Raw genomic sequence first — 72,089 nt, 5'->3', positions numbered from 1 at the left:
CACAAAAATACATTTAAGTCCTTAATGCATTTTGAATTTGCATAAAATTCAATAATGCATAAAACTTCTAGAAGAAAATACAGCAGTGGCTTCCTTAACACTATTTTTAGTAATATTTATTTGGATGTGCCTTCTCAGGCAAGAGAAACAAAAGCAAAAATAAATAAATGTGATTACATCAAACTAGAACGCTTTTACACTGCAAGGAAAACTATCAACAAAGGAAAAGGCCATTGAGTGAATGAGAGAATATTTGCAAAAAATATATAGAATAAGAGGGTAATGTCCAAAATATACAAAGAACGCAATCAATTTCACATTAAAAAACAAACAACACAATTTAAAAATGGGCAGAGGATCTAAATAGACATTTTTTTTTCCAAAGAAGACATACAAATGGCCAATGGGCACAAGAAAAGATGCTCAGTATCACCAATCATCAGGGAAATGCAAATCAAAATCACCATGAAATGTCAACTCACACCCTATGTAATGGATATTCTCAAAAGAATATATTTATAATAGGTGTTAGAGAGTTTGCGGAGAAAAGGGAACCCTCATGCATTGTTAGTGGGTGTGTACTTTGATACAGCCATGATGGAAAAGAGTATAGAGATTACTCAAAATTTGAAAATAGAATTACCATATGTTACCAATTTTACTTCTGGGTATTTATCCAAGAGTACAAAAATACTAGTTCAAAAAGGTGTATGCACCCATATGTTTATTGCATTCAGCACTATTTCCGATAGCCAAGATATGGAAGCAAGCTAAGTGCCTACAGGTAGATGAGTGGATTATGGACTTTCATTATATCTACAAAATACCTTCATAAAAACCTAGAGTAGTATTTGATAGGATAAGTAATTGTAGCCTAGCCAAGATGACACATAAAACTGATTATTTGACTAAAAAGTGGTAATACTTTTAATAAAGAATTTGCTTTAAGGTATTTAATGTTCTTTCCAAAATTTATCAAAATATAAGTGCTTATCATCAATCAACTTTTTAAATAATCAGAAAAAAATATGCTTTCATGAAAAGAGGTACAGAAACAGGCATAGATACAAGAAGAAGATTAACTACTCTGGATTGATAAAGGAAAGCCAAAGTCAGAATCTCGAGCCTAGGGATTTGAATCTCTGATTTGCAATTCCCTGATGAAAACTATCAAAAAAATTAGCTACCACCTTTTATTTCTGTCATTAGAATGCAGAACTTGTTTTGAAAATACATTCATTTGCATTATTTTTTTAGATTCTACAGATAAGTGATATTATATGATATTTATCTTTCTATGTCTGGCTAACTTCACTTAGTGTGATAATCTCTAGGTTCATCCATATTGATGCAAATGACATTCTTTCATTTTTTTAATGGCTGAGCAATATTTGATGGTGTGTATATATATATATACACACACACACAACATCTTCTTTATCCATTTATCCGTCAATGGACATTTTGGTTGCTGCCATGTTTTGGATATTGTTGACTCACAGACATAGCAAACAAACTTATGTTTACCAAAGAGGAAAGGGGCAGGGAGAGGAATAAATTAGGAGTTTGGCATTAACATATAAACACTAATATATATAATAGATAACTAAAAATAACTACTGTAGAGCACAGGGAACTATACTCAGTATCTTGTAATAACCAATAAGGGAAAATAATATGTAAAAATATACATATATGTATATATATATATATACACACACACACGTTTATGTATAGCTGAATCAGTTTGCTGTACACTTGAAACACAACGTTGTAAATAACTATACTTCAATGTAAAATATTTTTTTTAAAGAATGTAGATCCTGAAGTAGGAAGCTTCTTCTTCCTACTTGGTGGGCTTTAGTAGGAAATAAGGCCATAAAAGTTATAAATTATCTTGTTTGTCTTGACAGAGAATTTATAGTCTTATGGTAAATAGGATTTGTTACATCTGCAATGCCTGTAAGACACTCATTCATACCCTAGCTTCTCAGATCTTGCACCTCCTCCCTCCAATAATCTTTTAATCCACCTAATCTCACAAAATATTCCCAGAGTGATAACCTAGACTGTCATGCCTACCTAAATTTTCTGAAATTCAATTTCAAGCTTTGTGCTCCTTAACAATCACTGACTTTTTAGGTCACTTACTCTATTACTTCCAATTAAAAAAATACTTTTCAACTTTACTCCAACCTATTGATCTTGCTATTTCTCTATTAGTCTATCTTTTTCTTATATATCTTAGATCACCTGTGTAGTATTATAATTATTCCCTGATAATTAGCCTGATTTCTTCTCTTCATATTAGCTTTTTGTATCAGGGTAGATTAAGTTAAACTATACTATAGTAACAGCATTCGAACAGTCTCTTTACTCTCATATTTGGATCAAATAATAATAAATACGTTAAATAAACAAATACTTATTTCTTGCAATTATTTCATTTTTGTCACAGGTCCTTTGGGGTTCTGATGCCTAACACTTTTTAATTGAAATATAATTTATACTATTAGTTTCAGGTATACAACATGGTTATTCAATATTTGTGTAGTTTTATTACATTACAGTTATTATAAAATGTTGGCTATCTTCCCTGTGTGGTACAATATATTCGGTATCTTACTTATTTTATACATAGCAGTTTGTACCTCCTAACCTCCTACTTCTATCTTGTTTTTCCCACTTTGGCGCATTAACTCTTTACTCCAAAATTCAAACTGTCAAAATGTCCAGTAACTGTTGCAGAGCTGTGAAATTATGCTATAGGTCTTAGAGCTTCATCCATAAGTAATATATGCCAAATTTGCTTGTATATGTGGGGAAAAAAATCACATAATTATACTTATTTTCAGGCGGTAAGTAAGTACAATCTTACCAAGTTTCTGGGAAGGCAGAAAATTGGAGTATTACTAATAGCCATGGTGACAATCATGCCTGACCGATTCTAGCCCTGGTTAAATCCAGCTAGCTCCCCATTCTTTATCTTCACTGTTACAGTTGAAAACTCCAAGAAAATAAAGAGAAAAATAGAACCCCTCCCAAACTCACTTTTTTCACTTAGTATTTATGCCAAGAAATAACAAATAGGAACTTTGCCCAGTAATCCTGATATCCTTTCCTAAAATGTATAATCTCCATTTCTGCAGAATAAAAATATCACAATCTCTTATCCCTCTTTAAAATACAACCCCTCTATTGAGTAGATTTTCCTGTGCTATATGGTAGTTCTCATTAATCATCTATTTTACTCAGAGTGTGTATATGTTATTACCACCCTCCCAATTGCCCCCAATGGTTTGTAATAATTTATGTTTGAAAAAGAATGGATATATTTATATGTATGACTGATTCGCTTTGCTATAAACCTGAAAATAATACAACATTGTAAATCAACTATACTTGATTTAAAAAATTCTTAAAATGGTTAGGGAAAAAATAAATAAAATGCAACCTCTATTACATAACTCTGATGATCTTCTATACAAATTTAGAAAGTATAAGAAATCATTCAGAAACTGTTTAATATTCTTATAGTCATATCTACCAAGCTGCCATTTATATTCTTCTTGTCTGTTATAACGAATGACTCAATTATTTATGATTATGGATCATAAAAGCCCAAAACCTCCACCTATGCCATAGATTTTGCCCCTCAAGAGTTATAGAGAGACAGTCTTCTCGATTTTCTTTCCTATATTTTTCTATTCAGTTTCTCTCATTCTCCTGGATCACTATGAAGAGCATATAAACATCTCAGTAGGTCCCATATTTAAAATGTTAATTAAAAACAAAACCAATAAGCTCAACTACGAAAATCTCTTGACCCTGTGTCTGTCTTCAATATAAACTGAATTCTTAGCTTCCCTTAACAGCAAATCACTTAAAACATTTTTCTCTAGGGCTTTCCTTCCTCTCTTGCTTGCTTCCCATTCTCTTCATAAACCATTACAGTTGACTGTCTTTTCCCTCTACTGCAAGATATTTTTCTTGTCAAAATTTCCATTGGCTTCCTTGCTGTCGATTCCTCATTCTGACTTCTCCAGCCATGTTAGTGACTGTTACCCAATCATTTCTTTGAATGATTTTCTTCCTCTGCTTTCCAGATTTTCTCTTCTCTGTGTTCTTCTATCTTTTAAGTAGCTTCCCTTCATGGCTCATCTACTAAATACTGAAATGATAAGTAGTTATTCCTGATCCCCCTTCTCTTTTCTCATTATTCCTCTTGACTGTCGATATCATATGATTACATGACTTTAAATGCATATATTAAGAATCTGAAAGAGAATGGATATGGGTATATGTATAACTGAATCACTTCATTGAACAGCAGAAATGATTATAACATTGAAAATCAACTCTACTTCACTAAAACTTTAAAAAATGAAAAAAATTATCTTCCATTTTGAACTTCACACTTGTTTATTCAGCTCTACATATCCATTTGATTATCTCCAGTAAAACATCTTCATTGAAGACCATGTAAATTACTACTTCAGGAGTTGTCTAAGGTGGAGCACAAAATGTCTGTTATATTTCTAGGCTTAACAAATCCATAAAAAACTTCTTGATATCTAGCACTCTGTAATCTACTCTCTCTCTCTCTCTCTCTCTCTCTATATATATATATATATATGTATATATATATATATATATGTATAAATTTGGGGGAGAGTATAGTTGACTTGCAATGTTGTACTAGCTTCAAGTGTATAGCTAAGTGAATCAGTTATACATATATATCTCCATTACAGAATGTTGAGTAGATTTCCTGTGCTACACAGTAATCTACTTCCCAGTTTTTATTTTTGTCTCAGAAAAATAGCAGCACTATTTACATTACCACTGAAACTTAGCACTAATATTCCTATCTTTATCTACTGTTGCTATAGTCTCAAATAGATTCAACAGAAATTCTTAAGCACTCTATCCCAAACTATGCCCAGAATCTGACCAGTTTAGAGGATTCCACTGTGATACTCTTTCCTAAGCCTCCACCATCATTTAACTGAGTTACCAGGATCATCACTTTACTTACCCCTGCCAGTGTTTCCTGTAACAGCGTCAGAGGGTATATATATATATATATATTTTTTAATGTCAGAGTATTCAATTCCTCTGTTAATATTTTTCCATCCTCTTCTCAATAAAAGTTTAATTCTGACAATTGCCTACTTTTCTTACCACATTCTTAATTTTGATTAACAGAATCTTAGATCTGACTAGATCAAACCTAGTTCTAACACTGAGGAGGGTGGTCTAATCTGGATTGAAACATGTTGGAAATAGATAAAATTTTCCACTAGTTTTTAATGTATGCATTTTTCAGATTTTTAAATCCATAAAAATTAACTGCAATTTATTTAATGTCATTTGCTTTTTCTTTGGTTCAGAAAACAAAGCTAGACAAACAAAAAAAGCCTAAGTGATTTTTTTAAGGAAAAAACCTTACATACCTATTTCTAAATACAGGGATATGCTAAATAGATACATAAGTATGGATGAATGTATTACACAATATAAAGCTTTTTTTTTTTTTTTTTTTTTTTTTAAGTGACAATGATTGAATGTTTCCCCCACGAACAGGAATGGAGACAGAGAGGAAGAAGGACAATAGCACTGACAGTAACAATGCAAGTATTCAAAAATACTAGCGATGAGTATGGAGTGAAAAAAGAAAATCCATTCTCTCTCCACCTCCTTCTCTCCCATACCCCTGAGTAGCCAAAAGAAGCTGATGAAATTTAACCTGTAATTTAATATAGTCAGATCTGTTACATCATCTTCATTTTTTTCCCCTTTGTGCCTTAGAGAGAAATAAATTAGCAATAAACCAGAGTATCCTCTTAACTGGGTAGCTCTGGCAAGCCTGGAAGTAGTGCTGCCAGAATGCAGAGTAGTTGAGTGGCTCCTCCTTTGTAATAAAGCTGTCAGTCCTGACATTCCCAGATTCATGGTCTCCTCCCTCCTCCTTTGGAGCAGGGTGAGGGGATTATGCAAATGAGTCATAACACTGGGTCTGCCTAGGAAATCTTGTCTTGTGTGCTTGGCATACTCTGAATTTGTTTCTATACCACTGAATACCCACAGATCAGAACTGTGTCTAGGGGATAAACACCTTAACAAAGCTGTTTAGCAGTTCCACTGAATGGTTCTGGCAGGCATAAACTTTTTAGTGGATGGGAGAAAGCTTCCTCTTCCACTCTGGTCATCTATTTGTCTTTATCCAAGTCTCTCTCTGTATTTCTATTCCTCTTTCTATTCTCTTCTGTCTGCTTCCTAAGTGTCTATTTTTCATTCCATCTCTCTCCTCTAAACACATGAAGTTTTTGCTCATGTCATATGTAAACATGAAGATCATTTCTTAGAATTCTTTCCCTTACAGTGATTTTTTTTTTTAATAATTGGTAGCTCCAAAAGAATATACAGATATTAGAAATGGAGAGTGAATTAGTCACCCAGTAATCATTAGCCAGTCTTAGATTACTAAAGGCCTTTTAAACTGGCTCAGAGTTAAAATTGTATTCTGGGAGTTCCCACTGTGGCACAGTGGTTAACGAATCCAACTAGGAACCATGAGGTTGCAGGTTCGATCCCTGGCCTTGCTCAGAGGGTTAAGGATCCGGCATTGCCGTGAGCTGTGGTGTAGGTCATAGATGCGGCTCGGATCCCATGTTGCTGTGGCTCTGGTGTAGGCCGGTCACCATAGTTCCGATTAGACCCCTAGCCTGGGAACCTCCATATGCTGCAATAGCGGCCCTAGAAAAGGCAAAAAAAATAAATAAGTAAATAATAAAATAAAATAAAATAAAAAAAATAAAATAAAATAAAATAAAATTGTATTCTCAGTATGACGGAAAATCTTCATGTACTAGAAAAGGTACATAATTGATTTACATTTTAAAATATCAAGCTTTGGCTTAAAGTGTGTAAAAATAATCTACAGAGGGTTGAGGAAAGAATGGAAGCAGAGAGAGAAGTTAGAATGCTAATACAGAAGGTCCAACATAAACAAGATCATGCTAGAACTCGAGTGCTATTCTTTTTCTTGAATTTGTCTTTTCTTAGTTTCAAATAGTTAAGTGTCTTACGAATAAATTTCTTCTTTTTTGAGAAGAGAAGCCACTATAAGTGGATCACCCCTCTCAAATTTCCCATTGTTTCCATGTAGATACTATAGTTTTCCAGGTATTTTTTCCACAAGTTTATCTACTTTAGAGCTCAGGGGAGTACTTCTATTTGCAACAATTTCCTCAGCATCTCTTGGAGATTGTAAAGAGTTACACCAAGTAAATCTTTCCCTGAAGAAAAGAGCTTCAGTTTAAAGGAGAGTCTCAAGTTTTCGTCAAGGCAAAAATCTTTCACTGGAGCCACACTACTCAGTCTTAATTTGTATTTAATCCTTATTTTACACTAGAGTTAACCACTCTAAATCCCCCTGATAGCAAACCCTATAGAAAATTAAGTGAGGTCTTAGGAATTTATCTGTAGTGGTTTTGCCCAGATGAATCACTCAGTGGTATTCTGTCAATTTCTTATTTTTCTAACAGGGAAAAAAATGCCTATGAAAGCATTATTTTATTTGCATGTTGTCCAGCATATTATTTTTAACACTCCTAAAAATAACATATCAAATACACATTCATAAAAAATCATAGTTTAGTTCCAAGAATTTCATTATGAAATAGTAAATTTAACATCTAGAGAAATTGTGAATAAAATGTTTGGTCAGTAAATTTATATTTAAATGTTATTTTTATATGTTTCAGATCTTTAAAATTTTTCTTTGATAAAGCCATTGATCACTGATTAATCCATGTACTAAAACTGATCTAATCGTATGTAATCCCCAATTAAGGATAATAAATTAGAGTCTCAAACTTTAAGGTTTTAACCATAAAACTGCCATTTTGCCTAGGTCAAAATGTTTTGATAATGTCAGCATGATTCAAACTATATTTATATAGACAGATTATGAGCTGATTCAAATACACACATAAGAGATACTTCTAAGAGGGCCAATGTTGTGAAGTACATAAAAATATACAATAAAAGATACTTCTGGGTATATTTGGAATTCTATGAACCTGTATAATATCTCTCATACTGTAACTGATGGATGTTTCCTCATGTCTAAGAATATTATTTCCTACTCTGAGTATCTCTTAAATCCTAAAACCAACAGGGTTCAATTTTTTTTTCTTTTGTTGTTTTTCTCTCTCACATAAATTCAACTTCTGCTTTAAAATATGTCTCTAACACTAGATGTAGCTGTCTTTCCAAGTCACCATGTATTTAATTCTATAATACATCCCTTTAGGTTTTCTTAAGGTATTTAAATTTAATATATGCAAAATAATCTTTTTTCCATTCCCATAACATTTTCTGTCATGTTCTTTTAAGCCTTGGGTAGTTACAACACCAAGCACCCAGTCTGAAGACAAAAAAGTCTTGATATCAAACCAGGTTCTATTTCCTCTACTTCTTTTTTAAGTAAATTGACAAAATATACTGATTTTATCTCAGAAATGTGTTTCAATCACTGACTCACTTTTTTACCTCCAGTGATATTGCCTCAATTCAGACCCTCATTATGCCTCTTTAGATTGTTACAAAGAACTTCTAAATGTTTTCCCAATACTAGTTTTCTTTTTTTTTTTTCTCTTCTGGTAAGTTAGTTAAATATGATCTTCTTATATGACAAAGGAAAGTTGATGTTATCAACTCTATGTTTAAAATTTTCTATGGGCTCTCTTTAAAAAAAACTTTTGATTAAGATACAGTGAACAGATAACATAATATTAGTCTCAAGTGTACAACATAATAATTTGGTATTTGTAGATATTGTGAAATGACCACCATAGTAAGTTTAGTTAACATCCATAAGTACAATTTTTTATAATATTTTTTCCCTTGGGATCAACTTAAGACCTACTCTTAGAAATTTTCAATTGTACAGGGTTTTTAGGTTTTTTGTTAGTTTGCATATCTTGGTAGAGACACAAGACAGTCTTCATTTCTTTCACATATTAGAAACATTAAAAAAATTGTAGTTTATGTACCATGTTGTATTAGTTCACATGTATTCTAAAGTGATTCAGTTATACATATATACATTATTTTTTCCCATATAGGTTATTGCAGAAAATCAAGTAGACCTTATTCTGCTTTATGTAGGTCTTTCTTATCAATTGTATATATAATAGTGTGTTTGTGTGTATCTCATTTCCCAATTTATCCCTGCACCCACCCCTTGGTTTTCCCTTTGGTAACCATAAGTTTTAAAATCTATAAGTTTGTTTATGTTTTATAAATGAATTATTTCGTATTAGTTCATTAGATTCCTCATGTGATATTTGCCTTTCTCTGATTTACTCCACTAAGTATGATAATCTCTATGTCCATCCTCATTGGTGTGCAATCCCTATCAAATTACCAATGGCATTTTTCACAGAACTAGAAAAACAAAAACAAAAACAGCCAAAGCAATCTTGAAGAAGAAAAACAGAACTGGGGGAATCAGGCTCCCTGACTTCAGACTATATTACAAAGCTACAATTATAAAAACAGTATAGTACTGGCACCAAAACAGACATAAAGATCAGTGGAACAGCACAGAAAATCCAGAAATAAACCCACACACCTATGGTCAATTAATCTATGACAAAGGAGTCAAGAACATACAATGGAGGAGACACAATCTCTTCAATAAGAGGTGCTGGGAAAATTGGACAGCTACATGTAAAAGAATGAAATTAGAACATTCTCTAACACCATACCCAAAAACAAACTCAAAATGGATTAAAGACCTAAACGCAAGGTCAGATACTATAAAACTCCTAGAGGAAAATATAGCCAGAACACTCTTTGACATAAAATTGCAGCAACATATTTTTGAATCCATCTTCCAAAGTAATGAAAATATAAACAAATATAAAGAAATGGGACCCAATTAAACTTAAAAACTTTTGCACAGGAAAGGAAACTATTAAAAAAAAAAAAAAAGGAAAAGACAATCCAGAGAATGGGAGAAAAATCTTTGCAAATGTAGCAACCGACAAGAGACTAATTTCCCACATATACAGACATCTCATACAGCTTTATATAAGAAAATGAACAACTCATCAAAAATGGTCAGAAAATCTAAATAGATATTTCTCCAAAGACAGAGGGCCAAAAACATATAAAAAGATCCTTAACATCACTAATTATTAGAGAAATGCAAATCACAACTATCACAAATTATTATCTCACCAGTCAAAATGGCCATCATCAAAAAGTCTACAAATAATAAATTCTGGAGACTGTGCATTAAAGGGAAACCTCTTACACTGTTGGTGGGAATGTAAATTGGTGCAACCACTATGGAGGACAGTATGGAGGATCCTTACAAAACTAAATACAGAACTACCAGTATGACCCAGCAATCCCACTCTTGGGCCTTAATTTGGAGAAAAACCATAATTTGAAAAGATATATGCACCCAATGTTCACTTCAGTACTACTTACAATAGCGAAGAGACAGAAGCAGTCAAAATGTCCATCAAGAGAGGAATGGATAAAGAAGTAGTACATATATAAATGGAATATTACTCAGCCATAAAAATAAACATTTGAAATTATAGTTCCGCTTCTCTGAGGGTCACATAAAAGAATAAAATGCCAACAGAACAGAAATGCAGAGGGGAAAGAATCCCTGATAATGAAGCACTGAGAGATTTTAGTCAAAAAATCCACATAAGTTGAAAGCCCAGCAAGTCCCTGAGAAAAAGTCACTCTGACTTATTCCCTGAAGGAATCCTACTCTGTACTCCCTCCTCAGATTGTGCCTTTGATGGGCCTCAGAAAAAAGAGGTCCTTGATGGATGATTACTAGTAAAATCCTAATGGAGACCTAACTCCTTTGAGGAGCAGATATTTTAATAGTGGTTATTTTCTTCTTAATCTGAGCATCTCACTGAAATTAAAAGACCCTGGCTACACTTAGAGTTATGAGTTTCACTTCAGTCAGACTCTTTCCTGGGAGGTACACATAGTTAGCAAGCAGTCATTCTTTGATCACTCAGGATAAGTTCTCTAATGAGATCCCAGGCCTTCATCTCAGCCTGGAGACAGCTCACTAGTGCCTCAAGTAAGTGAGCAGAGCTGAAAGGACACGAAGAACCTTGGATGGATGGAGATCAGTTATTCTATATGGCAGCCAGACAGCTGGTTGGGTGGGAGGAGTGTGAACAGTATCTCTGACCCTTCCAGATAGGCAGAGCCTATAGCTGGTGCCAAAACATAACAGCCAATCTTAAGAAATTAAACACATTTGAGGGCTACTCTTTATTCTGACAGGCTTACCAGAAAAAAGAAATATCTGGTGGGTACTATTGACTGTCTTAAAAATAAAGCTTTCTCTTATTTTGGCTCAAACTATATTGATAGCCTCATTTCTTGCCACACCACCATATCTTGTTTTGCTGATACTCTGAAATTCTACTTATTACTATTACGTGTTGAGTTCATTAGTATTATTTTTTTATTTACATTGTATTTTTGGTAACATATTTTTCTATTTTCTATTTCTTTTGCTTAGTAATTCTGCCTTTATTCCCTGGTAATTCTCCACTCTTCCTTCAGACTCAAGTTAAACATTTCTCTTCTTGAAATCTTTTTTTTTTTTTTTTTTTTTGTCTTTTTGCCTTTTCTAGGGCCACTCCCATGGCATATGGAGGTTCCCAGGCTAGGGTCTAATCAGAGCTGTAGCCACGGGCCTATGCCAGAGCCACAGCAACACGGGATCCAAGCCGCATCTGCAATCTACACCACAGCTCAGGGCAACGCCAGATCCTTAACCCACTGAGGAAGGCCAGGGATTGAACCCACAACCTCATGGATCCCAGTCGGATTCATTAACCACTGCGCCACAACAGGAACTCCTTGAATTTTTTTCTAATGCAAGAAGGAGTTGTGCTTTTGTGTTATCAAAGCAAACTATGATGTATTATAACTATTAATTTTGTTTCTCCAACTTTGGAAAAAACTAATACAGTTCATTCATCTGTTGATGGACATTTAGGTTTTTTCTATGTCTTAGCTATTGTGAATAGTGCTGCAATGAACATAGTGGTTCATGTATCTTTTTCAATGAAAATTTCGTCTGGATATATGCCAAGGAATGGGATTGCTGGGTCATATGGTAGTTCTATATTTAGTTTTCTGAGGTACTGCCATATTGTTTCCCATAGTGGTTGTACCAATTTACATTCCCACCAAGAGTGAAGGAGGGTAAAATTTTCTCCAGACCCTCTCCAGCATTTGTTATGTGTTGGCACTTTGCTGTACTGCAGAACATTGTAAATCAACTATAATAGAAAAAATTTTAAAATTTAATTGGTAACATGCCATAATGAAGTTTTTGCAATACTGAGTTAAAACATATTATTGACATTAAAAATGTACATTTATAATTGAGGATCAGTGTTAGGTAACTATGGTATGTTTTATAGACAATAATCACTTAAATATTAAATTATGACTTCTGTTTGCACTTATATAGTTATCAACATGATGATAGAGGATATTTGTTTTGATGTAGAAACATTACTGAAAAAAACTGACATCTCCATCTCCTTTTAGAGATTAAAATTTGATGATGAGTGAAGGCAAAGGATTTTTTTTTTTTTTTTGGTGATAGATAGCAATGACTCTAAAGATGTCATTTTACTAAATTGAGTTTCTCATTCATATCATTCTGATGAAAAGAGAAACATTAAATGAAACAGAGATTATAACTTTTCAGAAAAAATAAAAAGCCTAAAGTTCCAAGAAAAAATAAAAGTTAAGTTGGAATGTTGTTTTCTTTGAATTCAATTTACTTGATTTTTGTTCAGTTTAAGAAAGACTAACATTGATTGCAATGAATCTGCTCTATACAGGCCATATAAAGATTCCTGTGGATTTGATTACAGGGTGGGTGTCCAGCTATTTTTTTATATTCTCTTTTAGAATAGTTTTATAAGGAGAACAATACGATGTGATAGGATTTTAAACTAAAAAACAGCTCTAAGTAATATTCTCAAAACATCATTTTCTTGTTCTCTCTAGTCATAGCACTTTAAGGATGCATAGTTACATAAAGACAAAAGATGTTAAATTCAAACTAAAGCTTCGAATGAAGTGGGAATGTTTTCCTATTTTTTAAAGTGTGGAAAATTATTGATACAGGCAGTAGTCTTTATTGCAAAACTTGTACCAAAAAAAATAGTAAAATTCAAGATTAAGATACTTTAACACTTAGGAGCAAATCATTAGGTGTATAACTTATTTTTGCCCTAGATTTAATCCATCAAAGATGGCTAACTTATTGGCATGTATTTGATATTTTATACCTTGTCTTTTTTTTTCATGTCAACCCCAAATTTATAAATATAAATTATAAATATAATTTCTCCTGAGATTTCTCAATATTTGTAGATCAGGGTTTCTTTGGAGGCAGTGATATGTCAGATCCCACTTGCTGCATAACACAAATCATGGAGGCAACAAACATTCAACTAACAGATAAGACATAACAAGGGATTTTTTAACAAATTAATTCAGTAGTATAGGTGTTCCTGATTGCTTATCAGTTATGGTTTTTGCAATTTCCAGAGTCTGAAATGTAGGTTAATGAGGACAATAAATGTGGCCACAAAGACCTCAAGCCTCAATGAAATCTGCTTGTGCTGTAATTCACTACACAAGTGGTCATCATGGATAACGGCCCCACTGGTTCTAGTCTGAGAAGCATGAAGACTTAGGTAATAAATAAGAAATTGACAGAAGAGAAAAAGAGTAGCTCTAATAATAAACCACAGCCCTAGTTCTTGGGCAAAGTTAACAAGTTTAACGAACTGATATAGCTAACTTATTCCACTTAGGCAGAAATCACAAGTATGCAGAATAAGAGATGATGAGGGGAAATAAATATTAGAAGAGAAGAAACAAACAAAAATCCCAAAAGTGTCTATTTTATAGAATTCTATGCAAACACATATGAAAACCTCAGTGAAAAAAAGTTTTCTTGAAAAATGCATTTTTTTCAAATGGACCACCATAAAAATCATAATCTTAAATACCATTCATTTCATTAAAATGAATAGACAAGGCTACTAAGGCATCATCTCCAAAAGCACAGCCCCAGTTACTTTCACAGGAGAATCAATTTTGAAAACCAGATAGGCCCAAATGATAAATTGATCCAAAGCATATGTAATAAAGGAAAACATCTAAATTTGTTTTCTAAAGCAGTTATGTTACATGACCATCAGCAGATATTTGCCTGCCAGAGAAAATGGAAAATGTTGAACAAAATCTCTTTCATCTTCCTTTAAGACATGTCCTTCTCTACTATTAGTTTTACCATTGAGGATAATCCTTTGCCTGGGTACTGGAGCACATTCCTATCTAATATCTCAGACTTCTATGTAAAATGTTTTTCCTAATGTTCTTAATGCACGTATTTTCATTTGTATGAATAAAGCACAAGAACCATACAGAAGTACAATTTAGAATTAAATTTTATCATACTAAAATGCAACATTAATCCCGAGGTATTTTTTCTCAAATTGACTGTACCATGGTGACATTTGTTTCATCAGAATATATATTTTCAGTTAGAAAAATAATTCAAAAATGCTATGAGTGGAATTTCACAGAAAATAATTAAAAATGGCTACTGACAGGAGTTCCTATTGTGACTCAGCAGGTTAAGAACCTGATTAGCATCCATGAGGATGTAGGTTCTATCCGTGGCCTTGCTCAGTGGGTTAAGGATCCTGCATTGCCATGAGCTGTGGTGTAGGTTGCAGATGCAGCTCAGATCCTGCATTGCTGTGGCATGGGCTGGCAGCTGCACCTCTGAGTCAATCCTAGCCTGAGAACTTCGGTATGCCACAGGTGAAGACCTAAAAAGCAAAAAAAAGAAGGTAGTGATATTCATCCATACTCATAGAAGAAATGTAAATTAAAACAATAAAAAAGCAATTTTCAATTATGAGAACTGCAAAACAATTTTCAAGTTTCAAATTTTAACATTTTCAATAGTGTGGAGAGATAAAACTTTCCTGCAAAAATGTGGTTACATGGTAATGTCTATCAAACTTACAACTATATAAACCGTGCCATGCCAAGGAATTTCAGTGTAGAATCTGTCAATGCATATATGCACAAAACTGTGGCAGACTACCTGTGTGAGCATATTCATTTCAGTATTAGCTGTAGTTAGAGCAAAATGGAGGCAACCTATGTTTCCAATAGGCTGGAAATGTTTAAGTAATAAGAAACATACCAAAAAAGTGTCTTTAGAAAATAATAAATATAGTCCAAATGTTCATCAATAGTAAAATTGTTTCAATAATTAAAGGCACATCCATAAAATAAATTATGTTTGTTGGAAAATAAAATCATTCTGTATAAACTGATTTATCAAGAGTTCAAAAATAAATTTTGGAAATGAAGAAAGCTGCTGAAAAATGAAATGTATGAAGATATAAATGATCTGCATGATGATACATGCATATAAATAGTAGGAAAAGACACAAAACTGGTAATAGCAATCACATAACACTAGTGCAGATGAGGATAGTCGGAGATGTAAGGGAATTGCTTTTTCTTTTTCTTTAACTTTTTAAAAATTATAGTTGATTTACAATGTTGTACCAATTTCTGCTGTACAGTCATAACCATATATACATTCATAATCATAACCATATATATATTACTTTTCTCATACTATCTTCCATCATATTTTATCCCAAGAGAGTGGATAGAGTTGCCTGAGCTGCACAGTAGGACCTCATTGCTTAACCATTCTAAATGTAATGGTTGGCATCTACCAACCCCAAATTCCAAGTCCATCCATCTCTGCCTTGGCAACCACAAGTCTGTTCTGAGTTTTCTATTTTGTAGATAGGGCACAAATGAACCTATCTTAGATCCCACATATAAGTGAGATAATATGGTGGTTGTCTTTCTCTTTCTGACTTATTTCACTTAGTATGAGAATCTCTAGTTACACCCATGTCACTGCAAATGCCATTTATTACTATATATTTTTGTTTATGATTTAAGTTCATCATCTATTTAAAATAATTTTCTAAATAAAAATGTTAAACAACAATATTTAATGCAAATTTGACTTCCTGTAATTGCTGTGATGGAGATATTCCTTATTAATTTAATTAAAAAAAACAATTTTCAAGAGGAAAAAATGAAAGAAAAAAAGATGATGGAAAGAGAAAAAAAGAGGACCAAGTATGCGAGGGTAGGGAGAAGCAGGAAAAAAAAAAAAAAAGAGAGCAGGAAGGAGAAACCCTATTCTTCTGACTTGAATTTTAAAAATCCTTACTGTTGACCAGGAGATGGTGCAGTATGATGGTTCTGAATGATACTACTTTTATTACTACTATGAATAATAATAATAACAACTGAATTTCTTAAAAGTAGCAGAGAGTTATAATGTGTTAATTTGTCACAACACATTGTGCTGTATTTTATTTAAATCAGTGTGTAGAATGCAAACTATTAATTTTGGAAGGTAATCAAATTGTAATATGTTTCTTTTTTTTTTTTGTAAACGATGACATCTTTATTGATCTGCTCTTACCAATTTAGATTTTCATCCATTTATTCAAAGAGTATTTATTGAGTACCTGTTATTTGCTAGGTCATATTGCGCTCCAGGGTTTTATTAAAAGGAGGCTCAGTTGTATTATTTTGATACAAAATGAACTGTTGGACTTTCTTTTTTCAACTATTTCGAGTTCAAGCCTAATAACGGACAAATTGTAATATGTTTCTAATGGTCATGCCAATTATTATCTTAAAAGATATTAAAAGCCAATTTTAACATTTGTTTAAAAATTATATAAAGAATTTATCTCTAGGTTAAAAAGTAAGTTTCATCCATAACATTATAATTTAACATAAATAACAGTTTAAAGGTAGTAGTGCCTTTATACTTTTCCATACTAAAAATTGTACATTATTTGATTTGGCTGAACAATACTGTATTAAAACTAATCCTTCTATAAAAATGATCAAATTTATTAATGATAAAGGAAAGATGTATTTTTTTTCTTTAAGAGATTTTGTTGTTGTTGTTCCTGAGATGGAACTGTGCTATTTACAGGTAATGTGACTTAACAGCACTAAGTTCAGAATATCAAACATAATATATTCTAAAGATGAAAAGTGTGCATTGTTTGTCCTATTTTATTTTTAATTTTCAGTGTTTTTAAAAAGAAGGAAATTAGATGATGTTTTAAAGTACCTTAATACTGCCACTGTTTGAAATTAAAATCCCCCACCAAAGCTTCTCTTTCATAAGGATTGCAAACAAATATCTACACACATCTCAAGAATTCCAATATTGGAGGCTTGAGATAATGCAACAAAAGACCAAGTCTGCCTGTAGAGCTTTAAAATGATATTATGCTTTGACTTTTTAATATATCCAAACAGAACATATAATCATCTATATTTTCCTTTGCAAATATATATTTATGTTCATTCTCCCCATCCAGGAAATATTTGCATGTATTCGAAAAGTTTACTTACTTTTGGTGTTCAGCATAATAATTCCTTCTTTTTGTATTTATTCTGACATTTACCCAGATTTCAAGTCAAAGGGACAACTAGAAGGTCCACTGCTTTTGTGAGCTTGGTTGCTGTGTTACACAAAAAAAGATTTGTGATAGGGAAGGTGTAGGCCTGGGAAATATTAAAGAAAAAGAATGAAGGCAGAAAGACACAAACATAGAATCTAAACATAAGCTTCTTAACAGAAAAGGTACAATCTAACCTACTACTGATCCAATGAAAATGAAAAGAACAAGCATGAGATGTATAGAAAAAGTTCTGGAATACTGCTACTACAGGAATCTTTAAGGCAGAGTCATTTGGCCACCTAAATGAAAATACATATGTACACATACATATGTACATTTATGCATGATTTAGGGACCACAACAAGTCGGTGCTCTGAAGCTGCCCTCAAAAAGTTGTCACGTCTTAGCTACAAAGTTTTTTTTGTTGTTGTTCATCAACATATTGGATTTAGTCTAAGACTTCTAACCTCTCTCTAGTATTGATTTCAGCAACCTTCAAAAATCACTGTAACTTGCTATAATTTGCATTTTCCTGGGCAGCATCAGCAGAATTGACAATATTTGCTAAAGCTTGTGTAATGTTCCCAATAAAACTTCAGAAATAACTATTCAGTTTTCAGTATCCATTTTTATTCATGTACCTAGGTTCTGCTAACTCTGTTAGGTCAATTTCCTAAATGAAGCAATTTCCCAACCTGCTTCATTTCTATGAATTCCCTACAAATGTCCACTACACATCTATAAATGAGAGTAATGTTGCATTCAGAAGACAACACGTGTTCTTTGCTATATGTTAGCTTTCACATTTCCACACATGCTTTAGGAAATCATTCTACCTTGATGGTATATGTTTATATGATACAGGTTCACGCTTTCAGACCAAATATCAATACTGGAAATTAAAAACTAATACTGCTTTTTTATTGATTTTATCTGTTTTCAAGTTATTTAATGTGTGTACTTCCCATGACCCATTCTAATCACAAAGAAAATGAGCATTAAGAAAAACCAGCTCAAGTGAGAAAGGCTGTAACTGCAAATATGGATGGCTATGCTTCATGAAAGAGGCTCAGGCATTAGATCTCAGAGCCCAAAGGAGAAAGTCACAAAACACTTGACTTTATCAATGACACTGGGGATAACAGTATACTTACTCAAGTAGCTTTTGCTACAAAATGAAACAAGTAGCATGCAAAAGGAGGCAGTTATTTTTCAATAAACTTACATTTATGTGTTAGCTTGTGTGGCTCTGCTTCAGGATTTTTGTTGAGTTTGAGTTGGCTACATAGACCTCATCAGGGCAAGGCTAAAAGGTCAGCATCCATGGAAACCTACTTTTTCTTAAGGTAAAGGTTAAAAATCTCAGAAGAATGAATAAAAGCCAGTAAGACAGAGATTGGGAATTGGTACTCTGTCACTTCCACTCATGGTTTTGGACATAATCAGCCATAGTCAAGGTCAAAATTAATGAAATATGAAAATAGAATTGAGGGGGGAGAACAACACATGCTGGGTGTAAGTTCATTATAGCAGTCGTTAGGATGGAGATCAAAGCAACACACAAAGAGCTGCTTTACAAATTCCCTATTCTGAAACAGAGATAATCATTTAATTTAATTCAATGTAAGGTGTGGTAACCTTCAATATCCATTGATAAAGGGGCTTCTTATTTCTTTTATTTCTGTCCTATACAACTCTATGATGGTAGAGTGGGGGATCTAGCTTGAATCTCAAATTAGTCCTATCAGGTGAATCCAAACCTATAGTCTAAAATGTAGGGTCAAGGATCAAGGAATTCATTCTGTGAGGCTTGAAGAACAGCCTAGGAAGGCACCAATCTTCACTGAACTGGAAATTTCTAGACACTATCAACCCCCAAAACAGATTCAAATATCAGAAGGAGGGAAAAAATTATAAGTATCCCAAGTTATCTGAGACTCAGATTCATGCTCAACTTAGACACCCATAGAGCTATAACTGGTTTTTGCAGATATAAGACAGGAGAGTAGGCAGAAAAAGAAAATTTTGATTTGCCCAACTTATCTCCCAGCCCCGTACTGAAGTGTTATCACTTGTTATGTAATTTTCCTCTAATTTGCCTGAGAATCCTGTAGAGCTATAATCCCAGTGGTTAGTATAGCCATGGTCATGAAGGAGCCCTATTGAAATCTCCTTCATGAGAAGCCACTATCCAGAGAATAGCTCATTTATTCCACTACCTGCTATCTCTTTGGGTATACTAGAGTGGTCACAGTGAGGCCACATGACCCATGAACACACAATAAGAATATTTGACTAAAGGGATCCTTGGGAAAAGACTGTGAAGTGAAAAGTATTATCAGTGAATCAATGACTTGTGATTATAGGTTGTTACTTGAACATGATGGAAAATAGTATGGAAAAAAAAGAATGTACATACATGTATGATGGGCCCCTTTATAGAACCACTGAAATATGGTTTTTAAAGTGACTATTTAACTTTTAGGAAATTTACCTTGACAAAAAGAGTTTATAGTATTGTATTGATATTCCTAAACTGATATCAACTTCATTCTGATTCCTCTGATATTCCTAAACTGATATCAACTTCATTCTGATTCCTCACATGTAGAGGAGGAGGGAGAAGGAAGTTGATTTAGTGTATAAATTAGATCATCCTAGTAGAGTGGTCTTATACTGGAAAGACACTCGGATTGCCACCTCTAACTGCCACCTCTAACTGCCACCTCTAACTGCAACAAGATTGCCACCTCTAACTGCAACAAGAACCTATCCAGCCAGTTCACGGTCCAGTAAAGTTTTTTTCTATAGACATGGAAAACTGTAAAACATCTGTTTGGGATGGGATTTTGGTTGCTGCTGTTGAGGTTGATATTATTGAGAGGTTGATAGTGAAATTACTGCTCTTCAGGAGAAGAAAAAAAAAAGCATCTATAGGATGAATAGGAGGAAGAGAATGCTTACAAGTTATGAGATTTTGATGATAAATAAAATCTAATGACATCTAAAAAACAAACAAAAAAAGAATGCTTACAAGTTCCAGGGAACTTTGAATGGCATGAATCAAATAATAAGGTTAGTTGCCAGACAAAGAATCAAGGTTCCACAATGGATTTAGTAAGTGTGAGCAATTCCAATGTTTGGGAGAAGATGAAACCAAGGTAAAAACTAAGAGTTATTTGCATACTATTATTATAAATTGTTTGTTCTTCATTTTATTATATTTGCTGTACACTTTTAAAAATAATGAACATTGTTTTAAAAAAATAAACGAGAACACGACAGGCTATATCATAATAGAGAAAGCTGAGCACAGAGGTTAACAAAACTGAAAGGAGATTAGAAAGTAGAAAAAAATTAACGTGGAGGAGTAGTTTTTGAAAAGGCAAATATTATATCCAAATGTATTCTGTTACTGATTTATTATTTCAGCTCCTGTTCGTGAATAGAGTTTCCTATCTCACAATAAAGAATTTAAAGTCACTGAGATGCTTCTAAGAAGCCAGGTTCAGGAGACTAAATATTACAGTATTTAATAGTTAATTGCTAGTAGTGAGTTCTGAGCTAAGATGATACTGATGAGAGTTGAGGGGAAAAGGGTAGTGAGAAAGGCACTGCCAAGACAAAACCAATCTCCTGTTTTCAATCCTCGATATAATCCCTTCCTTTCCAAATCAAGATGACAGATTTCAGAAACAAAATATATTCTTTAATATACAACTAGTTTACTGGATAAAAGCTCTTTAATAAACACATGAAAAATCTATTTAAATATGGATACTCATTTGCATTTGTAATTATGTGTATATATAGATTCACCAAACTTGTTTAGCATTTAAAATTTTAGAAGGGTGGAGTTTAAGGGTTATAGCTACTATATTATTGAAGCCTTTTGTGGGAGAAAATATACTGCGACACCCAATATAAATGCCAATTTTTGACAGTTGTATTTTTTACAAGTATTTTCTTTTCAGACCACAAGATTTCCTGCATGTATAAAGTCAATTACAAACTTGACATCTTTCAAAAGTTTCAGCAAGAAACTTAACCTTTCATAGATGCTATTCTGTTGAAACTCATATCTGCTGTGTGGATAAGAGGGTTTTAAATGAGACAGCCAGAAATCAATCAATTACCACGCTGAATGTTTAAAAGTGTAACTACGAATTTGAATCCCTCATTGGTACTCAACTACCTAAGATCTTCAGTGGTTTTTTTTTTTTTGTCTTTTTGCTATTTCTTTGGGCCGCTTCCGCGGCATATGGAGGTTCCCAGGCTAGGGGTTGAATCGGAGCTGTACCCCCGGCCTATGCCAGAGCCACAGCAACGCAGGATCCGAGCCGCATCTGCAACCTACACCACAGCTCATGGCAACGCAGGATCGTTAACCCACTGAGCAAGGGCAGGGACCAAACCCGCAACCTCATGGTTCCAAGTCGGATTCGTTAACCACTGCGCCACGACGGGAACTCCGGATCTTCGGTTTAAAACTTTGATTTATATACTCAAATTTCATACAGGCTAGGCTTAGCAAGTCTTTCTATTTGCATAAATTCCAGGCTCTCTTTCTCAAGTTTCCATGAGGGAGAGAATTCAAATATACTTTTAAAAGTCAATACACTACCCTAGACTACAGTAAACTGTCATTATTAGATTCCTTTTGTTTCAGTGTGTATAGGCATTTTGGAAGTAGAATGACCAGAAATTTCAAGTTGCCCATGATAATAATGAAGAACATTTTTTCAGAATGAATTAAAAAGTGCTTAGTTACAATTTAATAGTACTCTTTATCTCTTTCATATTTTGGTATTAATTTGCATGTATGTATTTTTTTATTCTAGAAAAAAAGAATGAACATTGTAGATAATCCCTGCTTTGGAAATTGTCTCTATACTGTGATCACATTCCAGGCTTTTCCCACATCCCTTGAGCATTATTTTATAACATAAGTTTTGATTACTCTATGAAAAAGAAAGCCAAACATAATGTAATGGATTTTGACATAAAACTTAGCATTTAGATGTATCCAAGTTTTCTATCCAAAGCAATAACTCACAAGAAGTTTATCACAATTGAATTATTCTCTTTGTTTTATGGCTAAGATTTATGTCTCTTATTCAGGAGTAACTTCTTTTTCTCTTGTGCTGCCTTTGAATAATTTTTACATATAAAAATACCCTAAAACACTTGAGACCTGCCTTTTAGTTGTATACTTTAAATGTCCCATTAATCTTAAAATGAAAGTAACTGCAAAGTATTTAATACTTTACTCAATGTAGATTAACTGCTTTCTCAGATAGGTATCAGTATCAAGTTTTATTATCTGGCTTGCCTTCAGTTAATTTTGTAAGGTTAATATGATTTTTCCTTTTCTTGAATAGTAATGACAGTTTAGCTTGGAAACAGTAAATATATTCTCTTGTTCAATTACACATTTACTGCATCTAGTCAAGAAGAAGCACTACGCTAATCACGAGGGTTAAAGAAGTAGACAAGTCTCTGTCCTTCATAAGATGCCCCGTGTCACTGTGAAGATGAACAACTAAAGTTTTAATGCAGTATAATAATGGTTTTGAAGAAGGCAAGCTACAAATGCTACCAGAGAATATGAGAAACAAGAGTGGAGGTTAACAAGGAGTCAGGAAGTTTTACTGGCAGAACTAGTAACAGAAAGAAGGCAAGAGAAAACATTCTTAGGTATAGAGGAGAGATAATAGTACATCTTAGTATCATCTGAATATTTCTTTCCCTACCTCCTCTGCATTTCCTGAATTATTTCAGTCATGGTCTAAAGGGTTTCTCCCTTTTCCTCCTCACAGCCCATAAAAATAAAAATAAAAATAAATTGAGTTACCACTTGTGGTAACAAAGAAGTACATATTGGTGCAGTGATTTTACATGAAAATAGACTAGAAAGGTTAGGAATGAGAGACCATGAAGACAGATAAAGAAAAGAACACTGAAGGAGACAAAGTTTTGGAAGAAGGACTTGCTCTTCAGAGTTTCTAGTCACTAAGTAGAAGTTAACTCAGACGTTGGCCATCATCCCTGCTGTCATCTTAAAATCTCTTTCAGACTTGAGGACCAGCCTGAGGCCTACTAGTCTTGTTTGATTGTCTTTAGAGATCTTGCCCAACCCCAGGCCAATTAGCACATGTAGATTTTCTATAGCTAATGTATTCTTTGAACTTACGCAAGTCACAGAGAATTAAGTCACAGGCAGGAAAATCACTTTTCCACCAAGATTTTGTATGAAATAATAGTCTAAGAAAAAAAAAAATGAAAAATCACAGACACATGAGAAAACATTTGATAGGATTTGGGTTAATGCTGCATGGGGTAGGAAGTATACACCTTCAAGAGTAAGGCTGAAGTCTGTGTAGTTAGCCCCAAGTGTTTGAATTTTATCTCTTTGGGCCCTATTTTCTAACATCTCCTCTTACTTGCCCCCTGAAACCAAGCTAAGATCAAATGAACCACACTGGTCCTGGAGATAGTGCCCGAAGTTCAGAATATTTTGGCACAAAGTATCATTGTTTTGAAACTCATTTTTTATCCTCAGAATTTTTGCATATTTTGCCATTCCTTAATACATAGATAGTAACTGATTTCTTCAAAATAAGTAAAAAAAAATAATATGTGAAAAGTTGTCATAGTGACTCTGTGTCTTTAAATACTCATGTATTCTATCTCATCATTTTATTCTACCTTGAAAAGCACATCAAACCTCTGAGTTTATGAAAGATACTGAAAGGATTTAACAAGTCATATCATTGGATTTACAATTTAAGAAATGTCGCTTACAGTATGTAAATTGACACAATTAGAACATTTATGAGATGAATTTATAGAAGACTGAACCCACAGACACTGGATGCATACATTTGTATCAGAGTATTTAGGCAGAAACAGAGATGGAATTAGGGGTGCAAGAGGTCCACTGGGGTAACACCTATGAATACTGAAGAGGGAGGAAGCAGTCTTAGCAAAAGGCTTCCGAGAGCAACTCTGACCTGGCACCTAGGAAAGGAAAGGGTTTAGGAAGGAGAATGCAGCTGAGAGAGTTCAGACTGTGATGAAGATCTAATAGGGCTTCTCCCCCCAAACAGAGCTCTTGAAAAAAAGACTGTTCTTTTTTTCAAGAAATGTCCAAGCCTCAGTTTTCCTCCTATGCACCTTCACTGCCTGGACCTCCCTGTGAAGAGCACGGTCTTGAGAGGAAGTTGCAGAAGAGTCTGAGGTTGCTGCAACTGGAGGAAATTCTTTTTTGAAGAGATAGTAGAGTAGCACACTTCCAGGGGTCCCACAGGCCCATATTTGTAATGCAGGGATTCACTTCTCCATATGCATTTAGAGAGAAACCCCTATAGATTTCTAGTGGGCCTCATTTCCTAAAGGGAGACTCAGCAGATGGGAGGCCTTACTACTAGTCATCTTTTTGTTTCAATATTTCTACCAAATTTCCTTAACCCTCAGCCTGCTATTTCTGCTGATGTTGGTGACTTACCTAGAGAAGCATCACACATTTTCACTCCTGAAGGAAAGTGATTCCCCAGTGTGAAATTCCACACCTAGGAAGTATGCATTGCATAAGCCTTTACATAGTGATGCCAGCTGAGAATCTCTAAGCAGAAAACACAAATCCATACCCAGAACAGGTGCCTATTGTTTTGAGAACAAATTGCATCCCTTTAAAACGAAAGAGATTCAGTAAAGCAAACTGGTAACGAGCAACTGGTGGCTCTTTTGAGGAATGACCATATCAAGGGCTCATTGTTTCTGATGTTGGCATACTACTGGGCATTCAGAGGAGGCAAAAACTAGATAAGCTTTGGTAAGTAGGAAAACTGATAGGTCCATGAGGACTCTACTGCTGCTACCACGGACACTCCATTTGTGGGCTGGTTATGCCTTGTGAATGAGAAGTGTTTCTCTCCCTCTTTCTTCACTGAAATTAAATATACATGCACACACCAAATCAAAAGCCACATACTATCTACTCAGACTGTTTTAATCTGCCATAATAAAAATACGAAATATATCCTGGCTGTTGAAATTTGGGCAATCACTCAGTTGAGCTTGCAGTAGTACACAGGATTTATCCAGAATCCATTTGGTTAGAGTAGTGGCCAGATTGGTGAAGCAAATGAAGATTTATAAAGGCCAGCACCCTGCATTCTTGAGATACTTAAAAGTGACAATAAACTTCATCACTTCCCCTGCCTCCCCCCCACACACCACACACACAAGGATGTTATCCTGGTTTTGATTTACTCTTTTGGAGGTTGTGGTTTCAAAAGCTCCCATTTGGCCTTCCTCACTATAATAGATTTACTCCACAAGCGCCTAATATAAAGGTTGCTTTAAATGCCAAGTATGTCAGTCTCAATTATATATTCAGAGTCTTTGAAACTGACTGACAAGTCAGTATATAAAACTTGGAGGCTTCCTGTAGGCTGGACTCAGCCAGACGTTCATGTTTTACATGTCTCTAATATGCAAGCATTTTATCAGAGAAACATGAAGATAGACACTTTACCATATCCACTTCCCTGGGCTTTGATTACCTTCCACTACCACCCAACATAGAAATTCAAATATTTTCATATTATTCAGTAAGGCCTATAATTTCTCCAGGATTCTAGAATTCATCCAAACAGCTAGTTAGCATCTTCTTTTGGGTTTCTCACCAAGGTATTATTACATCTATATATCTCTATATAGATATAGATGTCTGTATCTATATCTCAAAGACATCCTTAGATCAATAAATATTCTTTTCCAGTCTGATGTTTCAGTCCTTTTTATAATCAACAATCTTCCCAGTCTAGTCATACTGGCAATCTCTCAGCTGCTGATGAAATGTGCTGGCTAACTTGTTTACCTCCTTTGTGTCATGGACTCTCTCTCCTTCATCAGGTCTAGCATATGCCTGGCCAAATTATGCTACAATTGGCAGTGGCCCAGGGGTTGGGAAAAGATCTTAAGGGGGCAGAACCTTTTATGTTGTGAGAGAGACTGCTCTTCAGTGGCTTTTTACTCAAGGAAAGTGACAGGTCTCATTAAGAAAGGATCAATCTCTTCAGTAAACTTAGGGTTTAAAAGGCAGGGAAGCCAAAATCTTGGGTGTCATGCATCCAGACACCCCCATGCCATGTCCTAAAGTGCCCAAATATTTGAAACAGAACCATACCTTCGGCATAACGGACTCTCCTCAGCTGTACATGCCGTGGGTCTTTGAAGCTCAGGGATTCTACATATTAAATCCCAAGTTTTAGTCTTCACATTTTCCTGCTCTCCCACAGCAGCAGACAAGGGTTTATTTTTAAGCCTCCAAAAGGCCCTCGACCTTCACACTTAGTTTTCAATTTTTTATTAATGGTTCTGCTTTTCATTTGCAGTAGGATGTCAATGTAACTTAATATCAGCCAGCCAATTCCATTGTCCTTGTATGCACTGCATGCCCCTTTGCCAGTCCTTTTCAAACTCCTGAATTACTGTACACAACAAAATGGTTTCTTCCACTGGAACTCTCTCTCAAGTATTTGAAGGTTTATCAAGTAATTAAATGTTGGAAAGTTCATTTCCTGATTTTCACATTGAGTTGTAAATTTTCCAACTGTTGAAAAAATTCACCAAATTATGTACATGAAAAAATAACAGCCACAAAACACTATATCTAATGTTGAACATTAAAATGAAAACATTTTCCCAAAATGAGCTATTTATATGTTATAAAAGCTAAAACAATGAGCTAAATAAAAAATTTGTAATGAATTTCTGTCCATTATGAGTTTTAATTAAGAATTCAAAAAGAGAAACCAAAGTCATTATTGGAGAGTAAAGAATATCCTCTAAGTGACTGGAGACCCAAAGCAAGTAGATAAATATTATGCTTCTTAAAAATACAAATGCACAGGATTATATATTCAAATATGGCTCAAACTCTATTTACCATCTTATAACAAAAGCAAATAACTTTCTTTCCTAGTGAATCGTCTTCTTTGCCGATATATCCTTGAATGCTTAAGGGATGTTAATGACAAAATTTGTTTATCTAAGTAGGATCAATATGTAAAATTCTTTATAATAATAATTTCACAAGTTTATAAATATTTTAATGCACTTTTTTTACACTATTTCAAGAAGAAAGTATTTCTATAGACTTGCATAGATTTTTCTTTACCCTTTCAGTAATTGTCAAAAGAAGTAAAAAGGAGTAGGAGGAGGAGGAGGAAAAAGAAGTAAAAGAAAAATAAAAGAAAAACAAGGTAAGAAACTATCAGGTGAAGAATAAACTTATTTCTAAGGCTTTCTGGACAAGTAGAGTATGAAGATGGAAGTGATGAACTTGATGATCTAAACAAAAGAAAATGAGGTTGACTGGAAAAAAATAGAAATAGTGGGTTTTGGTATTTATCAATAGAAATATTTATATCACTGCATTAGAAAAAAAAGTTTTCCAAATTACCTGGAAAAATGTGGGGTTATTTGAAGGTGAAAGAGCTTACAGGAAAATATTTGAAATTAACTCATAAATAACTATTACTTCAACACTTCAAGTATAATAAAGTCAGAAACAATTATTCAATCAGATGGAAATATGTGTGCATATGTGAGCACACACACATTCTCACACGCTAGAGCCAGAAGCATAGATTTTCTTTGTGTCCTAAGACATTTTTAAAACAAAATTAAACTGCTATAGATACTTGTTATATTTAATATCTTTATATAAAATTAGAAGAGTATGTACAAATTTTAATGTTATATTCAGTTTTTATTTTGGACAGTATTTTACTTTGAATAATATATTTATAAACAACTTTTAACATTACTAAACTTGACCTACATTATATTTATGTCTTTAGTATATATGTATAATTGCATATCTGAAATATATTAAATAGCTTTACTGATTTTATATTATGAATTCTAAATACTTTTAAACTCTTAACACTTATGAACACTGCTTATAACTCTAATCTCTTATTAACTCTAAGCATTTTTAAACTTAATATTGACATAAGATTTTTGTTCTGCTTTTTAGTCATTCCAAGGCAAGGCACAAGTAACAATGGATGATGCTACCCACTGCATTATTAATGCATAAAGACATGCTCGGAATTGTCATCAAAAGAAATGGCTGAATACTGACCAGATATTAGAAGAGATGTTCATGAGTATTCTCTAGTCAACATTTCAGTGACTGAAATCATTTCTTAATCACTATATATTTTTTTTTCTGATATTCTTGGCAAGACTATTTCAAGCTAACTAAAATGGACTATCTGCTCCCAAGCATATGAATTTATTCAGTACACATCTTTCTGAGAGAAGTCCTTCCCATCTGGGTAAGCATATACTGCTTGTCCTTTTGTAGTGTTCCATAGATTCTGAACAATTACATTTTAATTGTCATTTGTTTGAGTTATTTTTTTAATTTCCTTTTTGATTTCCTCATTGACCTATTGGCTTTTTAGCCTCCATGTACTGAGGTTTTTCACATTGTTTTTCCACCTGCGGTTGATTTCTATAATCATGCCATTGTGGTCAAAGAAGATGCTTGAAATAATTTCTATACTCTTAAATTTGTTGAGTTTGCTCTTGGGTCCCAGCATGTGATCAAACATAAAGAATGTTCCATGTTAACTTGAAAAGAAAATACATTCTGGTTTATTTGGATGTAAGGTAACGAAAATATCAATTAAGTCTAATTGTTCTATTGTATCATTTAGAATCTCTGTTGCCTTGTTGATTTCTGCCTTGTTGATTTTATGTCTGGAGGATCTGCCTATTGATGCAAGAGGGGTGTTTTAAAGTTTTCTACTAAGAAATGAAGAAGGAGAAATATCAACTGACACTGCAGAAATAAAAAAAAATGAGAATACTATGTACAATTATAATGCCAACTCATCTGAAAACCTAGAAGAAATGCTCAACTTTCTAGAGACATACAGCCCACCAAAACTGAATCAAGAAGAAATAGATCATTGGAACAGACCAATCACTAGAAAAGAAATTGAATATGTCATAAAAACAATCCCTGCTAACAAAAGTCCAGGACCAGATGGCTTCACAGATGAATTCTACCAAACATACAAAGAAGAACTTATACCCATCCCGCTTAAATTTTTCCAAAAGTTTGAAGAAGGAATACTCCCCAGACATGCTATAAAGCCACCATCACCATAATATTAAAAAACCAAAGATACTAACAAAAAAGTAATAGGCCATTTATTTTTGATGAATATAAATGCAAAAATAATCAACAAAATTTTAGCCAACCAAATCCAATGAACACATAAGAAAGATCATATACCATGACCAAGTGGGATTCATCCCAAGTTCAAGGATGGCTCAACATACAAAAATCAATGTCATACACCACATTAACAAAAATCAAAAACCACATGATCATCTCAAAAGATTCAGAAAAAGCACTTGACAAAATTCAACATCTATTTATTATAAAAAAAACTTACCAAAGCTGGTAGAGAGGGAAATACATTAACATAATCAAAGCCATTTATGACAAACCCACAGCCAATATAATACTCAACAGAGAAAAGCTGAAAGCCTTCCTGCTAAAATCTGGAACAAGACAAGGATGCCTGCTCTCACCACTTTTATTTGATATAGTATTAGAAGTCCTAGCCACAGCAATCAGGAACAAAAGCAATAAAAGCTATTCAAATTGGAAGAGAAGAGGTAAAATTGTCACTCTTATGCAGATGACACGATACTATATATAGAAACCCTCAGGAATCCACACAAAAACTATCTGAGCTGATCAACAAATTCAGCAAATTAGCAGGATACCATATTAACATTCAGAAATCAGTTATATTTCTGTAAACTAACAATGAAATATTAGAAAGGGAATATAAAAAAGACAATTTTTAAAATTGTACCCCTCAAAATTAAATACCTAGGAATAATCCTGACCAAGGAGGTGAAAGACTTATAAGCTGAGAACTATAAAACATTAATCAAGGAAATTAAAGAGGATTCAAAAAAATGTAAAGATAGCCCTTGCTCCTGGATTGGAAGAATTAATGTCATTAAAAAGGCCTACTACCCAAAGCAATTTGCAGATTTAATACAATCCCTATCAAATGACACATGACATTTTTCACAGAATTAGAACAAATAAACCAAACATTTATATGGAACCAAAAAGACCCAGAATTGCCAAAGCAATCCTGAGGGGGTGGGGGGGAGGCAGGAGGCATAACTCTCACAGACTTCAGACAATATTATAAAGTCATAGTAATCAAAACAGTGTGGTACTGGTACAAAAACAGACGTACAAATCAATGGAAGAGAATGGTGAGCCCAGAAATAAACCCAGACACCTATGGTCAACTCATCTTTGACAAAGGAGGAAAGAAGGTAAAATGGGAAGAAATAGTCCCTTCAGCAAGTAGTGCTGGGAAAATTGGACAGCTGCATATAAATCAATGAAACTACAACACACTTTCACATCATGCACAAAAATAAAGTAAAAATGGCTTAAAGACTTAAACATAAGACAAGGCACCATAAAACTCCTAGTAGAGAACATATGCAAAACATTCTCTGACATCAACCATACAAATGTTTTCATAGGTCAGTTTCCCAAGACAATATAAACACAAAGATAAACCAATGAGACCTAATCAAACTTATAAGCTTTTGCACAGCAAAGGAAACCAGAAAAAAATGAAAAGACAACCTATGGAATGGGAGAAAATAGTTGCAAATGATGCAACCAACAAGAGCTTAATCTCTAAAATATACAAGCAATTCATGCCACTCAACAAAAACAAAACACTCAATCGAAAATGAGCAGAGGACCTAAACAGACATTTCTCCAAAGAAAACATGTGAATGGCCAGAAGGCAAATAAAAAAATGCTCAACATCACTAATCATTAGATAAATGCAGATCAAAACTACAATGTGGTACCACCTCACAATGGTCAGAATGACCATCATTAATAAGTCTACAAATAACAAATGCTGGAGAGGGTGTGGAGAAAAGGGAACCATCCTATACTGTTGGTGGGAATGTAAACTGGTACAACCACTATGGAAAACAAAATGGGGAGTTCCTAAGAAAATTAAATATAGAACTATTATATGATCCATCGATCCTACTCTTGGGCATATATTTGGACAAAACTATAATTTAAAAAGATAAATGTACTGCCTATTCACATCAGCACTATTCACAACAGCCAAGACATGAAAACAAGCTAAATGTCCATTAAGAGATGAATAGATTAAGAATATGTGTGGTACATATGTACAATGCAATACTACTCAACCATAACAAATAATGAAATAATGCCATTTGCAGCAAGATGGATACAACTAGAGATTCTCATACCAAGTGAAGTCAGTCAGAAAGGGAGAGACAAATATGATATTACTTACATGGGGAATCTACAATGTTGCACATATGAACCTATTTAGATAACAGAAGTGGACGCACAGACATAAAGAATAGACTTGTAGTTGCCAAGGAGGAGGGGAAGGGAATGGGATGGACTGCAAGTTTGAAGTTAGCAGATGCAAACTATTACATTTACAATGGATAAGCAATGAGGCTCTACTGTATAGCACTGGGAACTTTATCCAATCTCTTGTGATAGACTATGATGAGAGATAATGATTGAAGAAAATACAAGAAAAAGAATGTGTGTGTATGTTTGTATATATGTGTGTATACACACATATATAACTGGGTCACTTTGCCATACAGAAGGAATTTACACAAAACTGTACATCAAATAACAAAATTGTAAATCAAATATACTTAATTTTTTTAAAAAGTTTAAGAAAGTAAATTATTGATACTTTTTCACTCTATTATAGCTTTCAAAATTTTAATGGTGAGGATTTAGACAAATAGTAAAATTCTCCTTGCACTCAATGATCTCATAGTATAATCTAGGTGAGGAACAGGGAAACCCGCAATTATAACTCAAAGATATGAATGGTACATAAATGTTTCTGAAGTGGTAACATGAAGGGCAAAGGGGGAAGTGAACAATGAGATATTTGGTTAGAAATTGAAGGGCTTCAGTTGTAGAAGAAAAATTGTGAAACAAGTAGGAGATTGATATTCTGGAATAAAAAGTTTTTCAATCTGCAGGTCAATGAAAAAAGTGGATAAAGATGAGGGAATTGGATCTAATATATTATTATAGATTGTGACAAGTCAGATATTAAAAACTCAGAGGTGGGAGTTCCCATCGTGGTGCAGTGGAAACCAATCTGACTAGGAACCATGAGGTCACAGGTTTAATCCCTGGCCTCACTTAGTGGGTTAAGGATCTGGCATTGCTGTGAGCTTTGGGGTAGGTTGCAGACATGGCTCAGAACCTGCGTTGCAATGGGTGTGGTGTAGACCAGCAGCTGTAGCTCTGATTCAACCCCAGCCTGGGAACCTCCTTATACCACAGGTGTGGTCCTAAGAAGAAAAAAAAAAAAAAAAACTAAAGACTCAGAGGTGGAGAAATTCCAAGAGAACACAAAGTCTGGAAAATCATCCTGAGCACAGAAGGCTGAGTGAAAGTGGAGTCACGGGAATGAGAATGTGGAGATACATTTTGTTTGTTGTTCTCCCTGCAAATACACAGGTGTGTTGAATAGAAGAATATTTTCTAAAAGTAAAGGCCAATTCAAGCTCATTCTTATTTCTGGTCAAACATTTCAAACTTTTTTAATGAATAATCTACAATCCTTCTGTTCTGAGATTGGTTCCATCTGAAGATTAATGAGCATTTCATTTCAACAATTTATATAAATGTTAAGTCTACATTTGCCTTTGATCTCTAGTATTGCAAGATTACCAATGGTTTCACAGTTCAAAGACCATATGCATATCATTTAACTATCTATTAAGAGCTGACTATGCACTGAGCACTCTCCTAGGTACTATTTATATAGCAACATACAATGTGGTAAATATTCAAAAGGCAAGAAGTCTCCTATGTGTTAGTCTTCCTACTCTCAATAATATATTCATTTCTAAGCCATATGGATTACACTGTAGATAACTCCAATGATATTTATTAATTCCTTCCTACTAAAAAAGCATTTTTTATGATCAGGTGGACATCAAGACTTTGTTTTTGGCTATCCATCATGTCCTAAACCTTAGCACCCAGAAATTAGAGAAAAGAAAATTTTTTTTTGAGATGTGAAAATCAGTTATCATATTCCTTTGTAAAAAAGTGTTCTATTATTTTGTATCACATTGTCATCAAGCTCTTGGAAAACTGTTCTCAGTGGAGAATGGCAGTGCAATCTCTAACTCTCCTGCTTATGTTCTAATATTGTATCTTAAGTACTAAATATTTCCCCATCACCACAAATGCAATATGTTCAAACCACTTTATCTTTTCCTCAATCAAGATCTACCAATTTATCTCTTTTAAAAATGTACTCCTATGCTTCAAATTATCCTTGAGTCAAATTTATTCCACTGCTTATAATTTAGTCACAGAGAGCCATCATTTCCTTCAAATGATATTCCTTTTCCAGATTTCTGTTCATTTCTTATGTCATCATCCTGACTCATATCTTTTACCCTCACATTACATTATTAAAATAGTCTTCTATGTAACCTTCCACACTGAAGTTGCCATTCACGCCGAGATAAGTCTCAGATCCTATAGATTTGAAAATGCCAGCTGGATCTTGCAGCACTTTTAATCTAAGTATTATTACCCATTAATACCCTTCTTGTTTGTCATTATTATCATTGGTTCTTAAACATTCTCCCTGTGCCTTCAAGGTAGGACAACTGAGTGCAAGTTGGCTCATTTAAATAACTTGTTGAGATAGAACAATGCAGAAACGGGATTAAGATAGTGGAATAGAAGGACTGGAGCTTACCTTCTGTTATGAAAAGAAAATTACAACCAACTGCTGAACAACCATCAACAAAATAGACTGGAAACTACCAAAAAAGACATCCTACAGCACAAGACAAAGAGGAGGCCACATTGAGACAGTAGAAGGGGCGATTACATAACATAAGCAACCCCATACCCACTAGGTGGGTGACCAACAGACTGGAAAGTAGTATCACAGACTCACCCACAGGAGTGAGAGTTCCAAGCTCCACATCAGGTTCCCACACCTGTGGGTCTGGCACTGAGAGCAGAAGCCCGCAGATCACTTGGCCTTGAGGGCCAGTGGGGCCTGTGAGGAGGAGCTCTACAAGACTAGTGTAAACAGAGACCCCACTCGTGAAACTGCACACAGGCTGTTTTGAGCACTAAGTCCCAGGACAAAGCATAGACTCCACAGGAATCTGAGTCAGACTTGCCCACGGTTTTTAGAGGATCTCCAGGGGGTGACTGTGGATTGATTTGGGGGAAGGACACTGGAGGCAAAGGTCTCGGGAATAATCACCAGTGTGAATGCCTCTATAGGTGTCCATTTTGGAAAAATCTAGGTCCACACATGAGGGCTGAGAAGCCCCAGGCCAAACAACAAAGAGTGGGAACATAGCCCCACCCATCAGCAAACAGGCTGCCTAAAGACCCTCCAAGAACACAGCTGCCTCTACTCACACCCAGAGACAAAGCCCCACTCACCCAAGTGATAAGAATCAGCTCCACTTCCCAGTGGCCAGCACTTGTGCCTCCAATCAGGAAGCCTGTAGCAAGTCCCTGTACAAACTTCAACCACAGTGGGGGCAGACATCAGAAGCAAGAGAGGCTGCAATCCTACTGACTGCAAAAAGGAAACAACACAAAATCTATAGAAAATGAAAAGGCAGAGAATTATGACTCAGATAAAGGAACAAGAAAAAACAAAAACAGAAAATAGCTAAGTGATCTGGAGATTACCAACCTCCATTAAAAAGACTTTAGACTAATGATAGTAAAGATGATTCAAGACCTTGGAAATAAACTAGAGGCAAAGATTGATAAATTATGAGAAACACTTAACTAAGAAGTAAAAGATTAAAATGTTAAGCAAGCAGAGATGCAAAATACAACTGAAATAAAAGCATTCACTAGAAGCAACCAACAGCAGAATATAGTAGTCAGAAGAACAAATAACTTAGGTGAAGACAGACTGGTGGAAATCACTGATGCAGAACTGAAAAGAGAAAAAAGATTGAAAATAAATGAAGACAGTCTGAGAGAACTCTGGGTCAACATTAAATGCAACAATATTCATATTATAGGAGTGCCAGAAGAAGAGAAAGGGTCAGAGAAATATTTGAAGAGATAATAGCCAAAAACTTCCCTAATATGGGAAAGGAATCACTTGCTCAAATCCAGTAAGCACAACAAATACCATATAAAATAAAACCAAGGAGGAACACCCCAAGACACATATTAATCAAACTGACAGAATTAAAGACAAAGAGAAAATACTGAAAGCAGCCAGGGAAAAGAAACAAATAACATATAAGGGAACCTTAGTAAGTTTACTGATTGATTTTTCACCAGAAACTCTGCAGGCCAGAAGTGGCATGATATACTTAAAAGTTATGAAAGGAAAAAACTTCCAACTAAGATCACTCTCCCAGCAAGGCTCTCATTCAGATTTGAAGGGAAAATCAAAAGCCTTACAGACAAGCAAAAGCTAAGAGAATTCAGCACCACTAAACAAGCTTTACAACAAATACTAAAGAAACTCCTTTAGATGGAAAAGAAAGGACCACAACTAGAAACAAAAATATTACAAATGACAAAGCTCCCAGTAAAGTCATATATATGTGTAGTAAATGTAGGAAATCATCCACATACAAATATGCTACCAAAACGAGAAATCATGAGTAGAGTACAAATACAGGATATTGGAGGTGAATTTACAATTAAGAGACCATAAACTTAAAACAATACACACACACACACACACACACACATACACACACACACACACACACACACACACACACACACGCCTATATCCAAAACTTCATGGTAACTGAAAACTAAAAATCTACAGTAGATATACCCACAAAAAGAACAAGCAATCCAAACACAAAACTAAAAATAGTAGTCATTCCACAAGAGAACAAGGGAAGCAAAAAGACAAATAAAAACAAATATGAAACAATTAACAAAATGGCAATAAGAATATACAAATCAATAATTATCATATATGTAAATGGACTACAGGCCCCAACCAAAAGACATAGACTGCCTGAATGGATACAAACACAAGACCCATATATATACTGTCTTCAAGAGACCCACCTCACTTCTAGAGACACATACAAACTAAAAGTGAGTGGCTGGAAGAAAATATTCCATGCAAATGAAAAATCAAAAGAAAGTTGGAGTAACAAATACTCAGACAAAATAGACCTTAAAATAAAGAATGTTATGAGACAAAGAAAAACACTACATAATGATCAAAGGATCAATCCAAGAAGATATAACAACTGTAAACATATGCACCCAACATAAGATCACCTCAATATATAAGGCAACCACTAACAGCCTTAAAGGAGAAATCGACAACGCAAAAATAGCAGAGGACTGTCACAACCCGCTTAGAGCAATGGACAGATCATGAAGACAGAAAATCAACAAGGAAACAGGCCTTAAATGATGCATTAGACCAGATGGCCATAATACATATTTACGGAATATTCCATCCAAAAGCAGAATATACATTCTTCTCAAGTGCACATGAAACATTCTCTAGGATAGATCACATTCTTGGCCATAAATAAAGCCTCAGTAAATTTAAGAAAATCGACATCAATATCAAGCATCTTTTCTGACCACAATGCTATTAGACTAGAAACCAACAAGAAAAAAACTGAAAAAACACAAACACATGGAGATTAAACAACATGTTACTCAACAACAAATGGATCACTGAAGAAAACAACTAATGGATCACTGAAGAAATCAAAAAGGAAGTTAAAAAAAATCTAGAAGCAAATGACAACAGATACAACAATCCAAAACCTATGGGACACAGCAAAAGTAATTCTAAGAGGAAAGTTTGATTCAATACAAGCCTACCTCAGGAAACAAGAAAAATCTCAAACAACCTAACTTTAAATCTAAAGCAACTAGAGAAAGACAAACAGACAAAACCAATGTTAGCAGAAGGAAAGAAACCTTAAAGATCAGAGAGGAAATAAATGAAATAGAAATGAAGAAAACTATGGAAAAGATCGATGAAACTAAAAGCTGTTTCTTTGAATAGACAAAATTGATAAACAGCCATACTCACCCAGAAAAAGAGAGGAATCAAAATAATAAGATTAGAAATGAAAAAGGATAAGTACAATGGACACCACAGAAACACAAAGGATCGTAAGAGACTACTACAAGCTACTATATGCCAATAAAATGGATATCCTAGAAGAATTGGACAAATTCTTATAAAAGTATAATCTTCCAAGACTAAACCAAGGTGAAATACGAATGAGGAATCGACTGATCACAAGTACAGAAACTGAAACTGTGATTAAAAAACTTTCAACAAACAAATGTCCAGGATCGGATGGCTTCACAGGTGAACTATATAAAAAATTTAGAGAAGAGTTAACACTTATCCTTCTGAAACTATTCCAAAAATTGCAGAGGAAGGGACATTCCCAAACTCATCTTACGAGGCCACCATCACCCTGATACCAAGACCAGACAAAGACTACACAAAAAAAAGAAAATTACAGGCCAATTATCATTGATGAACATAGGTACAAAAATCCTCAGCAAAATATAGCAAACTGAATACAGCATTACATTAAAACGATCATATGCTATTACCACGTGGGATTTACCCCAGGGATTCAAGGATTTTTCAATATTAGGAAGTCAATCAGTGTGCTACACCACATTAACAAAATGAATAAAAAACTGAATAATAAAAACCATATGATCCTCTCAATAGACACAGAAAGTTTTGACAAAATTCAACACCATTTCTGATAAAAACCCTTCAGAAAGTGGGCATAGAGGGAATCCATCTCAACATAATAAAGGCTATGTATGACACAACCACAGCTAACATCATTCTCAATGGTGAAAAGCTGAAAAAATTCCCACTAAGAAAAGGAACAAGGCAAAGATGTCCACTCTCACCACTACTCTTCAACAGAGTTTTGGAAGTCCTAGCCAAGGCAATCAGAGAATTAAATAAAATGAATCCAAATTGGAAAGGAAGAAGTAAAACTATCACTGTTTACAAGTGACATGATAATATACCTAGAAAATCCTAAAGATGCTATAAGAAAACTGATAGAGCTCAACAAATTTGGCAAAGCTGCAGGATACAAAATTAACGCATGGAAAATCAAGTTCATTTCTATATACTAACAATGAAAGATCAGAAAGAGAAATTAGGGAAAGAATCCCATTTACCATCACATTCAAAAAAAAAAAAACCTAGGGATAAACCTACCTAAAGAGACAAAATAACGGTACTCTGAAAACTATAAGATGATGATGAAAGAAATCAAAGATAACACAAAAAGATGGAGAGATATACCATGTTTTTGGGCTGTAAGAATTGACATTGTCAAAATGATTATACTACTACCCAAAGCAATCTACAGATTCAATGCAATGCCTATTAAATTAATGGCATTTTTCACAGAACAATAACAAAACATTTTAGTTTGTTTGGAAGCACAAAGGACCCATAATAGCCAAAGCAATCCTGAGAATGAAAAATGGACCCTGACTTCAGACTACACCACGAAGCTACAGCCACCAAAACATTATGGTACCGGCAAAAACAAAAAACTAAAAAACAAACCAAGGAAACAAACAAACAAAAAGAATACAGATCAGTGGAAGAGGAGAGAAAGTCCAGAATTAAACTCACACACCTAAGGTCAACTAATCTATGACAAATGAGGCAAGAATATACATCTTTTTTTTTTTGCTTTTCTTTTTCAGGGCCACACCCAGAGCATATGGAATTTCCCAGGCTAGGGGTTGAATCAGAGCTAAAGCTGCCAGCCTACACCACAGCCATAGATAGCCACACAGGATCCAAGCTGCATCTGTGATCTACACCATAGCTCACGGCAATGCCAGATCCTTAACCCACTGAGTGAGGCCAGGGATCAAACCCACATCCTCATGGGTCCCAGTCGGGTTTGTTAATTATTGATCCACAAAGGTAACTCCCAAGAATATACAATTGTTGAAAAGATAATTCCTTCAATAAGTAGTGCTGGGAAAACTGGACGGCTACATGTAAAACAATGAAATTAGAACAATCCCTAACACTATACACAAAAATAAACTAAAAATGGAATAAAGACCTAAATATAAGACCAGATACTATAAAATTCTTAGAGGAAAACATACACCAAACACTCTCTGAAAAAAACCACAGCAATATCTTCTCAGATCCACCTCCTAGAGTAATGACAATAAAAACAAAAATAAACAAATGAGATCTAAATAAACTTAAAAGTTTTTGCACAGCAAAAGAAACCCTAAACAAAACAAAAACACAACCCACAGAATGGGAGAAGATAGTTACAAATGAAGTGACTGACAAAAGATTAATGCCCAAAATATATAAACACCTCCTGCAGCTCAATATAAAAAACACAAACAACCCCATCAAAAAATAGGTAGAAGAGCTAAACAGACAATTCTCCAAAGAAGACATATAGTTGGTCAAAAAACTGGTGAAAAGATGTTCAACATCACTAATTATTAAAGAAATGCAAATCAAAACTACTGTGAGGTATCACCTTGCACCAACCAGAATTGCCATCATTAAATAGTCTACAAATAATAAATGCTGGAGAGGGTGTGGAGAAAAGGGAGCCCTCCTTCACTGTTGATGGGAATGGAAATTGGTACAACCATTATAAAGAACAGTATGGAGATTCCTCAGAAAACTAAAAATAGAATTACCATGTGATCCAGCAATCTCAGTCCTGGACATTTATCCAGAGAAAAGCATGACTCAAAAAGATACACGTACCCCAATGTTCACTGCAGCACTATATACAATAGCCAAGACATGGAAGCAAACTAAATGTCAATCAATAGAGGAGGGGATAAAGATGTGGTACACAACGTACTCAGCCATTAAAAGGAATGAAATAATGACATTTGCAGAAACATGGATGGACATAGAAATTTATCATGTTAAGTGAAGTGAGACAGTGAGACACAAACATAAAATGCTATCACTTATATGTGGAGACAGGTCAAGGCTGGGGAGGGAAGAACTGGGGGTGTGGGATGGAAATGCTGTAAAATTAGGTTGTGATGATGGTTGTACATCTATAAATATAATAAAATTCATTGAATTAAAAAATAACTTGAAAGTAAATGAAAATAAATACCAAGAGAAGAAAGAAGCCAGATCTTTCCATCTTTAAACATTTAAAATACTTGTCATTAATATGTAATATGCTAAGGTAATAATTCCTTACCTATGGCTTATCCTGCAGCTATTTTCAAAGACCACCTTTTATCCACACAACATAAAATTAACTTGAGTATTATCTTAGATTCTTCCAAATTGAAGCCTAAGAGATCAAGATTTAGAAAGAGTTAGGCTTGCCTTTTGCTAACTGATATTTCATCCCTAGAACACATCTTTGTCACTCTTCTTACTATTCAGAATCTGATCCACTCTCTGTTTGGAAAACCCTGACCTGAGTTCCTTCCCAAGTTGTCATATAGCTCACTTAACCTGTGAGTGACACTTAGCCAAACAAATGCAGCTACCTATGCAGTGAATCACAAGATGGTGTTGGAGAGGAGACTTCTGTGGAAGTTTAAAAACAATTGCTTTGCTAAGGAAAAGCAGTGATGTCAGAGTATGAGTAATTGGTGTAGAATTTGAAGGTTGATGTGGTGTTGTGGGATGATTTAGGGTAATTAGGGTAATGATTCCCAAAGCATGTTTCTTGTACTAGCAGCAACAGCATCACCTGGGACTTGTTAGAGATGTAAATTCTCAGGCACCACCCAGAAACAAGCCAGAAAGAAACTCTGGGAATGGGATCCAGCAGTCTGTAGGTCAGCAAGCTCTCCAGGTGACTCCAATGGAAAGTAAGGCTTGAGGATCACTGATTTAGGACAGTATTGCAGGTTGCCTTTAACACTAAATTTTGGCTCCTACACAGTATGTGTATGTGCATATGCATGAGTGTATGTATGTGCACATATTGGTTCCTAGGTTTCTGGATAATGTCAGCAACTTTGACCTTGGTGTGTCTCAACTAGTAGCCACAGACATTGCAATAAAACCATCGAATGCAACCAAACCTTCCCCAAAGGACTTTTTTTCAGTTTACTTTCTAGCTGTATGTGTGACGAGCCTCGAAATCTTCTCTTCTGGTTTTTACCCCACTTAGTTTAAACCTCAGCTGCTGCTGCTTATCTAATCCTACTCAAATTTGGTGATTTCATCTTACACATTGTATCTTGTCTCTGACTTGACAAAGGAGATGATGCTAGCAACTAATCTTCTGGTAACTATACTATTAGTACCACCCCCAGGCACTATGCACCCAAAAAGTAAGCTTGAGCCACTTAGTATATATTTGTATATTGTCTTCCCTTAGGGATTAGAAAGATCTATGTAGGAAATGATTATGCTTTATACACTTGTATTCCACTCATTAGCCAGCAGAGTGAAGCTCAGTCATACCTGTTCATTGTGTAGATAACTTTGATTTTACCTCCACTTTGATTTGACAAGCTGTTTGGTTTTATATTCTACTTAATTTTCTGGTACAATAAATCATGAAACCAAGCAGATAAATAAAAATGAACTATGTGATTTTACATCACATTGGGTTTTTATAGCGACTATTTTTCATTAAATTAGTAACCTATCTATAAATCTGCTTGCTGTTTTTAACTCCTAAATGCCATGTCTGTGACTCACAGCTTATTGCAAATTTTGATGAAACGGTCTAACAGTACTATGGTAAATGAAATATGATCATCAACTGCACGCAGCTCCTCTTGCTAAAAGTGGAGCCTTTTCCCCGAACCCTTGATTCTTGGCAGCCCTTATAATCTGCTTTGAAAAACAGATGATAGTAAAAGTGACACTGTCCAAGTTCTGAAGTCTAGGCCTCAAAAAGTCTTGCAGTTTCATAACTTGAGCCTCTTGAACTAGTGCTGACCATCACACATAGAGTCATATTCTTACCTTCAGAAAGGTGAGGGGCCCTGTGGAGAAGAACCGAGGTGTCTGAGCAGCCAGCCAGCCAGCAGCTCAGAGATGCGTGAGGAGAGCCATCTCTATCCTCTCAGATCAGCTCATCCTCTTGTTGAAGGAAGGCAAGCACATGAGTGAGCACAGGTGCAAGCAATAGAAGAAAAAGCCGATAAACAACTGAATTGGGAGAAATAATGAATTAAGTTTAACTCAAAATGTTTGGGATAGTTGGTGTTGCATCAGTGGTAGTGGAAAAATTTTAAATGTTAATTATATCATGGACTTCTAAAACAACTTTCTATAATTTATTTTTTGTTTATATGCCAGTACTTGTTGATCAGATATTTTAAAGGGAGACTTTAAAATTTGCTTTCATTAAAAGTTATTTTAAAATAATTAAGGGACAAACACTGGGAAATGTGTTATTAATGATCTAGGAAAATCTGTTCTCACTGCCAACTGTGTACTTCCGCAGAAAGATTCTATGATTTTAACTAATATTCCCCTGTTATCTTCTTTGACAAGGTCATAGTTAATGGACTTACTGTGTATCTGAAATATGATGACAATTAAAAAAAATCCCTCTTCAAGCACATGTGACATTATAAAAATGACTTCCAAATAACAAACTGACATAATACTTATGTCTGGGATATACTAAATGCTTAAGTTATTTGGTCCTTTTCCTCAAGAGTATGGTTTGAAGTTCTATTATAAATCTGTTAAAATGTAAATAGAGAAGTTGTATTATTCATGTCATTGATTATGTTTTATGAATCAATAATATCTATTATTTAATTTGTAAACCAAATATTGTGAGTTATTTAAGGGTTTAATGCAATAGCTCAGATAAGCATGGGGATAAAAAACATCGCACAGTATTTAAGAACACACAGAAGCATCCTCTCTATAATTTCATATTAAACACTTTAATTTTCAAACTTTATTCATTTGCATAACTTTAAATTATCCAACATAACTTTGATTTCCTACCATATGCCAGATAACTATGATTTTTTATTGGTCTATTTTATTTTTAGGGCGGCATCCCTGGCATATGGAGGTTCCCAGGCTAGAGGTCCAATTGGAGCGGTAGCTGCCAGTTACGCCACAGCCACAGTAAGCCAGACCCGAACCATGTCTTCGACCTATACCACAACTCATGGCAACACTAAATCCTTAACCCACTGAGCAAGGCCAGGGATCAAACCAGCATCCTCATGGGTACTAGTCATATTCATTTCTGCTGAGCCACTAAGGGAACTCCCAGATAATTATTCTTAGCACCAGATAAAGAAGTAAACAGAAGGGAAACAAAAACAAATCCTGTCCATTTTGGGAGTTTACATTCTAGAGTGGAGGAAGATAGATAATAAATACGTACACTATACAAAATATGTTTATATAAACTTATGGGTTGTATAGTAAGACATGTTAGATGTTTGATGATAATAAGAGCTGTAAGATAAGCAGAATAGGAAATGGGCATAAAGAGTGAAGTTAAGGTGGAGGAAGACAGAGCAGAGCCATTTTGCACGGGCTTGTCATGGAAAGCCTCATGGAAAATATGGCATTTCATCAAAAATTTAATGGTGGCAAGGAACAAATCTCTTTGAATATCTAGAAAGGGTCCAATTTAGAGGAAAAAGTAAGCACCAAACGTTGAAACAGAAGTGTATTCAAGGAACATCTGGGAGATCAACATAGATGAAAAATCATATAGGGTGCCAAGAGTAGTAGATGCATTTGGAGATAAGACAAGGCCAGATTGTCTATAACCTTGTAGACTTTTTTAAAGACATTGATTTTACTCTTCTCAGAGTGGATTAAAACTGATTTAGAGCATTTCTTTTCTTTCTTTTTTCCTTTTATTTCTTTTAGGGCTGCACCTGCGGCATATGCAAGTTCCCAGGTTGGGGGTCTAATCAGAGCTGCAGCTGCCATTCTATACCACAGCCACAGCAACGCAGGATCCAAGCTGCATCTGCAACCTGCACCACAGCTCACACACATGGCTGGATACTCAACCCACTGAATGAGGCCAGGGATCGAACCAGCGTCCTCATGGATACTAGGTGGTTTCATTACTGCTGAGCCATGATGGGAACCCCTAGAGCATTTTTAAACCAAGTATTCTTTAGATTTAATTTTAGTTTTAAAAAATTACTTTGATAACTCTATAAAACAGACTGTGTGGGTTAAAAGAGGCTGTTGCAAAGATGGAAGCGTGGACTAGTGTACAGTGCAGAGGATAGCAGTAAAAGGTAGGATTTCTAGGTGTAGTATAAGAACTGAGCCCAGCATGGTGCACTGATGGAGTTAATGAGAGATGCGAGAGTCAGGGAAGATGAGGATGACTCCAGGTATTTATTTAAAATGCCATGGATGTGTTTCCATGATATGACCATCTGTATCATCATTTCTTATATAACATTATGCTAAATGGCTTATAAATGGTCACATCCTTTTCCATATGGCTGAATATTTGTCACATTTTAATAAACATATGTTTACTGAGTATCCAATGTGAGAAACTGTTAGGCTCAAAAATGAATGAGACATTGCCTGTCTTTGAGGAGACTACAGATCTAATGTGAGAAACAAACACATAAAAAATATTTTAAATTTAGTGTAGGAAGTGATAAGATTCAGATACATATGTAATGATACTTAACGAGAAATAAATTACAGTGATCTTATATGAACACATGGAAGGCATAGGAGTTAATTTCAAGGTTGGGCAAGGTTTTTTTCAGATAAAATTATACAAGTTTACTGATAAATATGGAATAGGAACTAAGTCATTGGGGAGATACATCATGTTATTGGACTGGAGAACTCTATATTGTAAAAATGTCAACTTGCCAAGATTCGTGATGGGCTAAATGCAATGCTACTTAAAACAGCCACAGGATTGTTATTTTTTTAGTATACAATTATGAGCTGATTCTAGAAGGAAAATAACTTCGCTCACTGATAAAAGGACAAGGGGAACAATTTACTCTGAAAATACCAAGGCAGTTTTAAACTTATGATAATTAAGATGATGTTGTATTGTTCCAAGTGAAGAAAACTACCCATGTAAATGGAACAAAGAATTAGAAGAAAAAGATACTGACAGATGTATGGACTTGTTAGTATAAGAGCAAGATGGCATGGCATAAACAATAGGGAAAGGTCATCCTTTGAAATAAATAGTAATAGGGAAAGGAATATCTGTATGAAATAGAATGAAATCACAGTCTTTTATCATACCATATTAAAAAATCAACCCCAATAAAGTAAAGCTAAAATTATAAAGATTTGGGACATAATGGATTGGAATATTTTTAATAACCTGCAGCAAGGAAAGAGTTTTGTTTTTTTTTTCTTTTTGGTCTTTTGTCTTTTTAGGGCCACACCCACGGCATATGGAGGTTCCCAGGCTAGGGGTCAAATCAGAGCTGTAGCTGCTGACCTACGCCACAGCCACAGCAACGTGGGATCCAGGCCGCATCTGCAACCTACACCACAGCTCATGGCAATGCCGGATCCTTATCCCACTGAGCAAGGCCAAGGATCAAACCCGCAACTTCATGGTTACTAGTTAGGTTCATTAACCACTGAGCCATGATGGGAACTCCAAGCAAAGAGTTATTAAACAAAAACCATAATACACTGATCACAAAGTAAAAAATAAAAATACAAAGTACAATAAAATTAAGAATTACATTCTCCAAAAGATATCATAGAGAGAACACAAATACCAGTTGCAACGTGGGAGAAAATATAAAAAATGAAAAAAACCTAATGAAGAACTAATGTCCAAAAAATGGAAAGAATATTTTCCAGCCAGTAAAAAAAAAAAAAAAAAATATTCACCCAAATGATCTTGTCAAATGCTTTTCTTCATCTATTGAGATCATCGCATGGTTTTTGATTTTCTTTTGTTAATGTGGCATGTGGCATTCATTGATTTGCGTATATTGTACCATCCTTGTGAACCTGGGAAGAATCCCACCTGGTTATGGGAGTATGATCTTTTTTATATGTTGTTGAATTCGGTTGGCTAAAATTTTGTTGAGAATTTTTGTGTCTATATTCTTCAAAGATATTGGCCTATAGTTTTCTTTTTTTGTGGTATATTTGTCTGATTTTGCTATTAGGTTGATGGTGGCATCATGGAATGTCCTTGGGAGTGTTCCTACTTCTTCAACCTTTTGGAAAAGTTTAAGGAGGATGGGTATAGGTTCCTCTTTGTATGTTTGGTAGAATTCTCCTGTGAAACCATATGGTTCTGGACTTTTATTTGTAGGGAATGTTTTTATGACATATTCAACTTCGTTTCTAGTGATCGGTCTGTTTAGTTGGTCTATTTCTTTTTTTTTTTCCCCAGATTTATTGGGGGTATTGACAAATAAAGTTGTGTATCTTTGTGTAATATGATACTTTGTGAAATGTCTAGTCACTTTAACAAACATATCCACCTTTGGAACACTACGAATTTACTCTCTTAGCAAAGTGTACAGTAGTATTAACTGTAGTCATCATGCTGTAGCTTTGTGTGGCTCACAGCATAACTGCTCGGCGTTGACCTATTTCTTCTTGATTCAGTTTCAGCAGGCTGTAAGTCTCTAGAAAGTTGTCCATTTCTTCTATGAAAAAAAAAATTCCAAAACTTGCAAAGGGGTTTTACTAAAAGGAAACTGAAATAGGTAATATTAGAGATTGTATGCAATCAAATTTGTAATCAGAGAAAAGCAAATTAATTATTCTTTATAACATTTCTGACATTACCTACTAAATTATAAAATTTGCATATCCTCTATTCCAGCAATTCAAACACTATGTATAGATTCTACATAAAATATCAAATGCACCAAAAATACACACAGGACATCCATGGCAGCATCATTTGGGATAGACACTGAATAGAAAGAACCCAAATGGTCTCCTACAGTAGAATGAATTAAATAAATATATGTTGTATTCATACAATGGGAGATCATGTGACAATAAAAATGATTAAGTGAAAACTAAATGCAATAATTTGGATGGATTTTACAAATATAATTTTGAACAAAACAAGCCAGATACAATAGAAATATATGCTCTTTGAGGCTACTGTTATAAATTTGAGAAACAAGTAAAACCTAGAAAAACATTGTTTCAGAATGCATACATCAATCCAAATTAACGAAATAAAACAATGATTAATGATTTCCACAGAACCTCAAAATAGTTGTTAACTCTGGAGTAAGGATCAAGTTTACAACAGAGGAAGGGAATCTGGGTTTCTTCTGAAGTTCTGATTATTTTTCCATATCCCGTATTAAGATTATTTACTTTATTAATTTATTTACACTCAAAATATAGTTCTACTTAATCTTACGTTCTATATGTTTCTTAATATTATATAAATGTTAATATGCTGGTGTGAAGTTCTTTCAAATAATTTAGACTTCTTTTTTCAAGTAGCTAAAAGAAAAAAAATCTCTATATGAATGCCACATTACCACGTGATAGGATACATAGTTCATCTAAACTATGAAGAAATAAAATGTATATGACTTGTTATAAAACATATAAAATCTAATATGTTAATATTGAAAAAAAAGCAGTAAATTCCACTTCCAGAAATGGCAACATGAGATGTCTGAGGAAACCTACTCAACAGAAAAGGAGAATATGGCTGAACAAAGTTACTCATAACAATATCAGGATCAGGACACTGGAAAATGATTGAAGGTCATCAACAATTTGAGAAGTACAGTTGATTCTTTCACTCTTTTTTAAAATTCTTTTTAAAGTTTCATTGAAGTATACCTGATTTAGAATATTGTGATAATTTCTGTTGTATGACAAAGTGATTTAGTTATACACATACACACATTCATTCTTGCTCAGCTTCTTCTCCAATGTACATTATCACAGATAGTGGGTAGAGTTCACTGTGCTAATCATCAGGTCCCCATTGGCTAACCACTCCATATACCACAGTGTGCCAGTCCCAAATCCTCAGTCCATCCCTCCCCCTACCTGTCCTTTTTGGTAACCATAAGTTTGTTTTCAAAAAGGAAAACAATTCTCTGACATAAATTGCAGCAATATCTTTTCAGATTCATTTCCTAGAGTTAGGAAAATAAAAACAAGAAAAAAAATGGAACCTATTAAATTTAAAAGTTTTTGCACAGTAAAAAGAAACCATAAACAAAATGAAAAGACAACCCACAGAAAGGGAGAAAATATTTGCAAATGGAGAGACTGACAAGGGTTTAATCTCCGAAACATACAAGCAACAACACATGCAGCTCAAAAAAACAAAAACAAAAACAAAAAAACAAAAAACAAACACAGTTAATTCTTGTTATGCATGGTTAGTTATATTCCGGAAAACTTTTGTGAACACTGGTTTATTACCCTTAAGAGAAATACAAGGTTAGGTTCCTACTAGCCTCTGTCCACCATTTTCATCAACAGGTCAGTACAACACCTTATCTTATGTTGGTTTCTGCTTAAAGATACCTTATTCAGTATGTATTATATTCACTAACATTAAACTCATGGTCAACGGCACTATAACTCGTTTGAATGTAGTTTGTCTAACTAAACTTATATTTCCTTGGTAAGGTACATCACAGCCTGTCATGCTTAGGAAAACTAGACAGTGTTCCAGCACTATGCTTGGGGGACATTTTGAACAGTGAAACCATCGACAATAAACACAAAAATGCATCTTAAACCGGGGGATCACCTTGTGTGACCTCGGCTTGAAAAGTGTGCTTCTCAAAGTTTTACCATGCCACACGTGTCTGTAAGCACCAAAGACCCGAGTATTAATTTTGGGATTATGAATTAATTTTAGCGAGTGCGCAAACTCATAAATGTGGAATTGGTGAATCATGAAGATTTAATGTATCTACTCATAACAAACTTCTACTGTGTTATATAAGATCCATAGTTCTGTGACCTTCTTACCTGATGGAACTTTCGTTCCCCCACCAAGGGTTCCCAGACCCACAGCTTTTATCCCAGAAGTGATGACTTTTGTTCAGGGCAGGTAACAGAGCACTAGGAAATTTAATGCAGAGATTTTGGAAGTGAGAGAGCCATCAAGCAGTGTGATATTGATCTGCCACACCACCCTGGCTTGCTGGTAAGATACACATGCACATAGGAGAAAGTAGGGAGTCCAGTGCAAATGTAAAGCCAGAAAGAAGTTGCAAATTCGCTGCATTTCTGAATGCAACTCAAGACAACAAAGGGTGACCATTTTACTGCCTTTTACACTTTTTGAGCATAATATTTGCTCAATCTAGCATTGCCTCATTGCTAACAACAACAAAAAAATGTCCCCCTCTAGGGAGCCAGGAACCCAAGCAGATTTAGTACAAAGTTCACATTACACTACCCTGCTGAAAACCAACATTAAAAAGACAAAAATCTTGAAAGCAGCAAGAGAAAAATGACACATCATGGGGATGCAACGATTAAAATGAATGGTTATCCTCTTATCAAAAGTATTCATGTCAAAAGACATGGAATGGCATGTCTTGCCAATGAAGATGCTAATAATAAAATCAGTTAATAAATTTGTATCTAACAAATTATCCCTCCTGTTAATGGTAAAATAAAGACATGTTTACATAAACAAAAACTGAAAGAATCTATTGCCAACAGACACATGCTATAAGAAATGCAAAAAGGAAATCCTTTAGACTGAAGGAAAATGACACCACATAGTAACTCAGATCCATAGCAAGCAGTGTAGAGCAATGTAAGCATTAAACATGTAGACAAATATAAAGATTACAAATAGAAAATGGTCTACTAGATATATATGTTGTATATTTTTCTTTAATTTCTATGGAAGACATATGACTGCCTAAAGGAATACATATAATTGTATTGCTTAGTTCACAACATATATAAATTTTAATATGCATGATAACAATAGTACAGAGAAGGAGAGAAGTGGAGCCATTATAGGTAAAATATGACAAGATAAAGTCCATATTAACAAAGTAAATTGTGGTAAGTAAAATATACATACTAAAGTTCTTTAGCACAAAATAGAACTAAAATGCAATAGAGCCATTAAAATAATATGTTAAATATTTAGCAAAACAGATATCTGTAAAGTAGGAATAAGGAAATAAAAAGATGAGACAATAGAAAATAGTCAAATAATGCACATAAATCCAAATATATGCTTATTTTAAGTGTGAAAAAACACCATGTTTCAAAAAAATAAAATTAATCTGACTGAAGCTAAAGCTATAAGTAGCCCACAGAGAAAGACATTAAATTTAAAAATTCAATAATAGATAGAAAGTAAGACAAAAGAGAAAAGATAGACCATGCAAAAAAGTAAACATAAGAGAGCTACAGTGGCTATACTAATGTCAGACACAATAGATTTCAAGAAAGAAAAATTACCTCAGACAAAGAAGGACATTTCATCATGACTAGAGGATTAGGAGGGGAAGATGATATAAAAAATATGTGTAGTTGCAATGAAAAAGTTTCACAGGACATGGAACAAAATATAGGTAAAAACACAATTATAATTGGATATTTATATATTCCTTTCTTACAAATTGGCAGAACAAGCAGACAGAAAATCAGTGAGGATAAAAAATACTTTGAAAGCCTTAGCAACCAATTTGGACAAATCAACAACTATAAAACACTACAGCCATATACATTTTTTTCAAAATAGTATATAGAAAAATTACTAGAACAGGACATATGTTGGACGATTAAAAAATTCTCAATAATTTAATAGGATTGAATCATACAGTAGTGTTCTCTAACCACACCAGAATTAAATTATATATAAATTCAGGAAAAAAAATCCAGAGAATAATATATAAATGTTAAACCAAAGTCTTCAGAACTACCTTTGAATTAAAGAGGAAAAAAACATGAGAAACTAGAAAATTTTTGAACAGTATGACATTCAAATTAAAACACTCATCAAAATTTATTGTAATGAAGTTAAAGACCTGTTTAGAGGGAAATATTTATTTTTGAATGTTAATGTTAAAAAGAATAAATCGATTTTCTAAGCTTTCACCTTAAAATTAGAAAAAGATCAAATTAGACCCAAGAGGAGTCAGCAAGAAGAAATGAGAAAGAGAAGTCAATAAAACTGAAAACAATTAGACACTAAAGACAATGAAAAAAACTAAAACTTAAGTATTTGAAAAGACCAATAAAATGGGTGGAAAAATAGCTAAACCAATCAAGAGGACAAAGGATAGAAGGGGAAAATTACCAATATCAGAAATGAAACAGGATGCCACTAGAGGTAATAAACACATTCAAAAAATAATAAGGGTATACTATGGAATAGATAAAAACCTTCAAAAAGGACTTCTCTTGTGGCACAGCAGGATTAAGGACCCAGTGTTGTCACTTCAGCAGCTTGGGTCACTGTGGTGTGGGTTCAGATCCTGGCCTGGGAATTCTATATGCCACAGGTGTGGAAAAACAAACAAACAAGCAAAAAACCAAAAAAACAACTTCAGAAAATAAAGAGAAAGGAACACCTATTAAACTTATGTTATGAGTTTGGTGAGTCCCAGAAAAAAAGGATCACAAGGAAAGAAATCTGAAAACATAACACTTATGGATATAGCTACCAAAGCCCTAACCAAAATATTAGCAAACCAAATACAGTAGTATATAGAAAGGATAAAATACCTTGACAAATTAGGGCTTATCCCAAGAATTTAAGCTTGGTTTATCTTCCTAATATTAATGATATACATTATATTAATAAAGTTAAAACATAGCATAGGACCTTCTCAAATGCAGAAAAATTACCTGTCAAAATTCAACACCCAATTGTAATTACAATTTTGAGCAAACTATAAAGTAAAAATAACATGCCTAATCTGATAGTAACCATGTCTGAACTGTTAACACTTAATAGTTAAAACTGAATGTTTTCTGGAGTTCCTGTCGTGGCTCAGTGGTTAACGAATCTGACTAGGAACCACGAGGTTGCAGGTTCGATCCCTGGCCTTGCTCAGTGGGTTCAGGATCTGGCGTTGCCCTGAGCTGTGGTGTAGGTTGCAGACGTGGCTCGGATCCTGCATTGCTGTGGCTCTGGCATAGGCCGGCAGCTACAGCTCCGATTCGACCCCTAGCCTGGGAACCTCCATATGCTGCGGGAGGAAGCCAAGAAATGGCAAAAAGACAAAACAAAACAAAAAAAAAACTGAATGTTTTCTACCCACAGTCAATAACAAGACATGGATGTCCAGTCTCCTAGTCAGTATTGCACTGTAGGTCCTGTCAGTTCGATCAAGGAGAAAATAAATAAAATTCATGTGGTTTGGAAAGTAAATAATGAGTTCTTTGTACACTGAAGACACAACAGTGTGTATAGAAATATTAAGAAATCTACAAAAAGTTTCTAGAAGTAATGAGTGTATGTAGCAAATGTGCATCACTCAAGATCAGTGGGTGTGTATATACATACATACTTCATAACACGTCAGCAATAGCGATAGGGTAACTGGGGTATAGGGAAGTTCTCCATTGTTCTATATTACAAGTATTTAATGCAAACTTTCATTTTTTTCTTAATTTTCTTTAAGAATTTTTTCTATACAGAAATTTTAAATTTTACGTAGTTTCTGAGAGGATTTTACTTCAGAAATTTGAAACTTTTATTGGAAATCCTGTACTTCAAGATTATTTCTCAAATTCTCTTAGATTATTCCTATATATTTGTATTTGGTTATTTATGCTTGGCCATTTGGTCAACTTTGAGTATTTTTACATAAATGTTAATATGTTATGTGCATAAATGGATAACCATTTCGATGTTGTCAAAGACCATATCTGACATAAAAAATTCTGCATTAACATTTATTTTAAAAATTAGCTTATTTCTCCTTCAACTTTAACCTGCTCTATAGTTTCTACTGCTCAACGTAAATTGAATTATTGTGCACATAATAGAGCAGAATTTGCTCCTACCTACTGAAAATAACAGAACATATTCATCACTTTGTTTACACGTTTTAGAAGCAGCTAACTTTAAGTCTCCATAAAAATCATTTTTGGCCTGTCTGATTAAACCCATGTTCCTCCAGGATTCAACATTTAGTCAGACAAACTATTCTTCCAGAATTAATACAGGTAAATATCTGAAGATTTATTTCTCAAAATCTCCATTTCCCAGAAGCCATTTTCTACACGAAGTACTAGAAGTGCAGAGATGTCCACCTACCATGAGGTGCATATCTCTGAAAAATGTTTTGGTTTTTTTACAGTTTGAATGGTGTGCTCTATCTCACACACACTCTCTCTCTCTCTCTCTCACACACACACACACCCTGACACTAAGTCTGAGTCTCTCTATCGATGTTTTTGTCTAGTTATACTATGGATAGAGGAATCCTGCGAATCTTGCCGAGTAGCTGATGGTGTTAAGGTGATGCATCACTCTGATATAAACACATTAAAATAAAGTACCACTGCTTAATACTCATGCAAACAGCACAGCACATTCAATTATGCACTAAACAGCTTTTCCCTCTTCTCTTATACCCATGACCAGAGGATTACTGGAGCTGTGTTTCAAACAGTTACTCCAATTTTGCACAGCCTTCCAACAACATGTTATGGTTACCAAAGACAAGAAGCAATAATAGATTAATTCAGCAAAGGCTGAATATGCCTTTAATAGCCATGCAATAGGCTTATCTGGACTGACAAAGTGACCCTCTTTCATGTCTGTTCAATTAGAGATAATAGTTGAAGGCATTAATCACACATATTTTCAACAAAACTTTTCTCAGTTAAAGACACCCTGCAAATGATGTGGTCCAATGCACATCCGCCCATTAGGGTTGCTATGACTATGGTGAGTCTGATCTGAAAGACAGGATACAATCAGGCCTGAGACAATGAGTGGATTTTCATATTTAATGGCCTGGGTTTTCAGCCTGGCACAGCAAACTGAATAGCGGTGACCCAAAGGTGACCTTCCATTTTTCTTCTTTGATTTGTCCCTAGGAATAGATAAGGCCTTGGGATCCTGGGAGTAATCAGAAAACAAGCATGTCCCCTTGTATAAATGAAAACATCAAGGAAGAGTCTACTTTAGAAAACTTTCGTTTCATTACTGATATGGGAAAATCCTCTTGTTAGTAAATTATTCTGGATTTAAAGGTTTTTCTCACAATACACAAAAGTGAGAAAAACCATACCAACTAGGAGTAATGGGACCCAACAATTCACTTAATGTCCTGATTCATAATGCCTTTACTTGCTAGGTTTTCAGTTTCCCCATCTGTAGAAGCATTTGAACAAGGTTATCTAAAGTTACCTAAATATAAAATTAAATTGTTGTTATTTCACAAACTGAATACGGACTAGAAATAATAATTAATTAGCCAAAGGGGTCTCTGTTTATTTGAGACAGAAATGAGATCATGCACAGAAAGTGCATAACCAGTTACTGGGTTCAACACATGCTGGGTATGTTTATGCTGCTATTGCTCCCCTTTCTCATGTCTTTGCATGTATGACATTCCTTTCAACTTTGAGTACACTGATATACTTCTTTCCTTGAAGTTTCCTAGAAAACCTTTCTCAAGAAATATCAGGTATCAATTATTAACACATGAATGGAATTCCATACACTGCTATTCAGGTTGCATAATGCTGATATGGGTACTAACATTTATCGGACAACAGATTTCTATGTTACTGAGTATTGAGTGAAAAAAAAGGACTCTGGTAACATAATAACAGTCTTTGTTTTTAAAGTAAATTACATCAATATAAAATGTAAATATAAATACATATATGTAAACATTTAAACGCCATATTATATATATTAATCCATACAACATTTCCCTAATGGCACAGAAGTTTCCCAAAGTTGTAAATTAATACGATAGTTAAATTAGCTAACAGTATAAATTAAGCAATTACAGGAATTACATGAATTAAGGAATCTGTCTTTATATCCAGGTAAATTCTTTTTATTTCACATGATTAATTTAAACGAGCCCATCCACTTTATATTCATTCACTTGAAATTCTGTTCCTTATTTGTGTTTTCACTTCCCTTCATCAATTATGACATCTGTATTATTCAGTCTTCTACTAGTGTTTTGTATTGTTTTTGTTTTTAGGGCCACACCCATGGCATATGGAGATTCCTGGGCTAGGGGTTGAATAGGAGCTGCAGCTACTGGCCTACCCCACAGCCACAGCAACACAGGATCTGAGCTGCATCTGTCACCTACACCACAGCTGTGGGCAACACCAGATCCTTAACCCACTGAGCAAGGCCAGCGATTGAACCTGCCTCCTCATGGGTACTAGTTGAATTCTTAACCCGCTGAGCCACAGTGGGAACTCCTATTAGTGTTTTTTGGGGTATAGTTTTAACTAGCATGTAAACAGAGGTTGTAACTTTTTGTCATTTCTGTAGTTTTATGATGTTTTGCCTGATTTATCCAAACTAAGGGTTTTTTTTTTAATTTTTGTTCTCTAATTGAATGGAAAATGATGGAATTCAATTCTATGTAAAAGAAAGATTTATGTGAGCTGACAGTGGATGCATAAAGTTTTTGACTTTCTGTATGGCTTTTGAAAAAAGTTGAAAAGATAGGAGAGGATACGAGTATTTACTGGTAGAATAAATTGTAAAAAGCTATAAAAATATATATTTTTATTTTCACAAAAACTGGGCATCAGAAAATGCCTTTGGGAAATGGCAAGTTTAGGACAAACAAGATTCCTAAAGGGAAGAAAGCCATGGCTCTAAGAAGGTAATATTGTAAATTACAGAGTGTGGAATTCCAAGAGTGTTTAAATAGGCTACAGGTATACCATTTTTTTAATTGTGCAACTTACCTCTACCTTTTAAATGGAAAATTTTTGTGTCTAAAAAAATCTACATTTATGTTATAATTCAGCCTGGTTAATTTGTTTATAGGATATTCTTTACTAGCTATACAAACTGATACAGATTGAGAGATACGAATAGATAAGTATAAACATAGATAAGAAACGGACTCGCAATAATTTTTAAATTTATTTCTGGAATTTAAATATTTAAGGAAATATTCTATTTGATCACTTCCTTGACTCAGTTTGGCCTTTGAATTCTAGGGCTTATCTAGATTTACATCTTCTTCCATGCTACTACCAAATGCTAATAAAATATTTGTTTCAGTGAGAAACATATATATATAATTTATATATACTTAAATTTATAAATAAAAAATATGTTTAAAACATATATATTTAAAATATATAGTATGTTTAATATTTAATAATATGTATTTATATAAAATATACATAAACATGTAAATTTGCATATATAATTAATATATATGAATACACACAATATTATACATCAATTATATCTCAGTAAAAAAGACCCCAGTATTAACTAAAATATCAGCTTCAATGGGATCCACCCTCTATGAGCACAAACTTTAGTAAATTAAGGTAATCAGTCAATACCACATTGCCCTACTCTCTGGAAGAAGATGCCATTAACAAGAATATCTATATTTTGGAACTATAATTACTTGTGGTGGAACATGACAGAGGATAATATGAGAAAAAGAGTGTATATATATATATATATATATATATATATATATATGTATAACCAGGTTACTTTATAGCAGAAATTGATAGAAAATTATAAATCAATTATAATAAAAATTTTTAAAAAGAATATCTAAGTTTTTAATACACAGTATCTCTGTCATTCAATAAAACAATTATTAGATATAACAAAAGATGTAGCCATATAACTATAAAATAAGATAAACATGTCTAATAGAAACAGACAAGAATATGGCATAGATATTTGTAAAAACAAGTACAAAACAAGAAAGAAAAATAGAATATAAGATGAAGACTATTTAAAAAACCAGGAGTTCATGCTGTGGTGCACTGGGTTAAGAATCCGACTATGGCAGCTTGTGTCACTGCAGAGGTGTGGGTTTGATTCCTGGCCCAATATAGTGGGTTAAAGGATCTGGCATTTCCTTAGCTGCAGCTCAGATTCAATCCTTGGCCCGGGAGCTTCCATGTGCCACATGTGTGGCCATTAAAAAGAAAAAAAAAAAAAAAAAAAGGGTTTTAAAAGATGAGGAATTCCATCAGATTTTTAAGATTCATTAAATTAACATGGATATTCTAAAGTTTTAAATATTTGTTTAGGGGAGAGAGGACAAGATGGCGGAGGAGTAGGGGGACACGCTCGCCCTCTCCCACAAACACAACAAAAAAAGCACATCTACAGAAGAAATGACTCGCACAGAACAGCAACCAATCGCTGGCAGAGGAACCTAAACTCCAATAATGGCAAGAAGTTCGTGACATTATTGGGCAGAACGGGAGAAAAGAGGAGAGTGAGAGAAGGTGAATCCGAGCGGGACGGGCGCTCCCGAAAGGGAACTGCGGAGGAGAAAGAGATCCTGCACCCTGGAAAGTCTCCTACCGGGCGAAAGATCAAACGAACCGGAGGAATCCCCAGATGCAGAGAAGAGTGTAGCAGTAAGTCGGAGTACGGAAAAACGGATCAAGAACCCAACGGACCATCTGAACTACGGGCACAGTCACCAAAAATTGAGACGCCTGGGTGGGGGCTGGGCACCGAATCCTCGGCTCCAGAGGTTAGTCCCCGGGAAAGGGCCAGGGGGACGCCTGGGTGGGGGCTGGGCACCGAGACCTCGGCTCCAGAGATTAGTCCCCGGGCTAGGGGGGCGGGGAAGAGCGGAAACTGCTTGGGAGGTCTCTAAACCATTTGACGGGGCAGAGACTGCCTGGGAGACTAGAAAACAAAGCTGTCGCAGAGGAAGGGAGCAATACTCTAGGGGCGGGGAAGTGGAAAGCCGCCTCAGAGGGAACCTGGGAGAAGAGCCTGGTCTGCGCCCGTGCTGGGGAGCGGAGAGAAGAAGGGGTGGGTTCCCATAGAATACCCCCCACGCCACAGCAAGCTTACAGGCCCGCTAGCTAGCAGAAAGCTGTGCTTCCCAGTGCATTCCCTCCCCCCACCCCCGCCACCCCCTACGCTCTCGCGGAACCTGGGGCTGCCTGCCATCCAGGAGGGCTGGCCTCAACAATTGCCTGAAGCCTACCACCGCAGGGGCTCTCCCTGCACAGGCCTGCTTGCCCTTTGGAGGGGCTACACTTCCACAGAGCAGCACCAAACACCACCAGCCCCCTAGAAAAGGCCTGCAGCCCAGAAAAGCTAGAACAAGCCTAGCCAGGCCGTGAATAGATCGACCTAATTCTCCGACGGTTTTTCTGAGACGGGCTCCCCCGGGGAGGAGCCTCTTGGGTCTCCAAGGGCCTTGCTACCCGCCCAAGACCCCAGGGGGTGCTAAGACCTAGTGGACCAGCTGCATAGGACTGCCAGCTCCAGGCAGGACCCCCTGCAGCCCAGAAAAGCTGCAACAAGCCTGGCCGAATCGGGAAAAGATCTCAGATGGTCTTTCTGAATCGGGCTGCCCTGGGGAGGAGCCTCTTGGGTCTCCAAGGGCCCTGCTACCTGCCCAAGCCCCCAGGGAATGCTGAGACCTAGTGGACCAGCTGCATAGGACTGCCAGCTCCAGGCAGGACCCCCTGCAGCCCAGAAAAGCTGCAACAAGCCTGGCCGAATCGGGAAAAGATCTCAGACGGTCTTTCTGAGTCGGGCTGCCCTGGGGAGGAGCCTCTTGAGTCTCCAAGGGCCCTGCTACCCGCCCAAGACCCCAAGGGGTGCTGAGACCTAGTGAACCAGCTGCATAGGACTGCCAGCTCCAGGCAGGACCCCCTGCAGCCCAGAAAAGCTGCAACAAGCCTGGCCGAGTTGGGAAAAGATCTCAGACGGTCTTCTGAATCGGGCTGCCCTGGGGAGGAGCCTCTTGAGGAGCCTCCAAGGGCACTGCTACCCGCCCAAGACCCCAGGGGGTGCTGAGAACCAAGTGAAATCTGCTACCATCGTGGGGTGGACCTCCCAGTCCTGTCTGCCCTCAGGAAGTCCTCCTTTGCTTCAAAGAAACACTGTTAGTTCCATCAACACTCCAGAAAAGCCACACTGCCTCAAAAAAGATTGACCAACAACGACAGCCCTCAGGAAATATTCCACGGCAGTGACAAGGCAAACACTACCCAATAACGGAGAGTACAACTCCCTCAGGAGAAAGAAGACAACAAGCAAGATGAAGAAGCTGAGAAACCACCCCCAGTCAAACCAACAGGAGAACTCACCTAAAACAGTCAACAATGAAACAGATCTCTGCAGTCAGACAGACCTAGGATTCAAAAGAGAAATACTGAAAATACTGAAGGAATTAAGAGAAGATATGAACAGTAATGCAGATACCCTCAGAAAGGAGCTAGAAAATATAAGGAGGAGCCAAGAAAAACTAGAACATTCATTTGCAGAGATGCAAACTGAACTAGGGGCAGTAAAAACCAGAATGAATAATGCAGAAGAACGAATCAGTGATGTGGAAGATAGAATAATGGAAATCACTCAATCTGGTCAACAGACAGAAAACCAAATCAAAAAACTGGAAAGCAATATAAGAGACCTATGGGATAATATAAAGCGGGCCAATCTATGCATAATAGGAATTCCAGAAGGAGTAGAAAAAGATAAGGGAATGGAAAATATATTTGAAGAAATTATCACTGGAAACTTCCCAAATCTAAAGGATACTGGATTCAAGATACAAGAAGCACAGAGGGCCCCAAACAAACTGAACCCAAACAGACCCACACCAAGACACATCATAATAAAAATGGCAAAAGTTAGTGATAAAGAGAGGATCCTAAAGGCAGCAAGAGAAAAACAGAATGTTACCTACAAGGGAACCCCCATAAGAATATCAGCTGATTTCTCTACAGAAACACTACAGGCCAGGAGGGAATGGCAAGAGATATTTAAAGTGCTCAAAGGAAAAAATATGCAACCTAGAATACTTTATCCAGCAAGAATATCATTTAAAATAGAAGGGGAAATAAAAATTTTTTCCAACAAACAAAAACTTAAAGAATACAGCAACACAAAACCCAGGTTAAAGGAAATATTGAGAGGGCTTCTCTAAACCAAAAAGAAAGGAAGGAAAGGGAAGAAAAAAGAAAAGAAAAAAAAAAAAAAAAGAAGAAGAAGAAGAGGAAGAACTAGGACTGAGGAAACCGTAATCAGAGAGCAGTCACTCAAATAAACCAGCATACAGATTTAATCATGAACATGCTTCAAACAAAATAAAATTAAAAAGAAAAAAATAAAAGAGTCATCAAAACCATAAAATGTGGGCAAGGGATGTTAGGAGGTAAATAATCCTTTTTGTTTGTATGTATGTCTCTCTTCTTAATTTTAATATAATAATGAAGTGTTTGAACTTACAGGACCATCAGGCTAAAACACACAATTATGGGAAGGGGTTAGCATACTTAAAAAACAGGGCAACCACAAGCCAAAACAAAATATTGCATTTGCAAAAAATGAAAAAAAAAATACACTCAAGCAGATAATAACAGGAGACCATCCAACCAAAAAAAAAAAAAAAAGAAGAAGAATGGAGAACCATAGAATCAACTGGAACACGAGGATCAAATGGCAATAAATAATCATCTATCAATTATCACCTTAAATGTCAATGGACTGAATGCCCCAATCAAAAGACACAGAATGGCTGAGTGGATAAAAAGGCAAAAACCTTCAATATGCTGCCTACAAGAAACTCACCTTAGGACAAAAGATACATATAGATTGAAAGTGAAAGGCTGGGGAAAAGTATTTCATGCCAATAGACATGACAGAAAAGCAGGAGTTGCAACGCTCATATCAGACAAAATAGACTTCAAAACAAAAGACATAAAGAAAGACAAAGAAGGACACTATTTAATGATTAAGGGATCCATCCAAGGAGAGGATGTTACTATCATCAACATATATGCCCCAAACATAGGAGCACCCAGATACATACAACAAATATTAACAGACATAAAGGGAGATATTGATGAGAATACAATCATAGTAGGAGACCTAAATACCCCCCTCACATCAATGGACAGATCCTCCAGACAGAAAACCAATAAAGCAACAGAGATCCTAAAGGAAACAATAGAAAAGTTAGACTTAATTGATATCTTCAGGACACTACATCCAAAAAAAGCAGAATACACATTCTTCTCAAATGCTCATGGAACATTCTCAAGAATCGACCACATATTGGGACACAAAGCGAATCTCAATAAATTTAGGAACATAGAAATTATCTCAAGTATCTTCTCTGACCACAATGCCATGAAATTAGAAATCAACCATGGGAAAAGCAAAGAGAAAAAACCTACTCCATGGAGACTAAACAACATGCTACTAAAAAACCAATGGGTCAATGAGGAAATCAAGAAGGAAATTAAAAACTACCTTGAAACAAATGATAATGAAGACACAACCTCTCAAAATCTATGGGATGCTGCGAAAACAGTGCTCAGAGGGAAATTTATAGCAATCCAGGCCTTTCTCAAAAAAGAAGAAAGATCCCAAATTGACAACTTAACCCTCCACCTAAATGAATTAGAAAAAGAAGAACAAAAAAGTCCTAAAGTCAGCAGAAGGAAGGAAATTATAAAGATCAAAGAAGAAATCAATAAAATAGAGACTCAAAAAACAATAGAGAAAATTAATAAAACCAAGAGCTGGTTCTTTGAAAAGGTGAACAAAATTGATAAACCCCTGGCCAGACTCACTAAAAAGAGGAGAGAAAGAACCCAAATCACCAAAATTATAAATGAAAAAGGAGAAATCACAACGGATACAGCAGAAATACAAAAAACCATAAGAGAATACTATGAACAACTATATGGCAATAAGTTTGACAATCTGGAAGAAATGGACAATTTTCTAGAATCTTACAGCCTGCCAAAACTGAATCAAGCAGAAACAGACAAACTGAACAGACCGATCACTAGAAATGAAATTGAAGAGGTCATAAAATCACTCCCTACAAATAAAAGTCCAGGACCAGATGGCTTCACAGGTGAATTCTATCAAACATATAAAGAGGAATTGGTGCCCATCCTCCTTAAACTCTTTCAAAAGGTTGAAGAAGAAGGAATACTCCCAAAGACATTCTATGAGGCCACCATCACCCTCATTCCAAAACCAGGCAGAGATACCACCAAAAAAGAAAACTATCGCCCAATATCATTGATGAATATAGATGCAAAAATTCTCAACAAAATCTTAGCCAACCGAATCCAACAACATATCAAAAAAATTATACACCATGACCAGGTTGGGTTCATCCCAGGTTCACAAGGATGATTCAACATACGCAAATCAATCAACATCATACACCACATTAACAAAAAAAAAGTCAAAAATCATATGATCATCTCAATAAACGCAGAAAAAGCATTTGACAAAGTTCAACATCCATTCATGATCAAGACCCTCGCCAAAGTGGGTATAGAGGGAACATTCCTGAATATAATCAAAGCCATTTATGATAAACCCACAGCAAATATAATCCTCAATGGGGAAAAACTGAAAGCCTTCTCACTCAAATCTGGAACAAGACAGGGATGCCCACTCTCACCACTGCTCTTCAACATCGTTTTGGAAGTCTTAGCCACAGCAATTAGACAAACAAAAGAAATCAAAGGCATCCATATAGGAAGAGAAGAGATCAAACTGTCACTGTATGCAGATGACATGATTCTATACCTAGAAAACACTAAGGACTCAACCCCAAAACTACTTGAACTGATTAATAAATTCAGCAAAGTGGCAGGATATAAGATTAACATTCAGAAGTCAGTTGCATTTCTGTATACCAGCAATGAAACATTAGAAAAGGAATACAAAAATACGATACCTTTTAAAATTGTACCTCACAAAATCAAATACCTCGGAATACACCTGACCAAAGAGGTAAAGGACCTATATGCCAAGAACTATAAAACCTTAATCAAAGAAATCAAAGAAGATGTAAAGAAATGGAAAGATATTCCATGTTCCTGGATTGGAAAAATCAATATTGTGAAAATGGCCATCCTACCCAAAGCAATCTACAGATTCAGTGCAATCCCTATCAAATTACCCATGACATTGTTCACAGAACTGGAACAAACAATCCAAACATTTATATGGAACCACAAAAGACCCAGAATCGCCAAAGCAATCCTGAGAAACAAAAACCAAGCAGGAGGCATAACTCTCCCAGACTTCAAGAAATACTACAAAGCCACAGTCATCAAAACAGTGTGGTACTGGTATCAAAACAGACAGACAGACCAATGGAACAGAATAGAGAATCCGGAAATTAACCCTGACACCTATGGTCAATTAATCTTTGACAAGGGAGGCAAGAACATAAAATGGGAAAAAGAAAGTCTATTCAGCAAGCATTGCTGGGAAACCTGGACAGCTGCATGCAAAGCAATGAAACTAGAACACACCCTCACACCATGCACAAAAATAAACTCCAAATGGCTGAAAGACTTAAATATACGACAGGACACCATCAAACTCCTAGAAGAAAACATAGGCAAAACACTCTCTGACATCAACAGCATGAATATTTTCTCAGGTCAGTCTCCCAAAGCAATAGAAATTAGAGCAAAAATAAACCCATGGGACCTCATCAAACTGAAAAGCTTTTGCACAGAAAAGGAAACCCAAAAGAAAACAAAAAGACAACTTACAGAATGGGAGAAAATAGTGTCAAATGATGCAACTGACAAGGGCTTAATCTCTAGAATATATAAGCAACTTATACAACTCAACAGCAAAAAAGCCAATCAATCAATGGAAAAATGGGCAAAAGACCTGAATAGACATTTCTCCAAGGAAGATATACAGATGGCCAACAAACACATGAAAAAATGCTCCACATCGCTGATTATAAGAGAAATGCAAATCAAAACTACCATGAGATACCACCTCACACCAGTCAGAATGGCCATCCTTAATAAATTCACAAATAACAAGTGCTGGAGGGGCTGTGGAGAAAAGGGAACCCTCCTGCACTGTTGGTGGGAATGTAAACTGGTACAGCCACTATGGAGAACAGTTTGGAGATACCTTAGAAATCTATACATAGAACTTCCATATGACCCTGCAATCCCACTCTTGGGCATCTATCCGGACAAAGCTCTACTTAAAAGAGACACATGCACCCGCATGTTCATTGCAGCACTATTCACAATAGCCAGGACATGGAAACAATCCAAATGTCCATCGACAGAGGATTGGATTCGGAAGAGGTGGTATATATACACGATGGAATACTACTCAGCCATAAAAAAGGATGACATCATGCCATTTGCAGCAACATGGATGGAACTAGAGAATCTCATACTGAGTGAAATGAGCCAGAAAGACAAAGACAAATACCATATGATATCACTTATAACTGGAATCTAATATCCAGCACAAATGAACATCTCCTTAGAAAAGAAAATCATGGACTTGGAGAAGAGACTTGTGGTTGCCTGATGGGAGGGGGAGGGATCGGGAGCTTGGGCTTATCAGTCACAACCTAGAATAGATTTACAAGGAGATCCCGCTGAATAGCATTGAGAACTATGTCTAGATACTCATGTTGCAACAGAAGAAATGGTGGGGGAAATACTGTAATTGTAATGTATACATGTAAGGATAACCAGACCCCCTTGCTGTACAGTGGGAAAATAAAATTTAAAAAATAAATAAATAAATAAAATAAAATAAAATAAATATTTGTTTAATATTTAATTTTTAAATCTGTTCAATAAGAGATCAGTCACAGCTGAATTCAAGATTTGTAAAACAGAAAATAACAGAAAATAGGCCAATAAAATATACACGTAGAATACATACTAAAACACAAGAAAAAAATGGAAACTTCATAAAAGAACATTAAATAATGAAGAGATACCATAAAAAAGCCTGACATACTCACAATTTGAGTGCCAAGAGGACAAAAGAATAGGGACAATAATAATACAAAATGAAAAATTGCTGCGAAGTTTCCCAAACTGACTGAAGACCTTAGGTCACATATTCAAGAGTCTCTGGAAACTAAGCAAACAAGGAAAAGAAAAAGCAAAGATAAAAAACAAAACAAAACAAAAAACTAAGAAAACTATACCTAGAGACTCACAACAGTAAGACTGCTGAAAATCAAAAACCTTGAAAATTTTAAAAGCATCCAGAAAAAAGGGTACATTATCTTCAAAGGAGTAATACCAAGACAGCAAATATTCTTTCAACAGAAATTATGGAATCCTGAATATAATGAAATGGTCTTCTTTAAGTGCTAAAAGGAAATAAATATCATCTTGAATTCTATGCCAAAGTAAATGTTTTTCATAATAAAGGTAAAATAAAATGGCTCAGAGGAAAACCTGACAGCATTTGTCACCATACAACCTGGACCAAGAATTTGTAATTCTTTGGATTTTTGTAATTCTTGCAATTTTTTTCAAACTGAAGAACATGACCCCACATGGAAACAGACCTGCAGGAAGGAGAACATGAAAGGAAAAAATAGAGTAAATATAAATTAAGAGTAATAAAGTAATAAATATACAAAATAACATAGTATTTTCCTGGCTTTAAAACCACTCAGAACAATAACTCAAATCACAGATGAGTAAATGTTATTGAATATTCTCAGTTTCTAGTAGTTCTGATGAAAAGTAATTTGTGTTAATAGGTAAAAGTTATTTTAATTTCTATATAATAGTAAAATTATATATATATCTAAAATGGAATATAATTTTATAAATTATGTTATTTTAAAAAATCCCAAGGTAGGCAAAGGAGAAAAAATAAAATAGGTAGATCCATAGAAAATATATAAAAATAGGAGTAATATAAAATAAACCACTTACCTGTATGCCTTTTATAAAGAAGTAAACATTAAAAACATAAAAAGATGAGTAATGGAAGTTGAGAAAAGAAAAAAGGAACAATAGAGTATAATTCCTTTTTTAAAAGAAAAGAATTAGTAGTAACATTATATACATCACAAAAGCCCTGTATTTCTCTTTGCACAGGTTGAATAGATTTGAGCAGAGGAGTTTTTATAAATCTGCATAAATTATGAAAGGCTTACAAAACAAAAACAGTGTCCTAAGTTACAAGCTAGGTCATTTATATATAGTTACATTATTTCTACTTATATTTAGTCCTTTCCCAATTAAATAGCATAAATAACTCAGAAATCATAAACTTAGCCCAGTTTAAATCCCTTTCTAAAACTATTATGGAAAATGTATAAACCTCCCATGTCTTTTATCATTAAAGTGGTAATATAATGAAACTTTGTTTTCTAACATTGTTGTAGAACCCTGTCTCAGAATCATTTGAAAACCAAAATGATTCTTCTGAAAATGTATCTGAATATTACCTAAGATACTAAGAATATAGTCAGCCCTCTTAACCAGGACACTCTGGGCATGGCGGGGTGGATAATCATTGTGGAGGCCCTTCCTGTGCCTTGTATGGTTTTAGTAGGATCCCTGGCCTCTACCAGAGATAGTGCCCCAGTTAAGAATAACCATACCTGAAGACCTATAATTATTTACTACAATTCTGAGGCTAACTGTGACTTTTAATTTCAGAGCTGACTGGCTTAATTCATTGTGTTCTAATTCTCTAGAAACACTGGACATCTTCATTAAAATAATATATATTACACAATATCTCTGTACAATTTATTCACAAATATTACTTGTTTTAAAATTGTTATTATGAAGGAAGAATAAGAGAGTATTAAACTCTTAGCCTATTTGTAGAAAACATTCTGCACAGAAGAACAGGAGTCTTGAAAGATATATCCACAGAATTCTTGGGACTTTCCTGATTCTATTTTTGTGCAAAGATCAATTTTGACAGGCTAGTGCAAAATTTGACCTTTATTTAGAAGAAATCTGTCACGGGCTGTCATTTATTACATGAGAAATTATAAATGCTCTGTACTAAACAAGAACATCATCAGCATTTACAGCGACTGCACATCTGCATGGTGAGATTCCAGTCATACCCTAAAATTACCCTGTTGCCTGAGTTGGAAATACTCTTAGCCTTTCCCCCAAAAGCAAGAACAAAGTACTTGGTTTATAAAAACAGGTTGCTTGAGTTATACTATCTTTATATTCTATCACTGATAATTTTATTTCAGATGACATCTAGTTCAATAGAATGCATATGCTTTGTATACACATTCTTCATATATTCATTTCAAAATGATATTGATGGATTATTAGGGGGCAGATGTTATAATAGCTTGGTATAAACTTTGAATAAAATGCAAATGTTGACAATGGAAGAATAGGCAAGTAAATAAATTGTCACATCTGATAAAATCTTTAAAAGAAATGTAAATAAAGTATTCTGGGACTAATTCTATCTAATGTTTTAATTTATTTCTCACAAAGGATTTATAATGAACGTTAAAAAAGTTAAGGGCAATTAATAGTGGGTGAAAGAGATTGGGGAGTTCCCGTTGTGGTGCAGTGGAAACCAATCAGACTGGGAACCATGAGGTTGCGGGTTCAATCCCTGGCCTCACTCAGTGGGTTAAGGATCTTGTGTTGCTAAGCTCTGATTAGACCCCTACACTGGGAACTTCCATATGCCGCAGGTGTGGCCCCAAAGACAAAAAAAAAAAAAGAAAGAAAAAAGAAAAAAAGAAAGAAAGAAAGAGATCAGTCTTTTCAAACTGGTTATGTATACTTCTGAGAGTATATGAAGATTTTTCTAGGTAATATTCTGGAAAGGATAGATTTTAAAGGATATTCAGGTCCTCAATGAAGACGAGCCTGTGACCAAAATGTACACTTTCATCATTGCCATTCTCTAATGTATCCATCCCATTTATGACTGAGGGAAGTTGGATTAGGCAGAGAAAGATTGAACTGAGATGCAATTGCAACAGGGGCCTTAGCTGATGGCACTTCAGAGATATCCCAAGTAGAGAAAAGAAAGTTAGGTCTTTGTACTTCTGCTGGACTGATTTTTTGGAAGTGAGCTGCCCCTGAGAGAGGCTGTAACTGTAGGGCAGCTATTATCTTTGACTATGGGAAATTCCTTAAGTCTTATCTACGATTATCTGCTACCATTGGTCCTGACAGAGTATTGAGTGCTTTGGTCTTGACGGTGGATCTGAGACATCTGCAACTTCCAATACAGTCTCTTTCTTGAATAGTTAAAATCTATTTGCTTTGCATACTGTCTTCACCTAATATGGGAATATATTCTCTAAGATCTGGCTGGTTTCTCTCTAAACAACTTAAAAGAGGAACTTGAATGGAACAAATTTCCATTACCACAACTGATCTCATGGCGGCAACTGTTTATTCATATGTTTTAGATTTCCTCCACTGTTGACTAAAACCTCTGCTAGTCTAGGAGGCTTACCTACTGAGACAACCCAAATTTTCACATCTGAAAGGCCTGAGCCTTTTGATCTACATGTCCTTCTTAGATCATTAGTGTCGCACTAGCTAACTCACCATCAAAATCGGGCAGAAGTCAAATAGATGCCCCAGGGGATGAATATGGCAGTGAATTATATCTTCCTCCTTTATAGGAGAGCAATCCTATCTAATCTGATCGTCAAGATCAATTACACTTAGCCTTGTCAGCATAGCACCTTTTTTAATTGACTGCAAGGTCTTTGGCACAAAGAGCCCAAAGTGACCAGGTGGCAGCAATAGATTCCTATGAGCATTTCACTTCTGAAAACAACATTTAAAACTGTAGCGATTAGAGTTTCAGGGTCAGGAAGCATAAATAATCCAGATGAGTCACTGGGAGTGAGGCTAATATGGAAATTTTATATGGCTACCACTTGGTTATAAGGTCAGACCTCTCCCATAACTCCATCCATATGCCTCTTTACCAGACATCTATGTCCTAGATTTTCATCTTTCTTTTCCCAGGCCTTGACCAGTAATCAAAACCACTCACTATTCTGCATTAAATAGCCAGTATTAGATCCCCTGCCTCTCAAAGCCTGAGATAATACATATTAGCCACTGTGATCTCTTGCTCAATAATTCTGTTCACTGTTGAACATTTTAGCAATTGTGGTACAACAGCATGTCAATGGCTATGATATTCTACTTTCCGTAAATAATAGGCTCCTCATTTCTGGTTTGCCTGTGGGTAATCCAGCTCCAAAACTTCATCTTAGGATCTGCTTCCTAAAAACAAGATTTCTATCAACTCCTAAGGGCTGGGTTCCCTGGGATATATACTCTAAGATTTGGATGCATGAGGTATATTTAGCACTGTTCTCAGGAACAACACCAATAAGACAGCTGGATAGCAGGACTGGGAAGAGGAGAAAGTTGAACAGTGATGCAGCTGTAACAGAGGCCTCAGGCAATCCCATGAAGGGCCCTTTAGGAATGTCACTAATTTAGGCATTAACCAGTTAATACCTGCAGGCTCTCTTGCCCTTGAAAGCCAATGGCCGCAAGACAGCACATATTACCATATGTATCGGTTTCTTAGGACTACTGTAATAAATTCCTCTTCAACAGAATTTAATCTTTGATTTTTTTTTTCTCTTCTTAGATCTAATTTACCTACTCTTGATTTGGTAATTTTGCTTTCTGGTCCTCTTATTGCCTAAAAGCTATTCCTTGCTTTGCATCCCATGGTGCTTCTTCATCCTTAAGGAAAAATAATAGATTCAGTTTACACTACCTGCATCTTGGTTTAAGGCTCTGATCAGCCATAAATTAAATGTTTTATATTAATTATAAAAGCTGACACTTTTAATAGGTTCAATTCAATTTTAATTGAACATGAAAGGGAGATTTTCATATCAGTTCCAGTGTGGAAAATTAATGTGTGAATTTAAAAAAATTCTAAATCAATTTTTTGACACTTTTTTCAATGAAGACAGAAAGAAGAGCCAATGCCAAATTTATACATACTCACTAATGTTATATCACAATCTTCAAATAAATTCTTACAGTCTAGTTCCTTTTGCAATATAATGAATTGTTAAGAAGTATTTCGTAGAATTTCTATATTTGATGGTTAACTATACTAAAATAATTTACACTTTCTGCTTATTTGATTAAATATAAGATGAAAAGTAAAAATGAAAGCATAAAAATATGTGATTTATTAACATTTTGTAAAAAGCCCTATTAAGCACAAATCACTGAATTAGTTGTTGCAGTGAATAAAGATTAACAAAATAGAGGTCTATTCCATAGAAAGAACTCCTTCTAATATAGGTTCAGGTTTGGATGAGAACTGCAGTGATTAAGACTGAATAGTTTTCAGTGGTTTGGACAAAACATCTAGTAAAATTTTAATTCCATTAACCAAATAAAACAAGTCAAGGGTCACTAGGAAAGAAATAAAGACTAGGAAAACTTGAGAATTAATCTACAATTTTTGAAAATTTAAGCAAATATAAATATGGTAAATTCAGTGCTCAGAAATTAATATGGAAGACAAAATAGTATAAGTTGGGTAGTAGGAGAAAATTCACTAAATCCTAGGTGTATCTGGATTTTTGTTGAGAGAATTCATGTACTAGAATACAGAGTTCATAATCCAGTTAACATGTTTGAAGGAAATAACAATTTACTTTATTTTTCTGAAGTTGTGAAACATGTGATATTTAAGAGAGGTATTATTTGCATTTACTTATTCATGTTATTGATATAAATAAATATATACATTTTTTTACTTTTTTATGGCCACATCCAGGGCATACGGAGGTTCCCAGGCTAGGGGTTTAATTGGAGCTGTAGCTGCTAGACTACACCACAGCCACAGCAACACCAAATCCGAGACATATCTGCAACCTACACCACAGCTCATGGTAATGCCAGATCCATAACCCACCGAGTGAAGCCAGGGATTAAACCTGCATCCTCACAGATACTAGTCAGATTCGTTTTCACTGAGCCATGCAGGGAACTCCCACATACGTAAATATTATCTATTAGGAAAAGCCATTTAATAGCATATTTCTATGCCATCTGTAGCCCTGGATTAAGTAAATGTTGCATTGGGGGAAATAATTAGTTATAATCTCAGTAATGGAATATTTAGCTTTATAACATGGTACCAGTTTGGGAGTCTAGAGTATTTGTAGTAGTTATTTTAAAATTTCTGGCTGCATTTTAAAAACTGGAAATAGACCTTTTTTTTTTTTTTTTTTCCCCCCTATGGAACAAAATGCACTTTCAAGTTACACACATAAAAGATAATTCCATCCCCATTTTTCTAGGATAAGGGGATAACTTCATGGTTTTTGGCTTGGCATGAATCCAGGAGTAATAGTGAAAAAATTCTGGAGACTCAGAGGTAATGGCAAGGAAT

The 72,089-nt window shown here is 35.1% G+C and overlaps 1 long non-coding RNA gene across 1 annotated transcript; it reads right to left on the bottom strand.

Moving 5' to 3' along the window:
* On the bottom strand, window positions 26,491-42,847 carry LOC110262012. The gene is made up of 3 exons (XR_002346495.1): window positions 42,761-42,847; window positions 41,025-41,120; window positions 26,491-27,255 (listed from the first exon to the last, which is right to left on the bottom strand). It is a non-coding gene; the product is annotated as an uncharacterized LOC110262012 (long non-coding RNA).

The sequence above is a fragment of the Sus scrofa genome, chromosome 8 (genome assembly GCF_000003025.6).
Source record: "Sus scrofa isolate TJ Tabasco breed Duroc chromosome 8, Sscrofa11.1, whole genome shotgun sequence".
Taxonomy (NCBI): Eukaryota; Metazoa; Chordata; class Mammalia; order Artiodactyla; family Suidae; genus Sus; species Sus scrofa.
The sequence above is the reverse complement of the archived record's forward strand: the minus strand, read 5'-3'. Positions and strand labels throughout refer to the sequence as shown.